We start from the raw sequence: 72,089 nt of genomic DNA, 5'->3' as shown, positions 1-72,089 counted from the left end.
CTCAAAGTAGTAAGAAAAAATAGGCTCTCTTTAACATACTGGCACCAGGTCAGAAATTGCTGTATCTCTGAGACAAATGTATTGTCAAGGTCTGAGTGAAGCTGCCTAATACCATCCAGGAATTATTGCTATTCACATATTGCTGGGGCAGGGTTCCTATATTAACATGATGAAAATATCTGGAGTTTTACTTTTGTGTGTGTGTGTCTCCTAATGAGTTTCAGACATGTAGGCACCAAAGAGCAAACTTGTTGTGTCTTCCGTCTGCCAAGATATTGGAGTTCTTTTCAATAGCCTGCTGTGGCAGGGACTCCAAAATATGGCTGTATGATTGCCTTTAAAAACATTGCCCTTAGAGTTGCTGGTCTCCTGATTAAGTTTTTTAGGATTCTCAATATAACTTCCTAGCCAGTTTTTTGCTGCCCTGTATCAAGATATCGATGCCAACAGCAGAGCTTTGTCTTTAAAATTAAGTAGGTGCAGTTTCTCTGTGACGTGCTAAGATTAATCTCTCAAGGTGCACCAGACAGTGTAGATTGTTAAAATTTCTCTTGTGGCAAAATAACATGAAGGGAACCTAGTCATCAAGCTGCCCGTTGTGTCTTTAGGTCTGAATTTTTCTCCCAGCGGCCTGTCTAGACAAGCGTACGGTGTGCCCTTCTCTGCTTTGAATCGGTGACTGCAAACGTTATGCAGATAGTGTAGTTACAGGGTGAGGTGACCATAGCTTAGTACAGCACACTACAGTACTTTACAAGTGTTCTGCAGTTTGGAACCAATGAAGCATTATGTAAATTTGCAGTCTCTGCATAATAGCACTTTTGCTGGGTCATTCGGAATCTTTCAACGCTCTTTTTCCACCTAATTGCTGCTGTTCACAGGTCTGCCTGGAGACCAGGAGTGCCTGCAAGACCAAGTTACTGCAATTAATTATGTAGAGCCCTATCCTGAAAGCTTTCCTCACACCAGTAGTCCCACTGAAGTCAGTGGGATTGCCTGAGTGAGTACAGGTTTCCAGGGTTGGCCCTTTATATTGTAAAAATCTAAGGGTCATAGCCTTACCTTGCTGTTCCCTGGGTGAAGAGCCTTGAGCTCCATTCTCCAGCTGGACTTTTGCCTACTCAATTCCCGACATCAGAAAATCCAGGGCTTGAGATTTCATAACTTCCAGGCCCAGACTGAAGTAGGTAAATATCAAACAGACCCCTCATTGGTTGGAATGCCTAAAACCTGTTGGATTGTGTCCACACACAACAGCTGTGTCAGCTGTATTGATTGACTGTAGACATGCAGGAGGAGACCTTTAGCTCCTGTTCAGTGGCACTAGCGTTACCTACAATGATTTCTTTGCAATGTGAGCAGAAAGACACAAGTATTGGAACTGCACCAAGTTCAGCTTGTTCTCCGAACTCTATCCTTCAATGCTATGGCTCACATTCAGAAATTACCCCAAAGCCCCTGCTCCTGTCAGCGATGCTGGGTACTGTGTGGTATGTATTTCAGGAGTCCCAAGATGCACTGGTGCAAATGTTGTTGTAAGGTGGACTCAATGTGTTGAGGTACCAAAATGGGTTCTGTCTGAAAGAGTGTTGCTGTGTGATTGCACTAAACTGTTGCAAAGACAAGCTGTGCAGAAAACCACTTCATGTAAAAGTGTCCCTGCAAGTCTTCTCTCTCTTGGAGTTCAGTCCGGAAAGGTGCTGAACACCACCCTGAGAGCACTCAGCACCTACCAGAAGTGCTCAAAATCTTTCAGAATCAGGCCCTTAGCATGGACACACCCTTCGTATACTACCTTTCATGCAGTCATGTATTTTGACAGACAACAGTATTGGTCTAAATATCACAGACTAAAACAATGTTACAAGATTAGTGGCAAACACTGAAATCAAGACATTGAAAGTTTTAAGGTGATATAAGACAACAGACAACCATCTGTAAGAGGCAACTACTGTGGTTATTATGGCAACCAACAGGAGGAAAATATTGGAAACAATTTTGTTTTTGCAAGGCCATGGGGATTAAAAAAGTAAGCAAGCAATAAAGTGGGAAGCTACTGCTGCGTGATAGCAGTGTGGGAGTGAAAAATACTGGTTTAAATATGTATTAACTAGTAGTTAGGTAAAATTAGTGCCCTCAAATATAGGGAGGTCACAGCTGTATGTTCCTTTCATTGATTTTGATAATACACATCTGCACACATAAAAACGCCCAAGGCACAACCTATTTTACAAATAATCAGTTTGCTAAATCATTACAATATTAAGGATGAAGGAAACCCCACAAGATAGGCAACAATCAAAGACGGGTAAGAGAAATCAAACAAGGGCCTAGAGTAACACCATTAAGCTATTGCATGTAAACATCACCAGATGTCCTAAAACTAGTCCTAAAAGCACATTAAAGTGGGTTCAGAATTATTTCCCAAGGTCTCAACACCTAGAAGTACTAAGATCTTACATATATCTTCCCTTAATGTAGGAGAGAAGAAGAATGCTTAGTAGAGGAAAATAAACAATACCTGGAGGGTGGAAAGAGAGGAAATCAATGACAAGCATGGAAAGAAGTAGGATGCGTTAACAGTTGTAGTACGAAAGACGGGAAGTTAGGAATCTTGGGGTGAAATCCTGGCCCTGTTAAAGGCAGTGGCAAAACTCCTATTGACATCAATAGGGTCAGGATTTCACCATGGGGTTCTTTCCCCCGGCTGTATTCACTTGCTAGGTCCAGTCCTGCCAACTCTGTGTGTGTGTGTATATATATACACACTTAATCTTGAGAAAATCACCTAACTTCTGTGTGGCTCACTTCCCCACCCCCGCCCCTTTTTTTTTTAATTACAAATCTTTTCACATACGGGATTTTTTAGGATGAATTAATGGTGGTAAAGTGCTTGGAACTCCTTGAAAGAATTAGGTGTGATAAGACATACTTATCAATGACCAACAAGCAATCCAGATGGTTCATAGTAAAGCATGATTTTCTAAGCACCAGCTGAAAAAACAATGTTGGAGCAAAGTTTGCCCCACATTTAAAGAATACTGTATCACCAGTGTGAAAAGTTGGAGCCCTTACTTCAGAACACATCATATATAACTAAGGACTATACGGTATGATATAAAGTACACCTGCATTAATGGAGGGAAAACAAGCAGAGAACAGAACCCCTTTGAAAACCCATTTGGGATTACTATTACAACCCTGGTTGTTGCCTTAAAATTATATTTCCCAAAGGGCATCGCAGTTGTTGCGTCTGCACGTCTGTACATGGCAACGCCGCGGGAAAGAACGCTGATGTTGTGATTCAGAGTAGCAGCCGTGTTAGTCTGTATTCGCAAAAAGAAAAGGAGGACTTGTGGCACCTTAGAGACTAACAAATTTATTAGAGCATAAGCTTTCGTGAGCTACAGCTCACTTCATCGGATGCATTTGGTGGAAAAAACAGAGGGGAGATGGATATACACACACAGAGAACATGAAACAATGGGTTTATCATACACACTGTAAGGAGAGTGATCACTTAAGATGAGCCAACACCAGCAGCGGGGCTCACGCACAGCCAAGAAAAGAGCTGCACAGAAAGGAAGAGAAACATCTGAATCGTTTTTCAAGATCTGCCCCCACGACTAGAGCAGGGTTGGGATTAACGTGGCCCTTCCTCAGCGGTGCAAGCAGGACCCAGTTCTTGCCCGCAGCGGCGCTCATGGGAGGGACACAGGGGGGGGGGGGGCACGTGACCCCCCCCTTGTGACTCCGCCCCGCCGGGGGCCCCGCGCTCTCCCCGTCCCTTCACCCTGATCCACGTTACCTGCGCTGGGGGGTGGGGGGGCGGACTCTGTCTTCCGCCTGCTGCGCTGGAAACTTCCGCTGTCCAGACCCCAGGCAGGAGGGCTCGGGAGACGCAGCTGCGTGGTCTGGCTGCTGGGCAGCCCCCGCGCCCGGCCGCTCCTCCTGCCCCCGCCCTTCCCGGCCGCTGGGTCTCCCGAGTCCTCCTGCCGGAGGGCAGGGCTGGGGGTGCGGGGCTGGGGACGGTACAGCTGCCCGCGTGCGGCTGCCCCGGGGCCTCGAACTGCCGGGCTCTCCCGGGAAGTGCGGCGGGGAAAGGAGCAGAATACCCGGCGCGGCTGCTGTACCGCTCCCAGCCCGTCTCCCCCGTCTGTACCGCAGCCCCGCCAGCGGCGGTTCCCAGCGGGGGGAAGGAGCCGAGCACAGGCAGCTCCTCCAGCGGCTGTACGGCCCCCAGCCCTGTCCTCCGGCGGGGTTGCTGGGCCGATGGAGGAGACGCAGCCCCGTGGAGGGGTTGGGCGGGCTCCTCCTCTGTCTCTTCGGTAGCCGAACTAGCTATAAATATCTCACTGGTGTGGTCTATGGGGCTGTGCCCTTCCCTATATGGCCCTGGAACTGGATGGAGCTCAGAATTGGGGGAAGGAACAAATGATGGGTCAAATTCTGCTCAATTGGTTTTCCCTTTGACATCAGTGGGACTGCCTGTCTGAGCAAGGTGAGAAGGTTTTAGCCCTATACAGGCACGCCCATATAGTGGATAGTAGCAAGAAAAGCACTTCCTCTTGAGCCAATTTATGTAGAGCGTGAGTGTCTCTTATTCTCAAATCATAGAAGATTAAGGTTGGAAGGGACCTCAGGCGATCATCTAGTCCAATCCCCTGCTCAAAGCAGGACCAAGCCCCGATTTTTGCCCCAGATCCCTAAATAGCCCCCCTCAAGGATTGAGCTCACAGCCCTGGGATTAGCAGGCCAGTGCTCAAATCACTGAGCTATCCGTCCCCCCCTGTAGTTCCACCCGTTAAAGAAAATGAAGCTCAATGCATCAGGGAAGGTTTTTGTGAGATGTTTGACAATTCTTTAAATAGATTCTGGCCATGGAATACATGCTTGTCAGGTTAAAGGTTTCTTAACTGCAAATCCCTCTAAAAAAGGGGAAGATCAGCTAAATATAATTTAAAATTTTGCTTGATCCTGAGTCTTTGCATTTCTGCCTATAGTCAGAATGAAAGCTTATTCAGAGACCTGAATGAATTAGTCCAAGATCTGACATTTTTCCCATTTCAGGAAAACAAAATATAATGGTTCTCAAAGGATCTTTATTTAAAAAAAAAACAAAAAAAAAACAGTGCGCTTACTCACAGGCAGCATGAGTATAGAATTCCAGTATGGTGCCTGGGGAGTTACACATATGTCATGTTTTCCCTGCCCTTTATAGACTGACTCATAGGCACATGCTTTCATATTGCTTCCTGAGCACTACACTACTACTCTATTATATTTAAATTGTCACAGCTGGGGGAGGTGAAGTGCCAACCAGACAGAAATGCAGAGCCCATTCCTTAGCCTATGCTCCAAACTGTACCAGTAGATGGCATTATTTACATATCGACCACAGGGCTGAATTTTCAAAGGTGATTTTTAATTGTGAAAAGAAAAGGAGGACTTGTGGCACCTTAGAGACTAACAAATTTATTTGAGCATAAGCTTTTGTGAGCTACAGCTCACTTCATCGAATGCATCCGATGAAGTCACCTATAGCTCACAAAAGCTTATGCTCAAATAAATTTGTTAGTCTCTAAGGTGCCACACGTCCTCCTTTTTCTTTTTGCAGATACAGACTAACACGGCTGCTACTCTGAAACCTTTTAATTGTGAGTACTTTAATTTTTTGATGCACACTTTGAGGGCCTGATTTTTCGGAGGTTCTGAGTCCCCCATAGTTCCAATGGTCTTCAGTTGGTGTTGAGGGTGCTCAGCCTGGTTAAAGAACAGGACATAGATGACCACTTGTGTCAGTGTTATGTGATAGGGTTTGGGACATAAAGACAGGTCTCTTGCCCATCACTTGTGTGTCACACCTTTATTAAAAGACCCTCAAAATTAGAGGCCACTTTTGAAAATTTGGACCCAAATTGCCTCTTATCAATACATGACTGTCCAAGGAAAATTATGAGTTCCTTTTTTAATGTTATAGCGATTCCTGTTAAATCTGCTGAATAAACATTTTATCCTATTTCTCAAAAAAAAGGAGTACTTGTGGCACCTTAGAGACTAATAAATTTATTAGAGCATAAGCTTTTGTGAGCTACAGCTCACTTCATTGGATGCATCCGATGAAGTGAGCTGTAGCTCACGAAAGCTTATGCTCTAATAAATTTGTTAGTCTCTAAGGTGCCACAAGTACTCCTTTTCTTTTTACAGATACAGACTAACACGGCTGCTACTCTGAATCGTATTTCTCAGTTATTGTAATTAAAAGTTATTGCTTTTACTTAATCCACTTGTAACTCAGCTGTTGCCAGCACCCTAAGCATTGGGCAATGAAAAGGATGCAAATTATCTTTACAAGCTTTAAAAGACTTTTATCTGTCAAATGCAACGTAAGACATCAAGAGACACAGGCAACTGAGTGCCCTTATAAAATGATCATAGCCCAACTAATGAGAGGGTTTAGGATCAACAGTAACGTTGGGTAATTTGGAACCTATACAGAGCAGGCCACATTCACTGCTGTCACAAATGGGCGCAGCTCCATTGAAGTTTTGGGTAGCAATTAACTTGGCCCAGTATTACTATTCTGTATTTAACCTGTAACATAAACGTAAAAGAAAACAGCATTTGTCATGCTGTTAACTTTGTAATTGATTCAAATACATAAACCTGAGGATGGAGCTAGGCAAACTTTCAGAGTCTGAAATTGTAACAACTTCAGTGCTTCCTTGATGAAAGCTTTGGTGTAACAAATTTACCCAAGATGAAATTACATGGGAGTTATATTAAAATCAGTCACTTTCAAAGATATTGCATCAGGGCTGAATTTGCTCCGTATGTTGATATTAATAATTCACAGACAAAGTAACACAATCTTCTTTCAGGCAGGGACTACTAAATATGTCTACAGGAATAATGGGGTTTTAAATGGTTTTAAACTCAAGCTCTATAATAATAATAGGTTTCTTGTACTTTGAATCTGGAAAACAGATTCACCAGTAGATGGTGCAAATCTCCTGATTTGGCTTCAGAGTGTTAAGTGTAAGGAATATATTGAGTAAAGAATAGTTTGATCTTGCATGAAAGTTTGCTTATTTATAACTACTGAATTCATGAGCTGAATGCTGATATTCAAATTATATTTTGTATTGTTTTTTGTCCAATAATCAAAATATTTTAGCCTTCAATGCGCTAAAACTTGGTTCTTTAGTACTTGGCCTGGTCTCACACAGTCCTTACTCAGGCAAAAATCTTAACACAATCAAAGGGTCACTTCTGCCCTCAGTTACATGGTTACAAACCCCATTGACTTGCCTGGGCAAAAATTGTGGGATTGAGCCTGTTGTGTTTTATTTGTTGGTATAGGGGTTTGTTTCATTTTCTACACAGGAAAAGCAGATGCCTAAATCTTACATGCTGGTTGATTAAAATACCAATTGATTAAAGGCTTGATCCAGTACTAGTGTCTTCAAATCCCCCTGATGTCAGCTGAGGGCATTCAACACTTTGCCGGAGCGCTCTGCGACTTGCAAGATCAAGCCCAAAATTCTTAGCACAAACTATGAAGAAACCAAAGAAGAGTAATTGAGACAAAACTGCCGCCTAACTCTCATCTCTCCCTTCCGCCCCCCACCCCCCAAAAAACGAAAAAACTAAGTAGACATGTTTCGCAGGGGGAGCTTAACCGGGTGGTTTGGCAAATGCAATCCTTATCCCCCAGACCACAGCCACAATGCAGAGCAGCTGGGCAGTCACTCTGTGGCTGTTATTGCAACTTCTGGGCTGTACAGTAGCAGCAGTTGCAGCCAACTATGGTCCCTTCATCTGGAGCTTTTGACCAGAAGAGCCATATAATTTTACAGACCTACCAGCCCCATCCCTGCCCTTTCTTGGGACTTGTCGCTGCCCCCTGCTGCAGAGCAATGCAATGCAGTCTGTCTGACATTGTCATTTTGTTTTTTTTATATTACATCTATCACTTAGATTGATTTCTGTCTCTCCTCCATGCTTTCTGCATCGCTTTCCCACTACCTCTTGGCTGCGGAGCAGCACCATAAAGATTCCGTTGCATGTCAGGCTTTTGGGGCCTTTGCAAGGACAGGCTTTGCCCCAAAAGAACATGATCTATATACGTTTGTCACAAACTGAGGCAATTTTACACGGAGATAGACAAAGGTAAGAAAAGAAAAAAAGATAGATGTGCTAATTGGATCTGCTTCAAAGTTCATTGTGTCAGCCTGATGAAGGTTTAATTTGATTCTGTTACTCAGCGAAGAGATTCAAAATCAACCCAGCTGACTTTTAAAAAATCAGAAATAATTGGATGACAGTTGCTAGGAGGACTGGATTCACACTACCTTGAAATGAAGTGAGCTGTAGCTCATGAAAGCTTATGCTCAAATAAATTTGTTAGTCTCTAAGGTGCCATAAGTACTCCTTTTCTTGAAACAATGCTATTCTATTAATTGAAACGAAAAACAGTGACTAATTATCCATGGGAGAAAAGAAAAAAAAATTCCCTTCATAAATAAGGTTGCTAATACCTCTTGAGGTGAAGAGTTTGTGCAACTCAGACCCACATTTGCCCAGTTATAAACTTCCAAAAGAGCAAATGGCATGTTATTGTCTGATAAAGGGGAAAACTAAAGTACTTCTACTTCCTATTAACTTCTGTAAGTCTGTGTCTAATGAAAATATTTCTACATCTAAGGGCAAGGTTTGCTCTCTGTTACACCCCAAGGAACTCAGCTGAAGTCAAGGGAGAATGCAAAGCAGTATTTGATCCATAATATCTGAACTGAAGAGTTGAGAGTCTCCTCAATCAAGTGGTGGAAATAGAGGTGTGCAGGTGGTCCTCTGTACACTCTGCAAGCCACTGTGCAGTGCTTTAGCTGTTCTATTTGGAGCAATACAGCAGGGGAACTTGTAGGCAAAACGAAGGACTGCTCAGTAAATCCATTGCTATGTCTGTCCATTACCCAGATCTCCTACAAAGAGCACAGGGGTCAGCAATGCTTACAGCGGCCTGGAGGCTGCAGTCAGAGCTGTTTTGTTGGTGCTCCATGGCTTTGGGAGGTTTACTCCAATTTTGAGGATTTGTCATTAAAAAAATAGAACTTTTTAAAAATGATGAAATAGGGCAAAACTCAAATTTGGGGGGATAACAAAGTTGCTGAGGTAAAAGGCTCCATGATGCGAGTACCTTGGGAGGTATCTAGATTACACTGGAGCAAACCTGTGTGTTGCTGTACTAATGTGAGCATACACTGACAAATTTCCTCTGGGATCTTGTTTGGCTGCTGCTTTGGGATTTCAGCAAATCAGTGATTATATAAACACTTTAATAGACATGGTCCTAATCAGTATTGCAGTGACTGGATTTCAGGGGTTAGAAAAAAGCCCTCTCCTATTACAAACTGTAGCTTGTACCTTACATCCTTGAAGCAGTTTGTGATCCTTTGGGAATGAAAGGTGATATGAAAGTATAAATTACTAGTATTTAAATTACTGCATTTATAATATACACAATCCTACGTTGGTGAAATGAAGATTTAACTATGGGGTCAGTCCTTCTGTGGTCATAATCTGGATATTATAACTGTTAAGCTATTCATTTGTTCAATGCTGGCCTTATACAGAGAAAAGCACAGTTCATGTCCCACAAGGCTTAGGATGTAAAACACACCCAAGACAGATAAAATTTGTTCTGGATGCTCATCAAAGCATTGTAATTATTTATTATTATTATATATTGTCGGTTGTGTAATCGCATTAAAGACTGCACTGGCAGGCTTGGTGGAAAGCAGTATGTTTCAAGGGAGGGGTTCAAACGAAAAAGCTCGAGGCACTGGGAGAGTAAAGGGAGTGAGAAAAGCAGTAGGCAGAGGGAGTGGACATGTAGACAGGGCAGACTTGTTCAGGGCTGGTAGGATTTCCCCTCACCTTTGCTACATTTCCCATAAAAATGCAGAATCCTTAGTGTGGAGCACGAACATCATTTCCCCCAAGCTGTCTAAAATCACCAGGTTTAGTCTTCCTCTGATTCATGCTGGTGTAAACTGAATTGAGGGTGAACTTGCTGAATCGGATACACTGGATGTTTCCCATGTCACCGTGCTGGTTACCTATGGTAACCAGTGGTGCAAGGAGAATAAGTTTCTTACTGGTATGCTGCACTCATGGGAGGGACGCAAAAGAGGGGCACCAGTTAAAGGGTGGGGGCATGTGGCCTCCCCATGTGACCCCCCCATGTAACTCCTCCCCACCCCGCCACCAGCCCGGGTCTCCACACTCTCCCCATCCCCTCCCTGTGAACCACTTCCATCCCACATTACCTGAGGTGGGGGCCCTGTCCTCCTCCCACTGTGCCAGAAACTTTCACCCCACATTCTGCTCCTCCTGTGTCTTTCCGGTATGGAGTACCAGCTAGAAATATCTTACTGGTTCAGCATACCATACCGCACCACCGTACTTGTACCACTGATGGTAACCATACATGTACTGAACAGTGACTCATAACGCACATATACCTACAAGTATACACACATCCCTCTTGAGTCCAGCCATAGCATCATAGTGCCCTTCCCGTATCACTCTGTTCGCTCTGTTGCAGGTGAAGGACAGGTGTAGGTATCCATGGGATAGTTATCCACACGTTATGTATTCTTGGTCATGTCACTATAAAAATGGATGGAATTACACCTGGCATGAATTTAGCCCTTGCTGTTTCCAAGGGCTAACATGGCAGTAGTCTATGGAGGGCTGTATGGTGTGAGCTTTATTCATAGAATCATAGATGTGTAGGACTGGAAGGCACTTTGAGTCCAGTCTCCTGTACTCAAGGCAGGACTAAGTAATAACTAGACCATTCCTGAAAACTGTTAAGCTTTCCTTTGGGTAGGTTCCAACTGTGATTCTACAAGGAAGGGAAAGGGTTAAAACTGAAACCCACCAAAAATCAAAGTAAAATTTAGAAAGATCTTACAGCTAACTGAAGAGTTTGCCTATCAGATGAACTCCATTCTACCTACACGTTCATACCTGGTGCCTTAGAAGTACTTTCTCCCCTGGCTTCAGCAGTCGGGCTAACCTGGAGAGTCAGAAAGAGTTACAGTGAGGCTAATGTTATCAGTTCAATAGTGTCTGCAAGGTTTTGGTCTGGGTCCATTTCTAAATGTAAATGACATCCTTAGCAAAGGAGCTTTACAAGTGGAGGTTGCATGACCACAGTGTGATCAACTTCTGTCCTTGTATGAATACAGTGACTTAAAGATGCCCATCCTGCTGAGCAGGGAACTCTCAAGAATGTACTTCTACAAGTGCTTCATCTCAGTCTCTTCTCCATTTAAAGCCAGTGATGTTATACAGAATGGGCACACTGCTAGAAAAAACTACCTTTGTGTACCCTGCATGTAGAAAGAGGCTGGACAGGATCCACAGAGGCTTGCTAAGGTAGCAGGAGATGTTTATTTGTACAGCTGGTCCAAAAAAATGGGGAAAAATCTATATACATTTTGAAGTTGTTTCCCTTTTGCAAGGTTTAAAATGGAACAATGTTCACAAAATATTTATTTCAACAATTCTGAAACTTCAGCATTTTCTTTCCCCTCCATTTTCTCTCCTGTTAGAGGTGGTGCACAGCTTTAACTATATCTATGTGGTTAATGCCATCCAATCTTTATGTTGCATTACAACTCTGAGTACATAAGTCCAGACCCCAATTGTCAGTTATGTATCTGATCTATATCTAATATATCTAGTCTATTTTTGTGTAATCTCTCTAAACTATTTTGTCTGTCTAATTATAGTCAAGCCTTAATCTTATTTATTTTATTCTATTTTTTTAATCTTTGTTTTTATAATTCATTCATCACTGTGATAGCACAGGGTGGAACCTAGCCATGTACCTATTAATATCTATAGCAAGGAATCATACATAGTGATTCTTAAAAGTGGAATATTAAGAAATTGACACTATTGAATATTATCCTTTAATTTCTGAATCTGTTATGAATCTTCTACAATCATTACATTATGTATACCAATTGTTATGTGTCTGATGCTTTTAAAAATTTCCTATTAGTGAAAAAATATATTAAGATTATCCAGCTGATGTACTCTGCCTGGTATTTTTTATGCCAAACTTAATCAATTCACTGAGACTCTGTCCTCCCTTCCGTTTGTTTATCTTCTCCACTTGTTGTCTCATCAGATGCTTAGATTGTAGACCCTTTGGAGCAGGGGATTGTCTCTTTATTTCATGCTTGTTCTTTGCTTAGTACACTGGGACCCCAATCCTTCTTAGAGTTGCTGCAGTGCTAATAAATAATAATGACAAATATAAAATTTACTTGGAAATAAATGTCAATATTATCCATCAAATATTATCCATCAAAATTCATTTGTAAACAATCAGATGCTTCCAAGTCTAGTTATCATTTGTGGGGGTGTAAATTTTAAATGTACTATATCTTTGAATTCTGCAAAGAACACTGATAAGGGCACCTGCTGTTCTCATTCTGTAATCAATATCTTTAGGAGTAGGATGCTAAATTTCAACAATACTTGTTCATAACACTGATGATGAGATCTAAAAGCTATATATGTATTTGTGTGGTAAAACCAGTTAAAGAAGACAGTGTAAAGAGGAAAAGAATGGGAGTGGTTCACTTGAAGAAATCTGTAAGGAATCCATTTGGTCCCAGTGCCTTTGTGGGCTCTCCATCAAACTTTCTCATCTACATCTGCAATTGTGAAAGGAATTCTCAATAACACTCTGTCATCGTGATGGAGATACTGAATAGGTTGTTATAGTTTACCTGGACTCTGTAACAAATGTAACATTTATATTCTTCTGCCCTGGAGAGTAAGTCACTTAAGAGTGCACCTCTTCAGTCCGTAAAGTTCTGGATACAGTCTGTCCAAAGGGGCTCAGACATCAATGTCGTGAAATAACATGCCAGCTTCAGTCCTTCCATTTTTTTCCAGGTAGGTCTAACACAGATTAATTCCTACTTCTCTGGCTTCTGGAAATGACTCTGGAGTTGACTGGTGTCTAGCCTATCTAAGCTACTTCATTGGTCACTCAGCTGAATGTCAGTGGTGGCAAGAAGGTGTGGAGGGAGGTCATGGTATGGGTAAGTTCCCACATGCATCATGAATCAGATGAGTGGTCTTATTTCTGCAAGGGAAGCAGCCAAGCACTAGGGTTGGAGCAAACAGCCAGTCAGCACTGGGGAAAGAAAGTTCAGAGTCAGCACTCTGATACTACTAGGGTGACTGATTGCCCAATGCTACAGCACCTGCTGAGGCCACATCTGTGCCTGTTCCTGCCACATTGAGCGTTTCTCTGGTTTTGGGGCTTGCCTTCTACTGTTTTTCTTCTCCAAGCCCATGCAGCTCAGCATGGGGCACTGCACAGGTCCTAAGGCTGCTGGAGTGGTGGGAGTCAACTGTGTTTAATTTCACAGTCATGGGACTATGCTGCAGGACCCTCAGAAGCTGGCAGGAATGCCGGCATAAGTGGTCAGTGGAAGAGCAATGCTCGGGCTGTGAATAACAAATGTAGAGATGTATTATAAGTCATGGTAGATAACCACAGGTGAGACCACACCTAAAGGAGGGCTGAAAAGAGAAGGTATCAATGCCCACAGCACTGCGTCACCCACAAGTTCCAGTCAAGTAGGATGCCTGAAAGTAGAATATAAGCCAAAAGAACAAGAAGGATTTATAGAAGGGAATAAGTAAGGGCCTATAATACATAGTTCAGATAGTGGCCATACAATTGGTGACAGCTAATTAAGAGCTAACAAAGAGCACTGATAGAAATATTGTTATAGGAGATATGTACAGCAAAGATCAAATGACAAGAGTTCCACTCATGGCAAACAAGCACATATGAAAATATGGGGTTGGATGTGTATTGGGATTTATTGTGAGATGTGGGAGGGCAGGTGTACACCTAGGACAGCAACCATCCCTGTGAACAGCACGCAGCAGGCCATTTCAGCAACATAAATATTGAATGATGTTAACTGAGAGAGAAGCCCTGATCGTCCATGTTGATTGAAGCAGTAGATGTGTACCTGGGTGGTAGTAGTACCAGATGCTATTCCATCCCAACAGCATAGCGGACACTTATCCAGGGTTTAGCAAGCTCTCGGTAATAAGCAAGGGATCCTCAGGTACAGTGTAGCTCATTGGGGTATTAACTATATGGTGTGAATGGGCCAATGTTTCATTTAGTGGTGGCCTTACTGCGTATGACTACACGGCATTTTGTAGCCCATGGGAGCGAACCCCTCTTCCTAGGCTTCAGAGTCCGAGCTCCAGCCCAAGACTTCAAAGCACTGTCTACACAGCTATTTTTAGAGCACTAGTCTGAGCCCCGCTAGTCCAACTCTGTCAACCTGGGCTGGGACGCTTGCTCCCATGGGCTCCAAAATGCTGTGTAGATGTACCCACTATGTCTGTGACCAAGCTCTGCAGTGTCTGTACAGTCATGTTGTGGTCTGAGCGCCACAGTGATCACACACACAGGCTGCTCCATGCATTTCAATGCACAGTATTCTTAACAATGTGCTCTTGTTGATGGCATGCACCGACTTTAACCAGTCAATTCTTTAGGCTGCTGTAGTTGATCACTCCCCTTCATGATGATTAGAGGAGGCCTCCTTATCACCACTCAAGATTATCTAATCTATGCTGCACTCATCTGTGTGATATGTGAGTGCCTGTACTGCAGGTGGTTATCAGGGCCTCATCTCATGGTAGCTGTGGCCTCATCCGAGTCTATGAGGTTGACATCATTAGTGACATCCTGCTGCTGAAGATCTTGCTGTGCTGATGGCACTGCATTAAACAATAAAGAACTCCTCTGTGTGCCAGCATGGCATCCAGTTCTGAATTGCCTCCTCATGATGGGCACATGTTTTACAGGCCCAATACTAAGTCCATGGCCTAGCATCTCTACTGGTGCTTTGGGATCCACAATTTCAGGGATGCTAGAAAAACTACTTCTGTAACATGAGTTCCAAGGGCTGATCCTTATTAACCTGTTGCAGGAAGGGAGGGAGGAGGGGACAGAGGGAAAAGCATGGGGAAAGTTGCCAAATCCCTACTCTCAACTGCTGTTGAGCAAGGAAAGAGGCTGACATATCCTTTGGACCTGCTTGCGAGGCCATCTGTCTGCCTGCCTGCCTCCTCCCATCCCAGCTTCCACAAGAGCTGAGCCTGGGTCAGAGCAGCAGAACACAGAGAATCACAGCCACCACCCTAGCGAGTAGCAGGTATTAGTAGTTGCCTGTTTTCCTTATAACCAATGCAAGCAGAGCGGGTGAGATGGTGATCAGAGAGGCAGAAGTATTGATGAGGGGAATGCACAGACAAAACTGTCCTGCATTCAATGGTGAGACTAACCTTAATTGTGCTTGAATGATCAGAGGTGGCTAGCCAATAAAAACTATGATCCTGAGACCATAGAAATGAGGTTCTACATCTGACAACCAGATGAGAGTACGACCATATCTGGGTTGTGCCTGTTTTGCTTCTTGACTTTTGCCTGTTTGAAAGTGACTGCTAGCCCCCATGAAAAGCCAAGGCAGTGACACAATGCCCTGTGCTCCTCCATACTCCTGACTTTCTAGTGGTGTGGAGTTGGTGGGGGTCCTTTCTGAAAGGGCCTTGAAGGGGTCAATCACTCTGAGTAACCATCATGTTCATTTCACGCTCCTCTGAAGATGAGTGACATGTTGCCACCTTCCTTCAGCAGGAACACCAGTGATGCAGATAGGCCATGATGAGCTGCCTATATGCAATGGCCATTTCAACTGCATCTCTAGGCAGCTGGTGAAAATTTCATAGGCATCAGGTAAAAATATTTCTTGGGGTGGGGGCTGAAACAGTCCTGCAGTGGCAGCTCCTGTCCCATAGGGCTGGGCCCAGCTCCCCATTCCAGCCTGTTGCTCTGGCCACTCAAAATTTTGGTGCTTGCCATAGTGTCACTTGATGTGCATGTCTGTGTGGAAGTGGGACCCTCCCTCTCAAGATCATAGAATCATAGAATCATAGAATATCAGGGTTGGAAGGGACCCCAGAAGGTCATCTAGTCCAACCCCCTGCTCAAAGCAGGACCAAGTCCCAGTTAAATCATCCTAGCCAGGGCTTTGTCAAGCCTGACCTTAAAAACCTCTAAGGAAGGAGATTCTACCACCTCCCTAGGTAACGCATTCCAGTGTTTCACCACCCTCTTAGTGAAAAAGTTTTTCCTAATATCCAATCTAAACCTCCCCCATTGCAACTTGAGACCATTACTCCTCGTTCTGTCATCTGCTACCATTGAGAACAGTCTAGAGCCATCCTCTTTGAAACCCCCTTTCAGGTAGTTGAAAGCAGCTATCAAATCCCCCCTCATTCTTCTCTTCTGCAGACTAAACAATCCCAGCTCCCTCAGCCTCTCCTCATAAGTCATGTGCTCTAGACCCCTAATCATTTTTGTTGCCCTTCGCTGTACTCTTTCCAATTTATCCACATCCTTCTTGTAGTGTGGGGCCCAAAACTGGACACAGTACTCCAGATGAGGCCTCACCAGTGTCGAATAGAGGGGAACGATCACGTCCCTCGATCTGCTCGCTATGCCCCTACTTATACATCCCAAAATGCCATTGGCCTTCTTGGCAACAAGGGCACACTGCTGACTCATATCCAGCTTCTCGTCCACTGTCACCCCTAGGTCCTTTTCCGCAGAACTGCTGCCGAGCCATTCGGTCCCTAGTCTGTAGCGGTGCATTGGATTCTTCCATCCTAAGTGCAGGACCCTGCACTTATCCTTATTGAACCTCATTAGATTTCTTTTGGCCCAATCTTCCAATTTGTCTAGGTCCTTCTGTATCCTATCCCTCCCCTCCAGCGTATCTACCACTCCTCCCAGTTTAGTATCATCCGCAAATTTGCTGAGAGTGCAATCCACACCATCCTCCAGATCATTTATGAAGATATTGAACAAAACGGGCCCCAGGACCGACCCCTGGGGCACTCCACTTGACACCGGCTGCCAACTAGACATGGAGCCATTGATCACTACCCGTTGAGCCCGACAATCTAGCCAGCTTTCTACCCACCTTATAGTGCATTCATCCAGCCCATACTTCCTTAACTTGCTGACAAGAATGCTGTGGGAGACCGTGTCAAAAGCTTTGCTAAAGTCAAGAAACAATACATCCACTGCTTTCCCTTCATCCACAGAACCAGTAATCTCATCATAAAAGGCGATTAGATTAGTCAGGCATGACCTTCCCTTGGTGAATCCATGCTGACTGTTCCTGATCACTTTCCTCTCCTCTAAGTGCTTCAGGATTGATTCTTTGAGGACCTGCTCCATGATTTTTCCAGGGACTGAGGTGAGGCTGACCGGCCTGTAGTTCCCAGGATCCTCCTTCTTCCCTTTTTTAAAGATGGGCACTACATTAGCCTTTTTCCAGTCATCCGGGACTTCCCCCGTTCGCCACGAGTTTTCAAAGATAATGGCCAAGGGCTCTGCAATCACAGCCGCCAATTCCCTCAGCACTCTCGGATGCAATTCGTCCGGCCCCATGGACTTGTGCACGTCCAGCTTTTCTAAATAGTCCCTAACCACCTCTATCTCTACAGAGGGCTGGCCATCTCTTCCCCATTTTGTGATGCCCAGCACAGCAGTCTGGGAGCTGACCTTGTTAGTGAAAACAGAGGCAAAAAAAGCATTGAGTACATTAGCTTTTTCCACATCCTCTGTCACTAGCTTGCCTCCCTCATTCAGTAAGGGGCCCACACTTTCCTTGGCTTTCTTCTTGTTGCCAACATACCTGAAGAAACCCTTCTTGTTACTCTTGACATCTCTTGCTAGCTGCAGCTCCAGGTGCGATTTGGCCCTCCTGATATCTTTCCTACATGCCCGAGCAATATTTTTATACTCTTCCCTGGTCATATGTCCAACTTCCACTTCTTGTAAGCTTCTTTTTTATGTTTAAGATCCGCTAGGATTTCACCATTAAGCCAAGCTGGTCGCCTGCCATATTTACTATTCTTTCGACTCATCGGGATGGTTTGTCCCTGTAACCTCAACAGGGATTCCTTGAAATACAGCCAGCTCTCCTGGACTCCCTTCCCTTTCATGTTAGTCCGCCAGGGGATCCTGGCCATCTGTTCCCTGAGGGAGTCAAAGTCTGCTTTCCTGAAGTCCAGGGTCCGTATCCTGCTGCTTACCTTTCTTCCCTGCATCAGGATCCTGAACTCAACCAACTCATGGTCACTGCCTCCCAGATTCCCATCCACTTTTGCTTCCCCCACTAATTCTACCCGGTTTGTGAGCAGCAGGTCAAGAAAAGCGCTCCCCCTAGTTGGCTCCCCTAGCACTTGCACCAGGAAATTGTCCCCTACGCTTTCCAAAAACTTCCTGGATTGTCTATGCACCGCTGTATTGCTCTCCCAGCAGATATCAGGAAAATTAAAGTCACCCATGAGAATCAGGGCATGCGATCTAGTAGCTTCCGTGAGTTGCCGGAAGAAAGCCTCATCCACCTCATCCCCCTGGTCCGGTGGTCTATAGCAGACTCCCACCATGACATCACTCTTGTTGCACACACTTCTAAACTTAATCCAGAGACACTCAGGTTTTTCCACAGTTTCGTACCGGAGCTCTGAGCAGTCATACTGCTCCCTTACATACAGTGCTACTCCCCCACCTTTTCTGCCCTGCCTGTCCTTCCTGAACAGTTTATAACCATCCATGACTGTACTCCAGTCATGTGAGTTATCCCACCAAGTCTCTGTTATTCCAATCACGTCATAATTCCTTGACATCACCAGGACCTCCAGTTCTCCCTGCTTGTTTCCAAGGCTTTGTGCATTTGTATATAAGCACTTGAGATAACCTGTTGATCGCCCCTCATTCCCAGTATGAGGCAGGAGCCCTCCCCTCACAGACATTCCTGCCTGTGCTTCCTCCCGGTATCCCGCTTTCCCACTTACCTCAGGGCTTTGGTCTCCTTCCCCCGGTGAACCTAGTTTAAAGCCCTCCTCACTAGGTTAGCCAGCCTCACTAGGTTAGCCAAGATGTCCCACCCTGCCCCCTTCCTGGCACTGCTGGATGTGGGTCCTCAGGACTTTCCCTCCTTCCCTGAGACTACCTTTCCCCTTACAGTCACCAGGATTCCCCCCTTCCCCCAGGAATCTCCTTCCCTCCCAATCCCCTTAGCAATCTCCCCATCTCCCCAATCACCTCATTGTTTCCCCCTCTTTCTCTGGGACTCTCCTTCCCCCCTGATCACCCCAGGGCTCCCCCTCCTGCTATAGTCACCTCAGGATTCCACACACTCAGGACTCCCCTCCCCCCCGATCACTTCAGGATCCCCCCTTCCATTCCTGGGAAGCACGGATCAGGAGCCAGTACCTCCTGCTGGGACTGAGGAATCTAGCTCCAATCTAGCTCCGTGGGGAATCTACGGCACAGGTGGGAATGTGATCCTTCCACTGCATCGCTCCACCTCTTTCCTGGCCCTGGCACTGCCAGAGATGGAGTTGAGGGGACTAAGGCCCATCTAGCCCTAGCCACTCACTACCTATGACATTGTTGGTGGCTGGTCATCTCATTTTTCTGTAGGACTCACTGTTCTAGCTACGAGACATGGTTATAGTACTGAACTGACGGTTGGCACTGGTAGGTGGGTGTAAGCTAGCTAAGTGGCTTTTGTGCATGCTGATTAGTGCTATAGGTCCTGTTGCCTAAGCAGTTTTGATGTGCTAAAGATGATTGTCAGCTGGTGATGCCAGTGATTGCTAGTGCTGATAGCTGTATGATGCCTCATTTCTGACAGGAATATGTCTCATCACGAGACCAGGCTTGCTTTATGGGTTGTGATGAAAATATCCACACAAGGGAGGTTGGGAGTTGCAATCACCGTCAGGTCATACTGATGGTCTGTTGAAGCATTGTATTGTGGAGCTTGTCAGTAAACAATTGCACAGCACAGTGTTTCAGATGCTGCATGACAAATAGCATATACCAGTTGTGACGAAGTTCTTCCTCTGCCTTGGTGGGTCCTGCACTTTATGGCGGATTTGCTTGCCTCAGAGGTTCACGGCAGCCCTCAGCTTGGCCGCTTCTGCTAGAAGCTCAAACCTGCCATTCACTCAGCTAACCTCATCACTGGCCAATATGGGATAAACAGAGAACAATCCCCACAGTCTCTGTGTCCCACCTAGTAGGTTGGGGACAGGCCAGATCCCTTGCCAAATTAAGCCTTCCCTTCCGGTGTTTCTCACAGACCAGGTCAACTCCTCCTGTGTCCGATAAGGAGTTGGGGGGATGGAGGAACCCAGACCCACCCTCTACACTGGGTTCCAGCCGAGGGCCCGGTAGATAACAGCTGTCTACAGTCCCCTTGACAGGTTTCAGAGTAGCAGCCGTGTTAATCTGTATTCACAAAAAGAAAAGGAGTACTTGTGGCACCTTAGAGACTAACAAATTTATTTGAGCATAAGCTTTCGTGAGCTACAGCTCACTTCATCAGATGCATTCAGTGGAAAATACAGTGGGGAGATTTATATACACAGAGAACATGAAAAATGGATGTTACCATCACTCTCCTTACAGTGTGTATGGTAACATCCATTGTTTCATGTTCTCTGTGTGTATAAATCTCCCTACTGTATTTTCCACTGAATACATCCGATGAAGTGAGCTGTAGCTCACGAAAGCTTATGCTCAAATAAATTTGTTAGTCTCTAAGGTGCCACAAGTCCTCCTTTTCTTTTTACAATGTCCCCTGTATCAGTTGCATGACAGCTACAACTCCCTGGGCTACTTCCCCATGGCCTTCCCCCAGCACCTTCTTTATCCTCACTGCAGCATCTTCCTCCAGAAACCTGATCACACTTATACTCTTCAGTCCTCCAGCAGCACACCTTCTCATTCCCTGCTCCTTGCATGCCCACCTCTAACTGATGGGAGGTCCTTTTTAAACCAGATGTCCTGATTAGCTAGCCTGCAAGCCATAATTGATTCTAGTAAGTTCTTTATTGGCTCCAGGTGTCTTAATTAGCTTGTCTGTCTTAATTAGTTCTAGCAGGTTCCTGATTGCTCTAGGGCAGCCCCTTCTCTGGTCACTCAGGGAACAGAAAACTATTCATCCAGTGGCCAGTATATTTGCCTTCTACCAGATTCCTGTACTCCACTGGTCTGGGTCTGTCACACAGTCTATAGGCGAGGTTTGTCTGTTCATTGCTATCACCATGATACCCATGCTTGCCTCTGTAGAGCCTCTTCTGAGTGTTGGTACAAGTCAGAAAATTAAAGCCGTATTTTCAAAAGAGAGTGTTGGCCCCTCTTTTGTGAGGGCATTTCATGCCTGCAAAACTCCACTCTCAGTCTGCACCCAGAGTGCAAAAGAATGGGCGTGGTCCCAGTGCCTTAAAACTACAATACCCACCTGCTGAAGTGAAGAACCAGATTGACAGAGCCAGAAGAATACCCAGAACAGGTCCAACAAAGAAAGTAACAGAACACCACCAGCTGTCACCTTCAGCCCCCAACTAAAACCTCTCCAATGCATCATCAAGGATCTACAACCTATCCTGAAAGACAATCCCTCACTCTCAGAGATCTTGGGAGACAGGCCAGTCCTTGCTTACAGACAGCCCCCCAACCTGAAGCAAATACTCACCAGCAACCACACACTACACAACAAAAACACTAACCCAGGAACCTATCCTTGCAACAAAGCCCGTTGCCAACTCTGTCCACATATCTATTCAAGGGACACCATCATAGGACCTAATCACATCAGCCACACCATCAGAGGTTGTTCACCTACACATCTACCAATGTGATATATGCCATCATGTGCCAGCAATGCCCTTCTGCCATGTACGTTGGCCAAACCGGACAATCTCTACGCAAAAGAATAAATGGACACAAATCAGATGTCAAGAATTATAACATTCAAAAACCAGTTGGAGAACACTTCAACCTCCCTGGTCACTCAATTCCAGATCTAAAAGTCGCAATTCTCCAACAACAAAACTTCAAAAACAGACTCCAACGAGAAACTGCAGAATTGGAATTAATTTACAAACTGGACTCCATTAAATTAGACTTGCATAAAGACTGGGAGTGGATGGGTCATTATACAAAGTAAAAACTATTTCCCCATGCTAATTTTTTTCCCTGCTGTTACTCACAGCTCCTTGTCAACTGTTTGAAATGGGCCATCCTGATTATTACTACAAAAGTTTTTTTCTCCTGCTGATAATAGCCAACCTTAATTGATTAGTCTCGTTACAGTTGGTATGGCAACACCCATTTTTTCATGTTCTCTGTGTAGATATATCTTCCTACTGTATTTTCCACTGCATGCATCCGATGAAGTGGGTTTTAGCCCACGAAAGCTTATGCCCAAATAAATTTGTTAGTCTTTAAGGTGCCACAAGTACTCCTGGGTTTTTTTGCTGATAGAGACTAACACAGCTACCACTCTGAAACCTGTTAACCACTGCGATCACTGGCCACATAATGCTTGCGAGTCTGTTGTTTACAGTGATCTGGCATATGATATAATTGTTTTGCTTCCCATCTCTGTGACATGACAGTGTACAGATATAATTATTTTTACAGCCTCATAACTGAATGTGATGCTTGTTGGTTAATGGTTGATTTGTGATATATTTTGATGGTTGTCATTGTTCATGCCTCCTTGTGTAGTACTGAAGATTAACGAGGAGTTTAATGGCAACTTCTTCAAACTACTTCATATTCTTCAAAGATAGTGGTGTCTGGAGAAATGAACACAGATTGTGTCCATAAGTGCCCTGTTTGTGTGTCTAAATCAAATATCTGGGTTTACAATTTCCCCATGCTCTTTAAAACTAGTTGACTCACTAGAGGTTTCTAAGCAACATGCAATTACAAATTCCTGCATATAAACAGGAGGCTTAGGAGGTGCTTACTTATTATTATTACCCAATAGTCTGTCTAAAGCAAAAAATATTTGTTGTGAAACTTGAGCATGGGACAAAATATCTGCCAACATTATTTTGGGGAAAGATTTGTTTTAGTAAGATATTATTGTGAGTTGATTTTTCATTAAGATGTAAATAACTATTTACTAACAAGTCACAGACACAGATTTATGCTGTGTGCATGTAAGAAAGAAAGAAAGAAAGACCAGGTATATGGGTCTATACTTAAATAATTACACTATTTAAAGGGAGTTGTACCTCTAAAACATAGTATGACAATTAAGATGTTTTTCTGTCTTTACAGACAATGTATTATATTAGATGATTTTTTAAACGAGAAGAAATGAGTGGAGTGATGGTAGAATTACTATGAATTATTAGTCTGAAGTGATTATGTACAGTATTATTTGAAAGGTAACTTTATGTATCAAGGTTAAATTTTTAAAAAGCACCTATGTGACTTGGTGGCTAAGTCCCATTTTCAGAAGCAATCTTTTCCTCCTCTCTGCCCCCTTTCCCTTCCTTCCTCTTCTTCTGTTCTTTTTTTTTCTGTTCTTATCTTGCTTGCTGTCATTCCCCCAGCACTTTTTGTTTAACCCTTTTTATTTATTTAATTAGCTCTCTCTTTTGGTATGGTTTGACAGTATTCAGTATTCTGAAAGAATAATACAGTTTCATTGAATAAATATAAAAAAGGGTGACACAGACAGCATTGCTGAAATATACTGTGTATGTTATACTTATAATGCAAGTTCTTGATTATTGGACAATGCGTATTTTGGTGATCTAATTATTATAACAATATTTCCCTCCTTTATATTTGTGATTTTTTATTTTTACCCCCCCCCCCTTTTTCTGTTCTCTCTTTACTATTAGAAAAAGGAAAAGAAATCAATAACATATAAATGAAAAAAATAGTGCCATTGGCACTTAAGAGCAGAGCTGGTCAAAACTCAGAATTTCCAAACTGTGAGAATTTTTGACTTTTTTTGTTCCAATTCATAGTGAACACAAATAGTTTCAAAATTTCCCACAAAACAAAATTCCTGAAAAATTTCAGTTTCAGAAAATGTTTGTTTTGGTATTCTGGAATTTTATTTTGGAATTTCAAAATTCTGTTTCAAATTTTATTTTATGGGTTTTTATTTTGATGATATTTTTATTCTTTTTGTATTATTTCATGATATGTCGGCTAGTAGTAGTGCATAGTACTCTGTACTTTAATATGTACTATTATTAACATGTCGTAATATGACATAATATAATCGTTGACATTTTATTTTAAAAATAATTAAGCAGCAGCTACTTACTGATTGAGACATCTTGTCTAGATCACAGTGTCTTCTGTTTGTATTGTAACAAAGCAGTTTAATACTGTCAAAGTGTCAGGTAGAGTGGAGATTTGAACCTAGGTCTCTCACATGCAGAATGAGGGCTCTCAGCACTTTGTTAGGAGGTGGGGGGAACACCACTACCAGTGCCACTGGCATAGGATTGCCAATTTTGATTGGAGGCATTCCTGGAGGTTTCATCACATGACATAATATTAATCTTTAATTCCTTGAGATTCCAGCACAATCCTGGAGGGCTGGCAACCCTACGCTGGCACCAACTCTTCCTTGCTTTTTCTCAAGCAGCATCTGACCTGGAATAGGCCCCCTAACTCCAGAAGAGGGTTCATTACTGTGAGTGGAGATGACATCTCCATGTGACCCAGAATTAGGTGCCTTTCTCACTTTGAGGGACAAGGCCTAAATCACACCCTCTCAGCGTTTCCTATTGGCTAGCTTGGGCAACTTCCCACACAGCATGCTGGCTTCTGTGAATCCCATTCTTAGGCACCTATACTTGGGCACCTAACTTGGGGCTGTGTATTCTAATAGGGGCCAGCATGCCCCAAAAGTTAGGTGCTGCAATATTATTGTTGTAATGCCGAAGTCCCTCCTGTGAATCTAGCTGCTAGTGGGATCTTCAAAAGTGCCTAAACAGATTAGATGCCTAACCTGCTTATTTTCTTTTGAAAATCTTACTCGGCGCCTATCTGCATCTTGAGGTTCCTAGATACCCTTAAACACCTGCCCTCCTCAGTGTCTAACTCACTTTTGAAAACTAATTCTCTTCTGGAACTTAGGCTTCTAAGTCACTTAGGTCTGATCCACATTTACAACCTAGCTATGGTGTTGAGGGGTGTGAAAAATCCACAACCCTGAGAACCTTAGCTATGCCAATGTAACCCTGATATAAACGCAGCTTGATTGATGGAACTATGCTTCTATGAATCTACCTACCATCACTCAGGGAGGGGAGTTCCTACTGTGATGGGAAAGCCCCTTCTATTGCTGTAGACTGCATCTACACTATGGGGTATGCTGACATAGCTACAAAGCCATAGCTATGCTGCTGTAGTCCCTGTAGTATAGACTTGGCCTTAGACACTTTTGAAAATGTTACCCCGAGTTGTATTCGCAAAGTTTGCTCCCTTGAGCTGAGGCATGGGAAAGTTAAGTTTAAGGGACTGCTGACAATGCTGCTTCTGTTCCCCAAATGGGTGTTTTGGTAGACACAGTTTTTCTTTTAGGAAAGTGCAAAAACTGGAATGGTATATTTAGACGATCTATAAAGGAAACCCCACTTAGGCTTCCAAATTCAGAGTCTAAATGCTTTAAAACTGGCAGGAGACAGGAGCGGAATATGGAATTTTACCCACTTAATGAATTTAGAAATGTGCATTAATCATGATTTCAGGTGGAAGATGGAACCACACTATCCTATTATGTGTGAAGGAGGAGCCAACAAAAGCTGAACTGTTCTCAGATCAAAAGCAAGAGATACTGTCTGCCATTTGTATGTTTCATATTGTTTGTGTTGGGGTATGGCAGTCTCCCTGGAACCCACAAAAAATAGAAATGGGTAACTCAGGGAAACCATCCCAATGGGCAAAATTGTAAAGTAAGACTGGGATTTTGAAAGGAGCCTAAGGGAGTTTGGCACCTAACTCCCATTGAAAATCCAAGACAAAGTAATTAAAGATGGAAGTTTCTCTGTTGACTTCTAAGGGTTTCAGATTATGTCCCTGCTCAACAATAACCAGAATAGAATACTGCAATCTCATAGGAATTTGCAGGCAATGCCTACCAAGTTTGCAACAAACAATAACCATGGACATACGAGACTGAATTCACATGAATGTGATCATGGGGCTTTGCACTTGTATGAGCTGTTGGTGAATTTACAGTTTGCTATGTGGACTGACAGGAAGCTGTGCATACCCCAATAGGGGTGTGATTTGAAGAAAGCCCTTTGAAGTCAACAAGAAAGGTTCCCATTGTTTATTGGACTTTAGATGAGACCCTAGGATGCCGTCCAGAACAGCATCCACCAGCAAACCCCTCAAGAATGTGGATGATTTGTATTCCACACCCCTCACTCCCGAAAACTGCCAAAACTCCACCTGTTTTAGCAGCTGCTGCTGCAAAGGATCCTTTCATCTTACAGCTGTTGAGCAACTATTGCATTTTTATTCTCTTTCCTGCCACAGCCCTCTGTTAGGAAACTTTGTATAAAATATGTAAAATGGCTGGCTGGTGCATTGGAGGAAGAGATATAAGAGATAGGTGCATGGGACAGGTTTTCGTCTTGTTAAGACCTAGAGAAACAAAGCTGTGGATGTTTTTGTTTTCTTTCTCTGAGAGCCATGCTTCTCTCATTATGGCACTTGGAAATATTTGGTGCCAAATTCAGGTCTGAGCTACCCCCATGCACTGGAATCAATGGTGTGGAGTGTGTGTGTGTGGGTGTAACTGAGAGCAAAATTTACACCAGATTTTATCTCAGTCTGAAACCTCATAAGTGCCAGAGAGGGAAATGTGCTCACCCAGTGAGCTGCTCATACATATGCTCAGCAGATGAATGGTCAACAGAGAAATCATGAGCTGGTACCTGCAGGGTCTATATGTGGACATGCTGTGGGTGGAGACTAGGTGTGTCCATAGCAATGGTGCTGAGCCTTCCTTCGTGCTACTGAAATGAGGAGTACAGAGGTCATTTTCTTGAGGAACCAACACTTCTGCATGCCAGTGGTGTGCAGTCTTGCCTCCATGGAATGCCCTAAACTGAGCAGCCTTCTCATGGTTAATGCCATTCCTATTGTACCTCCTTCTGTCTCTGTGCTGGAGTAAGTGCACACTGTGCTATGTCTGAAGTATTTTGGAAGGTTGCTGCCAAAAGCCTTTTGTGAAACAAATTGATCTGAATCATTTGGGGCAGAGAATGTGGTCTGGTACACCGAGCACAGGATTGAGAGCCAGGATCCATTTAACCTCCCTGTGCCTCATTTTTTCCATCTGCAAAATGGGGATAATGATGCTTCCAATAACTTTCTATAGTTTCTTGCAATATAAGAATATTGTAATTTGAGAGTGGAAGCTATCCTGTCAAGTTGCACACAACAAGAAGTATTTAAAATATGTATATTTTGGAAATGGGTTCCTGTAGGAAAGGAGGGTGAGTGCTAAGGGAGGAAATAGATCAGAAAGAAACAAAGGAAAGCTTCAGTGGTCATCTAGCGTATCAAGGTATTTAGTATTAAATGCCCCATTGTGGAGATTCATGTTGTGCCAGAGAGTTGCCAGTGATTTGCTGGTGGAGGCTGCTGTTAAAATTCCACAACCAAACTGGAGGGAAGACGGGAGTCATTTTCTGCCTCTGATTCAGCTCGCCCCAACCTATCTCTAACTACTGCTATAGCATCTCTGACAAATTTGGCATCCTTGAGGCTCATGGAATTACTTCTGAAGAACAAAATGTTGCATTATAATGCACCAGAGTGCATCAACTAGCATGTGCACACACCTTCCAAATTACAGAAGCCAAATGCTCTACTTTACTATCAAGAGACTCAGTATATTTTTCCAAGAGAAAGTATACACAGCTCCAGCCACGTGCAGTTTGGTATAAGTTTGCTTGTCAAATCTTGTTGCCTCCCTGTTTAATTACAGTTGTGGGACAACAAATTAAGAGATTCCTCAATTTCCAGATTAAGAGACTCCTCTGAAATCACAAACATAGCTAATGTATTGAATTTAACACAGGCTAAGGTGGAGCCTTTTTGGTTCCATCTATACAGGAAATTTTATCAAAATTCCCCACTATTGCTAACACTGGTTCAGTGCCACAGAGTATATCAAAGTTGGGAGTCAGCCCTAGTGTAGACAGTTCTCTTGTTGACAATCCTGTGTTATGGAACCCTTCTCAAAGCAGATATAATCGATACATCACTGGGGGAAGTTGGTGGTCCATCTACACTAGGGCTACTATTGAACCTATGTTAGCTACAGTGGGAACTTTCAGAATTTTCCCAAGTATAGACAAGGGCTCAGTGGGAGCACCTTCTTATGCTATTAGCAGCACATCTCTGGCACATGCCAGCATAGTTTTGGAATATCAGGTCTGAAAAATTGAATGAAATGGTCAAATTCTCTGTGAATCAGTGTTCCTAGCTATCATCTCTCTAGATTTTAGTATCATGATGGCATGTGAGTGTGTTTCTTATTTCCTTATTCCCTGTCCCTGGTAGTTGGATTCTGGGGATTATCCCATCTGAAACTCAGATACAGACTTCCAGAGCTGTTAGTGTCAGGAAATTCTCATTCCCAGCATATCAGTATAAATAGCATTGATTTTCTTTTATCCTCTGTGTGCATGTGTGTGCACAATGTGCTGCATGTAGCAGCTTTCCTCCTGAGAACACTTTGAGGTGTGGTCAAAGTGTGTTTAAATATAGCTTACTCACTGCCATCACGTTGTCATTATCATGGCGTCTGTATTTAATTTGGTTTACATTCCTCCATCAGAAATCCATCTCTGCACAATGAAAACTACAGCCCAATTCTAAAAGCCAGTTCTGAGTGAGATTGGTGACATTTACATGAAATAAGAAGCACTGAAAATAAAATCATAAATGCTGTTCCAGGTGAATACTGTGCCCTTGTGGAGTTTAGATTCATCACATTTGAGTCAGCTTTGTCTCCAAGAAAGCCTTCTATTTCTCAGTCCTTGGTTCAAGAAGCCATTTATATTTCTCTTTAAGGGGTTAATTGTCCAAGGCACTGAGTACCTGCTGTGAGGTGCTAATCACCCTCAACTTTCATTGATCCAGTCACGATGAATTCAGTGGGTGTTGAAAGTGCCTGGCATTTCACAGGTTAGGCCTTAACCTAGTGTTTATATAGTCCTTAGAAAATATTCTCTGATTATTATTATTAATTATTTGTACCACCGATGTACCTAGTGGCCCCAGCTGGGATCAGAGCCCCATTGTACTACACTTTGATCATATACATAGTCAGAAATGGTCTTTGCCCTGAAGAGATTACATAGATAAAACTGACACACGCTGGGAGTAAGGATGTATTATTATTCCAGTTTTGCAGATGCAGACCTGAAGCACAGAGAAGTTAAGTTACATTAGAGAATCTATAGCAGAACTTGGAATGGAAGCCTGTCTCCTGGGTGCCAGTCCAGTGCCTTAACCATATGTTCATCCTTTCTCTTTAATTGCACATCAGTTATAAGTTGTAAAAAATAGCAAGTTATGCAGGGACCCTGTAACAGGGTCTTTAAACCAATATCATTTTTGTATAGAAACACGCAGAGGAGGTATCTGGTTTCATACTCTTATGTCTGGTTTTACACTAGTTTCTGTGGGAAAGCATAAGAACAGACAGGCACATGTTCAAACATAGCAGGATAGATTCTCTGAGCCAACTCAGCTACACTTGCACAGAATCAGAAGTGTCTGCTCCCCCAATCCCAAGCTGCCAGACAACAGCCTTGTCCTCAGTATAAACATAAGAACGGCCATACTGGGTCAGACCAAAGGTCCATCCAGCCCAGTATCCTGTCTTCCGACAGTGGCCAATGCCAGGAGCCTCAGAGGGAATGAATAAAACAGATAATTATCAAGTGATCTATATCCCTTGTCACCAGAGGTGAAAGTAAGCCAGTCCAGTCCAGTCCGCATACCGGTAAAAGCCGATACACAGTCTACCGTACCGGCAGGGCCGCTGATGGTGGGTGGGGGCCTAAACGCGCAGCTTCCCCAGGGCCCCACAATTTAAAAGGGCCTGGGGCTTCTGCCAGCGGCTGGAGCCCCTGGCACTTTAAATTGCCGCCAGAGTCCCAGGGTTCCTGGCCACTGGCGCCGCTACCGCTACCATGGGGCTCTGGTGATGATTTAAAAGGCCTGGGACTCTGGTTGCTGCCACGGTAGTGGCGGCGGTGGCGGCCAGGAACCCCGGGCCTCCGGCAGCAATTTAAAGTACCCCAGGCTCCCGGCCACCGCCAGCATAATCCTGGGGCTTCGGCGGTGATTTAAAGGCCCAGGACTCCCAGCTGCAGGAGCCCTGGGCCCTTAAAATCGCCGACAGAGCCCTGGGGTAGCAGCGATGGCTGGGAGCCCTGGTGCGCTGGTGGCGATTTAAAGGGCTTGGGGCTCTGGACCTTTAAATCACTGCTGGAGCCCCAGGGTAGCACTAGCAGTGGTGGCAGCCAGGAGCCCCAGGCGGCGTGGGCCAGGCAGCGCTGAAGGGCTGGCTGGGGGAGTCTGGCCCCAGCCCCACCCCTTCCAGCGCTGCCCTCCCACCTTGCTCAGGACCCCAGCCGCCCTGTATTACTTTCACCCCTGCTTGTTGCCCATTCCCAGCTTCTGGGAAACAGGCTAGGGACACCATCCCTGCCCATCCTGGCTAATAGCCATTGATTGACCTGTCCTCCATGCATTTATCTAGTTCTTTTTTGTACCCTATTATAGACTTGGCCGTCACAACATCCTCTGGCAAGCAGTTCCACAGGTTGACTGTGTGTTGTGTGAAAAAATACTTCCTTTTGTTTGTTTTAAACCTGCTGCCTATTAATTTCATTTGGTGACCCCTAGTTCTTGTGTTATGAGAAGGAGTAAATAACACTTCCTTATTTACTTTCTCCACACCAGTCATGATTTTATAGACCTCAATCATATCCCCTGTTAGTAGTCTCTTTTCCAAGCTGAAAAGTCTCAGTCTTATTAATCTCTCCTCATATGGCAGGTGTTCCATACCCCTCATCATTTTTGTTGCCCTTTTCCGAATCTTTTCCAGTTCCAACCTTTTCCAATTCTGAACCTTTTCTAAAGGCTTCTCTGGTTGGCACCCAGATTCCCATGGTCTTATAATTGGGGACCAGCTCAATACAGTGGCATCCCGGCCATGTCCCCTTTCATCTGGCTACCTGGTATGGAGCCCTTACATCAACCCAGTGCTACCACACGGAGGGGGGATCCTCAAGTGGCTCTTTCTGCTGGGTTTATGGCTGCTTTGTACCAATACTTAGTTCTCCTTGCAGGATTAGGAGAATATGCAGTCGCCTACCTTGACGATGTGGCCATATTTTCGGAATCCTGGGCAGAACACCTGGAACATCTACAAAAAGTCTTGGAGCGCATAAGGGAGGCAGGACTAACTGTTAAGGCTAAGAAGTGTCAAATAGGCCTAATCAGAGTGACTTACCTTGGGCACCAGGTGGGTCAAGGAACTATCAACTCCCTACAGGCCAAAGTGGATGCTATCCAAAACTGGTCTGTCCCAAAGTCAAAGAAACAGGTTCAATCCTTCTTAGGCTTGGCAGGTTATTACAGGCGATTTGTACCGCAATACAGCCAAATCGCCACCCCACTGACAGACCTAACCAAAAAGAAACAGCCAAATGCTGTTCAGTGGACCGAAGAGTGTCAGAAGGCCTTTAACCGCTTAAAGCGACACTTGTGTCTGACCCTGTACTAAGGGCCCCAGACTTTGAAAAACCGTTCCTAGTAACCACAGATGCATCCGAGCGTGGTGTGGGAGCAGTTTTAATGCAGGAAGGACCGGATCAAGAATTCCACCCTTTAGTGTTTCTCAGCAAGAAGCTGTCTGAGAGGGAAAGCAACTGGTCAGTTACTGAAAAAGAATGTTCCGCCATTGTCTACGCTCTGGAAAAGCTATGCCCATATGTTTGGGGACGGCGTTTCCACCTGCAAACCAACCATGCTGCGCTACAGTGGCTTCATACCGCCCTGGGAAATAACAAAAAACTTATTTAGTGGAGTTTAGCTCTCCAAGATTTTGATTTCCACATCCAACACATCTCAGGAGCTTCTAACAAAGTGGCTGATGCACTCTCCCATGAAAGTTTCCCAGAATCAACTGGTTAAAATTGTCTTTGAGATGTGGAAAATATTGTTAGTCTTTATATACTTGGTAGTATATTTAGAGGTGCATGTGTCTTATTAACTCTGTTTTCTCCTAGAGCTCCAGGAAGAAATCACAGCCAGCGTTTCACCCTATCTGTGATTTGGGGGGCGTGTTATAAATATAAAGGGAAGGGTAAACACCTTTAAAATCCCTCCTGGCCAGAGGAAAAACCCTTTCACGTGTAAAGGGTTAAGAAACTAGGATAACCTCGCTGGCACCTGACCAAAATGACCAGTAAGGAGACAAGATACTTTCAAAGCTGGGGGGGGGGGGGAAGGCTCTCTCTGTCTGTGTGATGCTTTTGCAGGGAATAGAAAAGGAATGGAGTCTTAGAACTTAGTAAGTAATCTAGCTAGATATGCGTTAGATTCTGTTTTGTTTAAATGGCTGATAAAATAGCTGTGCTAAATGGAATGTATATTCCTGTTTTTTTTGTCTTTTTGTAACTTAAGGTTTTGCCTAGAGGGATTCTCTATGTTTGAATCTGATTACCATGTAAGGTATTTACCATCCTGATTTTACAGAGGTGATGCTTTTACTTTTTTTCTTCAATTAAAATTCTTCTTTTAAGAACCTGATTGTTTTTTCATTGTTCTTAAGATCCAAAGGTTTGGGTCTGTGTTCACCTATGCAAATTGGTGAGGATTTTTATCAAGCCTTCCCCAGGAAAGTGGGTGTAGGGTTTGGGGAGGATTTTGGGGGGAAAGACATTTCCAAGCGGGCTCTTTCCCTGTTATATATTTGTTAGATGCTTGGTGGTGGCAGCAATAAAGTCCAAGGGCAAAAGGTAAAATAGTTTGTACCTTGGGGAAGTTTTAACCTAAGCTGGTAAAAATAAGCTTAGGGAGTTTTCATGCAGGTCCCCACATCTGTATCCTAGAGTTCAGAGTGGGGAAGGAACCTTGACACATGTTATTTTTAATGGCTCCTTTTGTTTAAACAGAGATGGGAGATTTCAACAATTGAGGTGACTAATGTAAATATTCGACCTTTTTAAGGGAAACCAGTTCAAAACATCAAGGAGAGTTAAACCAGTTGTCCTCAAAGCCGGTCTGCCGCTTGTTCAGGGAAAGCCCCTGGCAGGCCAGGCCGGTTTGTTTACCTGCCGCATCCTCAGGTTTGGCCAATTGCGGCTCCCAGTGGCCGCAGTTTGCTGCTCCAGGCCAATGGGGGCTGCGGGAAGGGCGGCCAGCATGTCCTTTGGCCCGCGCCACTAGTGGGAGCCGCAATCGGCCGAACCTGCAGATGCGGCAGGTAAACAAACCGGTCAGGTGCGCCGGGGCTTTCCCTGCACAATCGGCAGACCGACTTTGAGAACCACTGAGTTAATCAATCTTGAGTAATATAAACAGCCACATGTGGGACAAGCATATTCTGCAAAATTAGGTGTCCGGTAAAACTAGTTTCACCACTACTTGCTCTGCCTCATCTCTGAAATTGAGTTCTGAGTCATAGCCCTTAGCTGATGTAATTAGCATTTACTAGCAAGTGCCCTGCTGTATGTTCAGCAGCATAAACAACAGAGCAAGGAGCAGTGCAGACCTGGAGAACACAAGAAGACTTTGTTGATTGCACTGTAAGTAATGTTTTTTCCCTTGGAGAATTGTAATTCATGTTCCTTGTGCTACATGCAAGTTGGTTCATGGATAATCAGTTGTGGAATTATTCCATCCACACGCAGGTTGCTTTTGTTCAATCTCAACCTTTAAAAAAAAAATCTGCGCTACAGAACCTTTTTGTATGGAATAACTCTCTTCAGATAAACTGTATCTCCAAATGTTTTAAGTAGTTAAATAATCCAAGAGAGTCATGGTACCAAATGTCACGTGTGGCATAAAGAGATTGTGTAGTGAATACACTAAAGTGTTATGCCGTAAGCCCAAGGCAGAGGGAGAGAGAAAAGGGAGGCTGATAGGAAAAGGGATGATTTAACGAGATGATTTAATGAGACTTCGAGAGAGAGAGAGAGAGCTGATGAGGCAGAGGGTTACACAAAGGCTTTTGGAGAATGCAGAGCTGAGTAGAGAAGGTTCTTGCACCAGCAGTAGAGGAAGTGCCTGGAGGCAGAGTCTGGAAAACATACTGAGAGAGAGAAACTGGAGCAAGCCTGAGATGCTGTAAGATCAATTAGGACAAATTTAAATGTGTTGCTGACATGACAGGGGAGTCATGGTGGGTTTGCTATAGTTGTACCTCCTAGCATTCTGAGCTGGCTGGGTTTTGGAGAACTGGGGCTTTCGATGGAATATGGTGGAGGAAAATGCCATGGGCAAGATGAGAATTGATGGAGGTAATCAAATTAAGTCAAAGAGAGGTGCCCTGTTCATTCAGGGTATTTTATTTTAAAAACATATCCCCTGGATCAAGTGACTACTGGGCACATTCTGGGTTTACATATATGCAGACCATACACTTATTTGGTCTGTTGATCAAAACCTGGACACCAAATATTAGCACAGTTTGTGCCCAGTGATGTCATTTCAGTATTTAAAGATGCTATTACCACAGGTACATTGACATTGACCGTTCCCACACCACTTTGGAAAACCCTCTCCTGTTGTTTTGGTTGTTATTGTCTTTTCCATTGGTTCTGTTTATTCAGAATTCCACTATTTGTAATTTCTCAAGATTTTTCCAGTTCAGTCTCATCACCCCCACTATCAGCATCACACTTTCCTCCCTTTTTTATGATCTCTAGGATCTCCTCAGTTCTCCATGATTTTTCCAAAATAATTGTCATTGGTTTGGTACATTCATTAACAATTCCCCTAACACTTTGGAATGCACATCACCTGGACTTGTTGATATGTATATATACACATCTTCTGTGTATTCCCTTACCTATTTGTGATTTACCAATTGCTACAGTATATAGGGTTTTAATAGGTATTAACTGCCCAGAGCAATTTTTTTCTCCTATTACAGATTTTTAAAAAAACTTGTTCACCCGTTATGGAACCATCATAATTTTTCACCCATTCCTCATCCATTAATGGAGCTATTTTCTGGCTTGTGTATGTATTTCTCCTACACATACTTGAGATTGAACACAGTTGTTCTTTGTTCCCCTTTTGCTAACATTAATACGGCTTTCTTTCTGCCTTATCTTTGCCTGCAAAACTTAACTGAATGTTCTTTGACTCCCTCCCCCTTTCTCTTGCACACCAAATTTCCTTTAAGCCTCAGTCCCTCACTGAAAAATTCAAACAAATGGGGAATGAATGAAATTCATTCATTTCAAATGAATTCTAGTCTACTGAATCTTAATTATGGTGTCTTTTAAGATACTTCAGTCTTCTTCCACATTCATGGATTTTAACATTCCTTCTTTCACAATTCATTCAATAACATCCCAAAATTTGTTTCCTTGAAATATAATATTGCTAGTACTCGTACTTCACTGTATTGAATTCAAGTAGCCTGTGGTCACTGCTTCCATGCCTCCTCCATAGTATGTTCAGGTTCTTAAACAATTCCTTCCTGTTGGTGAGCATATGTTGAAAATTATTAAGATTTGTAGACCAAATATGTTTTCTTTCTTACAGAATCTTAGAAAAATGAAGTCAATCTTTTACCTGTGTTTTTTGTTTGCCGGGATTCATGCTGATAAACTTTGCCAACAGAATTCTAGCTACAACAATCCTGAAAATTACCACTGTGAAAACAGAAACCAAGTAGATCCAGCAAATGAAAATATGCTGGGTCATAAAGTAGGGAGAAGCATTTGTCAGTTTGCATTTTCTTTTTATAAGGAGGCTTCTCAGAGAAACAACAGGAATATGATCTTCTCTCCCATGAGCATCTCCACTGCCTTTGCAATGCTGACCCTGGGTGCTAAATCAGAGACACTGCAACAGATTCTTAGAGTGCTGGACTTTAAACCAAATGAGATTCAGCAAAGGGAGATACATGAAGGTTTCCGTCAGCTCATGCAAACACTAAACCGCCAGAATGCTAACTTCCAGCTGGATGTGGGGAATGTCCTGTTTGTGAAAGAGCAGCTGAAACTGCAACAGCAATTTTTAAATAATCTAAAAAACTTTTACAGTGGAGAAGCTTTCCCAGAAAACTTCAAGAATGTCAGATCAGTTCAGCAGAAGATCAATAATTACATAGAGAACAAAACACATGGGAAAATTGTCAACATACTCAATAATCTGGATCCAGTTACTGAAATTCTTCTTGTTAGTTATATTTATCTTAAAGGTAAGACAAAATCATAGGACATCCCACCTCAGGTCATTTGGCTATCCTTGTGCCAACTCTAGGCTTCACCACTTCCTTTGCAGTACTATTTTTGGAGGTTTCAGAGTAGCAGGCATGTTAGTCTGTATTCGCAAAAATAAAAGGAGTACTTGTGGCACCTTAGAGACTAACAAATTTATTAGAACATAAGCTTTCATGAGCTACAGCTCACTTCATTGGATGCATTTTCCACCAAATGCATCCGATGAAGTGAGCTGTAGCTCACGAAAGCTTATGCTCTAATAAATTTGTTAGTCTCTAAGGTGCCACAAGTACTCCTTTTATTTTTGGAGGAGGAATCACAACCTGCTTCACAATTGGCCTTTTTATTCACAGTGTTAATTATGAATAAAACTGGTCAACATTTTCATTGAAAATAATTTTCTGATTGGAAATTACTGTTTTTTGGACAAAATTTTGGTGATTTTTTCCCCATTTTCTGATCAAAGCCAGAGCTGATAAAAAAATTAGTAAAAAATTTAAAATGTTTTTCTGATGAAAGGGTACATAAAATATACATTCACACAGGCCCAGATTCAAGAGAGCATCCCTATTCAACAAAATTCTTAACCATATACATAGGGTGCACTGAAGTCAGTAGGACTCATTGCTTAAGTGCTTTCCTGAATTGGCACCCTAGACAAATGCTATGAAAATTTCTGCTAAGCAGGTTTAGAGTGCAGTTTGCAAAATGCTGTAAGATACCTAAACAACTTATTGAGTGGAAAATTACTTATTCTGTCCCAGCAACAGCAAACAGTACAGAGGCAGGTATATAACAGAACTTCTGCTTCTCCTCAAAGCCCATCACTTTGTAACTAAGGTTTCAGAGTAGCAGCCGTGTTAGTCTGTATTCGCAAAAAGAAAAGGAGTACTTGTGGCACCTTAGAGACTAACAAATTTATTTAAGTGAGCTGTAGCTCACGAAAGCTTATGCTCAAATAAATTTGTTAGTCTCTAAGGTGCCACAAGTACTCCTTTTCTTTTTGTAACTAAGGTAACTGATTACACCTTTTATCACATTCTGAAACCTGATCAGGGCCCCCAGTTGTGCCAGTGTTTGCACATGTGAGTCTCTTTACTCACACAAGTTGTCTTGACTTCTAAATTTTGAAATTAATTTTTTAAAAATGAAAAATGTTAATGAAGTTTTTGGAAACTGGTCAAAGTTTTTCAAATGTTGACCCACTCCTTTTCCAAAAAAACATTTTCCCTTTGTTTTTCGATTACATCAATGCATGTGTGTAAATCTTTGAAGGATTAGCTGTAGAGTGGCAAAACTAGTTTGAATCTAGTTCAGTTGATTCACTTGAAAGGCTGCCATAAAAAAATGGAATAAAGTTGTTCTATCTTGCCACAGAAGGCAGGACAAGAGGCAATGAGTTCAAAGTATCGTTTAGCAGATTTAGGTTAAATCTCAGGAAAAACTTCCTAACTGTAAGAACAGCAGGACAATGGAACAGACTGCCTGAGGAGGGTGTGGAAGCTTCTTCACTGGAGGTTTTCAAAAGGAGGCTGGATAGCCATCTGTCTTGGATGGTTTAGACACAACAAATCCTGCATCTTGGCAGGGGGTTAGATTAGATGACCCCTATGGGCCCTTTTAACCCTATGATTCTATGTTTCTTTGTCCTTCCACACCCATATCCCTCTTCCCCACTCCATCAAGGAAGGTTAGTTTTTATCTTTCTAGTTTGAAGATCTTGAGTCATCTCCCAAATAGCATTTTCAAGACAGGCTTTTAGTTAACAGGTATCAGGCTTTCCTGCCAGACTTAACAATCGGCACAAAAAATATGTGGATTCTGCCCACCCTGAAATTCAACCAGCTATGAAAGTAAAAGTTATATATATGTGAAGGGTTTAGTCATAAGTTTAGTACAATATCATACATTATAATAATAAGAGGAAAATATTCACTAAAAATAATATAGGAACTAAAACCTTCTACATCGCACATATGAAGGTACAACTGTCATACGTGTTTTAAAATGGATATTTATTTAAAATTAGAGATGCCCCTAGCCACAATGTTCAATTCCATATTTGAAATGAATTCCCAGCACCCCCAATATTTTGCGTGTGTAGATCCTGTCTTCCACTTTAAATCCCTCTCTCTTTAAAATGTTTGCTAGGAGTGGATAATTATGCCCTGAGACAAACTGCATTTTTTTTTTTGCTTTTAAAGAAATTGCGAAGAATTACACTTAAAATCCAAACTATTGCTGCTATTGCTTCCACATGGAAAATAAGAATGGGCTAAAATGTTGAATGGTTCGGAGGCTGTTTGGTTTGGAGAAGAATCTGAAATTTCAGAAGCTTTTATAACGTCTGACCTAACATTTAATGGCTGTCCCATCCTCTGTACCATGTGATTATCCCCCCACCCCCAGCAGTCCTGATGACTCTTCTCCCTTTTCCATAGTGCATTGTAACTTACATTGAGTTGTTGTCTGAGGATGGAGGCTTGGTAGTATTCTATCTCGCATTGTACTGAGGATTTCACTGGATGATTTGCTACTCTTCTTGTTTGCCTTGGGGCTTAGATAGTGAGCATGTTCTTCCCCCACCCTCGCCCTTCCCCCCCAAAAAAACCCTGTCATTTTACTTGCCCCCATAGTGCAGTGAGGAATTATTGTCCAACCCACTGGAAAAGGCAAGCTCTGGGTTTCCTTTTGTCCCTGGAGCATTGTAAAGAATTGCAGAGGCAAGACCTCTTGAAAAGAGCCCTGCTAAAAGGAAGGGAAGCACAGGCATATCTGGGTTTGGATGGAGAAGGAGGGAAGAATTAATGAGTGTCCCCAGTATGCAATCTGTCTGCCAAATTCTGACATCCTTACTCAGTTTTTAACCAAAGCTGTGTATGAAACCAGTAGGAATTTTGTCCGAGTAAGCAGCAAGTAATAACTGCCTGAGCATATCAGGATTTGGGGCTGTGACTTATGAAAAAACGTTGTGACTCATTATGGAATTTCCCTAAAACATAGCAAGGCAATACTTCTGCTGTGTTAAAGAAGAGCCCAGGGGCTCTGAGCTGACAGTACAAAAATTAGAGACTTCTTTTAACAGACAGACTTACTCTAAAATTACATACATCATGTTTATGGCTACACTGTTTATGGAGAAACTTACAGTCACAATGTAGCAATTTTCTCCCGTTTAAAAGAATAATGCTTTCCACTTTATATCTTGAAAGCCCCATCAAGCATTAATTAATAATAATGACACCCTTAAGTACTATATAACTATTATTATGCCAGTTTTATAGCTGAGGAAACAAAAGATTGAGATTAAATGATTTGTACCTGCCCTCAGAGTGACTCAGGGTTGGAGCAGGGATTAGAATTCCAGAGGACTTTGTTCTCAGTCCCGGGTTTAGTCAACTAGACCAATTTTACCCAGCAGGGTAATCTTGCTGCCCAGGTACTTTGATTAAGAAGCAAAGTGTAACTTAGAGATAGAGCGGGTCAGAAAATAGGGATTGATTTCTGCAGAAGTTTCAATAATTTTTTCAACTTTTCATTGAAATATCAAATACCAAAATATTTTGGTGTTCAGGGATTCAGCTTTTCCACAAAAGTTTCTCCAGAAAGCACATATTTTAAAAAGGTTCTAGTCAAAACCCTGATTTTTCATAAAAAATAATTTGATGGAAAATTGTCAACAACTCCGACTTACAGTATCTCTGTTCTTCACGACATTTTGTATGATGGCAGACTGCATCCAAAAGCTTGTAAATTCAGATTATTTGTCTCTGAAATAGGAAGAGCTGCTAAAGCTAGTAGTCAAGGGGGCATTTCTGGATGAACTCTGAGGAATTTGAAATCCAGATCTGAATTTTGGGGTTTAGGATTAGAGTTGTTCAGGAATTTTCCATCTGTTTTATTTTAAATGGAAAATGCACTTGCTACAAAATCAAAAATTTCTGTGGAAAAATTTTGATTATTGCCTAAATTTTTTGATTTTTCGTCCAGAAAAATCTAAATTAAATATTTCATTTTGTGTTGGGTTAACCTGAATCAAACCTGTCAAACCAAATCAAAACATTTCATTTCAGATCAATTGCACATTAACCTATGGTTTCAGAGTAGCAGCCGTGTTAATCTGTATCCACAAAAAGAAAAGGAGTACTTGTGGCACCTTAGAGACTAACAAATTTATTAGAGCATAAGCTTTCGTGAGCTACAGCTCACTTCATCGGATGCATGCAGTAGAAAATACATGCATCTGATAAAGTGAGCTGTAGCTCACGAAAGCTTATGCTCAAATAAATTTGTTAGTCTCTAAGGTGGCACAAGTACTCCTTTTCTTTTTATATTAACCTATGTTTGCCTGAGTTGCCACAGTGCCTCATGGGAGTTGTAGTCCTGCCAGGGAGCCTAGCCCATAGAAGAAAATAGGAGCACAAGGCACCTGAACTACAGCTCCCATAAGACATTGCATCAGTTTAAGGGACACAGATTGATTGTAGAACAAACATGAAAAGAAATATTTTGAGGTTCAACATACCAAAATAAACATTTAATACTGAATACAGTAATACTGAAACATTTAATTTTGATCAGAAATATCAAAATGAAACATTTCAACAATTCTGAATCTAAATGTTTCAAAACTTTCCATTCCACTGTTTTTGATATTTTGGCATTGTCTTGATTTGGCAAGAAAACATGTCAGAATTTCCTGCAGAACAGAGATGCCAAGTTTTAACCAGCTCCACTTGGGACTAGCTCTAGTTTGACGAGTTTAGTCACTTCAGTAATTCAGTGAAACAAGATTTATTTTGAGCTAATGTCTTTGAGGTATTTGTAAGGCTCCCATCACCATATATCTAGGCATTAACACACATTATTTTAGTATCATTAAGGGCAGTGTCTGAGGTGGGACTAGAACTCAAGGTATCTTGCCTCTAAATTCTTACAAGAAAGGGGTGTATTTTTGGCACTTATATATATGTGTGTGTATATATATATGTGTGTGTGTGTATATATGCATTATACAAAGAAAAGAAAGCTACAGATATTAAGCATTATCTAGTGGGAACATATAGCATTACAGTGGAAGCATATCAATGCATTCTAATGCTCTGTTTTCCATCATTCAGTACTTTCTGAAAGATACATCAGTCAGGAAAGTCTAAGCAAAACTGATTAATAGATCAACTGTTTTTTAGTACACAGGGTTGGGAGGACAGAGAACAATTTATTTCCGTATTATAAGAAACATCATTGCAATGTTTTGTTGTTTTTCTAGTTGTTAGTTAACAGCTCTATGGCTGCAGTGAATGAGGGTGAATAGTTGGATTTTGGCTTGTAAGTTCTTCTCACTGAGAAGAAGACACTTCTCTGAAACCACTTTGAGTGCTTCAGAAAAGATGGGTTTTGTTTTGATCAAGGTATTAGCTTTTGCAAATCTCATGTTTTCTGCTTGCCCAGTACATTTTGCAAGAGGGTTTTCACCAAGCAGCATGAAAGCTGGAGTAAAGATCTCCCTCCACCCATTGGCTGGGTAGCAGACCAACATTTAAAACATCCCCCAAAACCTAATTTGGATGGGAAAAGCCATATGTAGATTGTGCCCTGCTCCCATCTCTAAGAAACACCCTCACCTCAATCTGGTTTAGGTGTGGGACTAGGTAGAGGAGTTTTCAGCCCAACTGATCCCTTTCTTCTACTTGGCTGAAGTCCGTCCCCTTGAACAAGAGCTTTTTTATGGACTTCAGCCAAGTGGAAGAAAGGGATCAGCTGGGCTGAAAACTCCTCTACCTAATCCCACACCTAAGACAGACTAAGGTGAAGGGAGGTTGTAAGGATGTTTCTTAGAGATGGGAGCTGGGCACAGTCTACTTATGGCTTTTCCCATCCAAATTAGGTTTTGGGGGGTGTTTAAAATGTTACCCAGCCAATGTGGTGGCAGGAGATGTTTACTCCAGCTTTCATGCTGCTTGGTATCACTTGAAAATTGCTGCTAGACATGCAGGATCAACTCATATCTCACGTTAGGACACTGGGGAATGTATTAAGTCTCCTTCTTGAGAATAGTCTGGCAATTCCTTCTGGCATGAGGACAGGCATTGGGGTATATGATGGCTATCTAAGGTGAAAGTACTATCCTTTTACTACAGAATAGCTTCTGGGTTTGTTTAAACCACTCCCAACCCAACCCACCCATGTGCATATTACAGTTGAGTTATTCTAATGTATGCATTTAGGGACAGATCCTCAGTTGGTATGAATTGGTGTAGCTCTGAAGGCAAATGCAGCTACTGCAGTTAATGCCAACTAAGGATGGTTTCTTGTTCCCAGAACATCCAGTAACTCTCTCTTTCTTTGAATCATAAGCCACGTGGAATAAAACTTTCAATCCAAAGTACACTAAAGATGATGACTTCTTTGTGGATGGAAACACAGTTGTTAAAATCCCGATGATGTTCCGGTTGGGCATATACAAACACGTCTATGATGACCAGCTGTCTAGCACCGTGGTGCAAATGGATTATAAAGAAGAAAGCACTAAAGCATATTTTATTCTGCCTGATGAAGGACAAATGAGGAAGTTGGAGAATGGCTTGTCATGTGAAAGTCTGTCTAAATGGAGAAAATTACTTTCAGAAAGGTAAAATTTTTCAGCTCTCTACTCTGGTGGCAGGCAGTCCCTTTAGATCAAGGGCGCTGGACAAATTCTTGGAGAAGGATGACTGTATTTTTAACTATGATCCCTGGGCTATGGTATAGAATTAGGACTAATGTGCTACCCTCAGTGATGTTAATGCACAAAGATCAAAGCTAGAATATGGCCTTTATGTAGTTAAATTTTTTAGTTATTTTCAAGGGCTTGTCTACACATATAGCAGCTGCACCACTGCAATGTAGTGTAGCTTTCCCCATCAGTGTAGGTACTCCACCTCCCTGAGAGGTGGTAGCTATGTTGATGGGAGAAGCCCTCCTGTCGGCATAGCACTGTCTACACCAGGAGTTAGATCGGTATAACTGTGTCGCTCAGGGGAGTGGATTTTCCACACCCCTGAGTGATGTAGTTATACTGACATAAGTCTGTAGTGTAGACCAAGCTCAAGATATGTTATTTGTTCAATATCCTATTGTCACATTCTGTATCACTCAGTGTGGAAAATCTGCTTCCCTTTAGGACCACTGCCATTTCTGCATTTTGTTTCTTGCTTCCCTATATGCCTTTCTGTGTAGTCTGTTCTCCCTTTATCTCATTTTTTCCCTTTCTGCATTTCCCTCCCTGTGGCAGCTTTCATTTCCAGCCCCCCTGGATTCTCTCTCCTATGCTTTCCCCCATCCCACCTGCTAAGATGATTATCAATGAAAAAGTTAATGCTAATATTTTAAGTCTCATCATTTGTCTTCAGAATTATCACCCCAGTGAGTCTAAAGGAGTGTGTGTGGAGGGCAGGGGCGGAAGAGTTCATGCATCTCAAAGCCATTGTTTCAGGCTGCCAGCAGACCCAAGAAGATGGCATTTCATTTATTACATTCATGTCACATTATCTTTGCAACCATGAGAGCTAGAATTTTAACTCACTTTTAAAGGGGCAAATTTAGGTTCACTGAAATTTAGGTCCATTGCTGAAAACATACTTGGCTTCTTGCATGTCTACAGTGGGACAGCTAATGTGCATAAAATTAAGCATGTGCCTGTTGGTGGACTCAGGGCCTTTCATTCTGGAGAGTAAGAATGTGCCACATAAATGCACCAAGCAGGCTGAATGCTTGACAACACTGCCTTAGATTACCAAACCCCAGCTTTAAGACAAAAAACTGAATTAAATTAAATACACAGTTTACAGTTCTTTACATTGACTAGCTGGCAGAGCTTTTTGAAATGTGGCAATACTTTTTCACAAAAACTTTCATTGAAAAATGTGAACTTGTTTTTCACTGAAACTTCAAAAATGTAAAAATTTAATCTAGCTCTACCAGCAGGAGGATCCCGTGACCAGTGGTGCTGGAACAATTTTTATAGTCGGGATGCTGAGGGGAGAAACCATATATTTGGGTTGTTATTTTACTACTTCAAGCCAGGGGGTGTGGTAGCACCCCCCGCACCACTAGTTTCAGCCCCAATGCTCACGATTGTTCCTAAAATCAGTACTGGGCAATGAAACAGCTTAACCAAAATAACAGTGGTGTTATCCCTGTCAAATAAATATGAATTGTGCAAAGAGGAGTTGCCTTAGTATCAGCAGACAAGGAACTAAGTAAAATGTCTTACTTCTTTCAAAACTGGAATAATCTACCTATAAAGCAGCAGTGGGGTTCTGTGGTTTGTAGTATAGAAAGACCTCATTATTAGAGACCCCAATGAGCTGGTGTTGTATGGACACGCTCACTCACTGAAATTCACTGGTGTTTGGCAATCATGCAAACCAATGACCAGTAAACACCTCCTCTCTCCCCACATAGTCTTCAGAGCAGTTGGTTGGTCCATTTTGCATCTTTGGGAGGGTGTAGTAAATCCATTCACTCCCTAAATCAAACCCACTTAAGGGCCTTCAGGGGAGCAGGCTACCTACCTGTTTTTCTGTTCAGCAGTAATACAGTTGGAACTCCTTGGGTCCTGTTCTCTTTTTCTCACCTTCACGTCAATCTGCAGCCTGATGCCCCACACCCCACTTCAGTAGTGAAGAGAGTTTCCAAGGGGAGGTAATTTGACTTTCACAAACCCAGCTGAGTTATGCCTGGTTTCAGTGAAAAACTTTTGCACAGTCCAGTTCAATGTATCTGGTCTGAATAAATATATGGAGATAACGTAGAGCTGCATGCAGCTGGGAGCAGTGTACTTTAGGCCATTTCAGTAGGTTACATTCAGGGAAGAAGGGGTGGCCCTATGGTTAAATCTCAGGACTAGAGATTCAGGAGCTCAGGATTCTATTCCTAGGTCAGTCACCAAGTTCCTGTGTGATCTTGTTCAAGTCACTTGACCTCTTTGTGCCTCAGTTTCCCCACCCACAAAATGAATTGATACCACTCACAGGTATATTGTGAGAAGTGTTCATTACTGTTGAGATTAGAGTGACCAGACATCCTGATATTAGGGGCTTTGTCTTATATTGGCCACTATTACCTCCCTGCCCCCATCCCAATTTTTCACACTTGCTATCTGGTCACCCTAGTTGAGATTGTTGGATGGAAGGTGTAGAAGCATGGAGTGTTACCTTTATGTTTAGCAACGGCCCTGTTTAACATGTGGTTAATTTGTTGTGTGTCCCAGCGTCTACTCCTCTCTTCCTGAGGCTGTGTGTGGGTGCTGCATTCTTCTTTCCCCTCACATTAGCAGTAGATGGGGAATGGCTTATTCTTTATAATGGGAGGATAGAAATGGCCCAATGACAGTTGCGTCATTAATAGGGCAGCAGTCAGCACCTTCTACGAAAAAAACAGGCAAAGGGAAGAGATCAGCAACCAGGAAAGAGTCTATTGCACCTCCACTAGCATTATTAGCCAGTAAGAATCCTAGCATCTAGTCTAAGACATGTTCTCACATGCTATCAAATGGCTAGTGTGTCTCACTGTAGATGCTAGAACAAACTACAGAAAAACTAGAGACAGTGGGACAATGAAAAAAAATGCACCAGAAGTGCTGAGCATTGACTAGTTTTACAGAAAACACTGAATAATTCATTTTCCTTTAAACTCACTAAATCTTACATAGAGCCAACAATATGATTCATGAACTAGACAGATATGCTTTGTTGTTAGCTTTTATCCTAAATAAATTAGGCACCCCACACTCTTCTGCTCTCTTTGGAATTTGTTTTGTTTGTTTCCCCCCCAAAGATTTAATTAATTGTTAAGTTAAGGCCAACATTTTCAAAAGGGACTCATTAATTTGGGTGCCTCGCTTTTTGGGTGTCCACCTTGAGACACCTTAAAAGGGATTGATTTTCAGAGGTGAATGCTCAACACTTTCTGAAAATCAGGCACAAAATCACTAGTCGCTTTTGAAAATTTTGGCTAAAGAGCCTTAAGGAGGAAAATTTCCCTAAAATTGGGAATACAGTACAACCTTAGGTATCTTAAGGGACACTGGCAACCTATCGGTAATAGAAGCTTGGAAGATGGTCCAGCAGGCTCTGAAGTTTGATTCTGTTTTTAAAGCCTGCTGGTCAGTTCTCCTGATTATGGACATTGAGATGACTTGTCCTGAGGGTTGACCCATAGTCCTTTGAAGTCAGTGAGAATCTTCCTATTGACTTCAGTGGGTGTCACTGAATCAGGTTCTTGGTGGGGCAGATAAGGAATCTCCTGGAGGATGGGGAGGGAAAACAAGCAGAGTGAAGGGATAATCCAGATGCTCTGCATTTGTTGAATTCAGGAGCACAGCCTCAGTCTCGTTGTAATTAGCAATATTACTTAGAGCTTTCCTGACACTGTCTCTCTCTCTGCATTAGGTCCTTATAGGTCCCATTACCTTAGTATCTGAGCACCTCACAGACCTCAATGTATTTATCCTCACAACACCGCTGTGAAGTAGAGCGGTACTATTATACCTGATTAATAGATGGGGAGCTAAGGCACAAGATTCAAGTGACGGAATAGAATCCAGGTCTACTATGTTCCAGGATAGCACCTTAACTATGAGCCATCCTTCCTCCCAGTCCAGGCTTCCAATATCACTTATCAGAAACCTCCTGTTCCCCACCAGAAGAAATTTGTCATGGGTCTTCAGTCAAATCTTCTCTATGGGCTAGTGGAAACAATGCAAACAAATTTCTCAATAATCACCACAGCATGTTATGTTATCAGGAATGAGCCTGCCCTGCACTGTGACATCTGATTGAAATGTTTTACCATTTTCTTGCATTTCTCTTTGGACAGCTCAATCAATTTATATCTTCCAAGATTCTCTGTTGATGGCAAATTTGATTTAAAACAAATTCTTTATAGAATGGGCATCAGAAATTTATTTGCTAATGAAGCTGACCTGTCTGGAATTACCGGGTTGCCCCGGCACAGGATCTCAGAGGTAAGTTAGGTTTCGTTCTGTTTAAATGATCCATGGTAACTGATATTTAAAAACAATGAAACAATAAAACAATAAAAACATTCTTAACAAATGTCTCCTAGGGGAAACCCACATAAAAGGGCTTTGCTCTGTATGAAAACCAGGGACTGAGGGATGGAATATTCAGCCCAAACTACCTGGGTTGCTTGTGCAGTTGTATCCCAGCAAGTTGCAGCGTGTACAACATTTTGGCCCAGCAGAGTTATACAGCGCAAGGGGCCACTTTACTGACCACACACTTGAGCAAATCTCTCTCCCCTCCCCCACTTCCTAGAGAAGACCCTGCAGCCATCTTCCCGTTGGTATGAAAGGGGGTGCAAAGTGCTGGTTTTCAGAGCTTCCATTGCTACTGCTATCTGTGCTCAGCTGCCTTTGCCCCTCCTGTTATTAAAAACAGTGGGTTAAATTCTGTAAGGTGCTATGAACAGCTGGGCAAAAAACAGGTTCTTTGGTTTACTGGCAATTCTGAAAAATCAGGGGAAAAACATCGTTTCAGGTCAAACTGACAGCAACATCTTTGACAAAGCAAGAAGTCAGAAATAATTGTTCTGGTTTGACTGAAACATTTCCCTCAACCAGATCTGAAACCTTTTGTTTCCCTTTACAGCTTTTTAATTTAAAAAAAATTAAAGGGAATTTTGAAACAAAAAAGCCATTTTGAATTGAAAAAATCGAAACATTTTGATTTTTGATTTTTTATAAAATCTTTTTAAACACACACAATTTGGCAAAATTGACATGCCTTTGCAAATTATTTCAGTGTCACCAAATCTGCATTTTTCACTGAAAAAAGTTTTGGTTCAAACATTTCTCCCAGTTTGAGAAGCACCCTTAGCTTCTGTTGGCTTCAGTGCCCGCTCCTTGCAAACCATTACCTGCAGGGTACATTCCATTAGTTAACACTGAACTTCTGTTAAAAAACAATACAGAAACCCTCAACCCCCCTAAAAATGAATGGATGTAATCTGATGAATCCAGGTCTGTAAATGTCTCTCAGTGCAGTAAGGACAAGTTTGTGCCCTTTTCTGCCCCAAACCCATTTTATCTATCCAACTTTGGATGCTCTTAACATACAAGACATATGCAAGGAAAGCAATCTGGACCCCTCAGAGCTATTTTCTGTCCACTCTTGATTGTTCTCACCTATGAACTACTACTCCACTATATAAATTTGCCAAAGACAACTGGGTGTAATTCTGCTCTCACATTAGTTTTACACTAGTGTAACCCCACTGACTTCAGTGAAGTTTACATTGGTGTAAGCGAGAGGAGAATCGGGGCCAGTGCTTGCGATAATAGTATGAAATAGTGACTATGAGAATGTCTTCTTTTAAGGATGAGGTGATTTTGATTCGTGTAGATCACAGATTTTTCTTGCTGAGTTTGCAGTTGCCCTTTTGGTTTGTGGTGTTCACTCACACCTGTTGCTCTGTTGCTCATTCTTTAGCAGTTATTTCTCTCAGCACTTTTGGTTTAAAAACAATCAAGCTTATATTCAGAAACCTGCTTACGGTCCACACCTGGAACGGTAAAATGTTTGTTGATTTCCTTGTAGGCTATCCATCAGGCCATCGTGAATGTGGATGAGAATGGCACTGAAGCTTCAGCAGCCTCTACTATGGATATAGTGCCAATGGCTGTGCCTGCTACCATTAGATTCAACAAGCCCTTCATGATAATAATATCTATCAATAATAACATACTCTTTATGGGCAAAATCACGAACCCTATGAATCAATAGTTACTAAAGTGCTGTACGCGTTAACTATGAATAATTTACCACCACTATTAAATAAAGAAACGTATTGACCTAATCAGCGTAGAGATGGCTTTAGAGGCCACCTTTTCCCTTGTAATGTTGTATATTTTGCTTCACAACTGAGACCTTTAATCGATTTTAGATCACCATCACTACAGATTATTTTTAAATCCAAACTCAAACCAAAGAAAAGAAAAGGAATTTGAGTTCAGGCAGAATCATCAGCAGAGGTGAAAAGAAAAAATCCTTTGTAATGTTGAAAACAGCAAAACATTTTCTGGAAAGTGAGGATCAGAAAAGATGTTGAGATTACTAACCTATGCCTGCTGCACCCCTCCTGTCCACATCCTCACCATGTAAATTACATTTGTTTTGCATGCTCACTGACTGCCAAATCAGACCAAGTTACACTCCTTTACCACTTACATCCGTTTTCTCACCAACCTGAGGCTCAGTCTAGCAGATACCTATTAACAAATGTAGTGCTTACTACCCTGAGTGGCCCCATTGCTGTCAATGAGTCTGATAAATCATTGCCCTGTGGACCCTTTGTGCCAGGTGGGTGAAAAGGGATCACAGAGAAAGTGTAAGGTCTCCCTGGTGAAGAGCATTGACACCTCTGTATTGACCATTCTAGGGCAGGACAGAGGCATAGCAGAATTGGGCCAGAGGAAGGAAATGGAACATCAGGAATGGGAGGAGGCATGACCGGAGTAAAACTGTGCCCCAGCAATTCTGCATCCTTGAAGTGGCCCCTGGGTGACACTGGTTCAGTTTAGGTCAGCCTTGTGCCAGGGCCTTAGTCAAGTTCTGGAAGCTCCCAAATAAGGGGAATGGCTTTTGTTTCCCCAATGTCCATGTGTCAGTATTTTTGACAATATAGGATGAATCTAACCCAGTGGAACCACTCATGATAGTAACCATCACTCCAATAGTAAATGTTTGCTGGATCCATCACTTGCAGCCTATCTGTAACTTACACCGCGTTTTACATAACTACATGTTTTGGCTGTAGTGTCTTGAAGTGGGCCCTGTCTGTTCCCAGATTGTATCTTCACAGAATATCTGCACTCAGCTCAACACCTGCTTTATATTTTAAAATAGTCACATATAGTTGTATAGGATTTCTCTTTAGTGTTAGGATACAACGGGTTCCAAGATCACTTATATTACAGATGCTTATTTATATATTTTTCTTACCTAAATTTTACCTTCATACCATTTTACTCTTGTTTCAGAAGATCTATCAATATTTTTTCTCCTATATTCATGCTGATGGTATATTTTCTGACCTCTAGTGGCAGAAGAGGTAAATTACTGAGTGATTCTGTTAATGGGTATTCTATGTTATGATTTCCAGTCTTTATGTTTGACCTTGAAATATACAAACAAGTTATTATGTTAGAGAAATGAAAATTAATAAACATGTAATTTAAAAGTCTTTAATTGTACTACGTGATTTCTATAGAACAGGAATTAAGCAATTAGGACATATGTTGCAAATAGTCTAGCTAATCACAGCATCAACCAGCATTGTATCTATTTGCTAATTAAGATCTCCATAGGGATGTCTCTAGTGGACTTCACAGAGGCCTCTGCTCTTGCCATGTATGCATATATTGTTACCCTTTTTGGCCCAAGTGGCTAGCCATTATTTAGAGTCTTGCAGGTTGCATTAGGAGAAGTTATTGATGATAGGTATTTCTTTGATGCAATCCTTGTTATTTATAAAGAATGTACATAAAGTTCTGTTTCTTCAAACATAGTAGGAAGCAAACAACAGGAGGCAGTTTCTTTGCTCACAGTTCTAAGCCTCTGTTCAGCTAGCACTCTGCCCAAAAAGTTCTCTCTTGGCTTTCTCTCAGGACCATGTTGCCAATGCTTTTCTTAATGTCTCGTTGTTTTTCCTGCTGCCTTATCTGTCAGCTTTCTACTTCCTTCCCACCACACAAAGACAGGTACAACCCCTGCATTTGCAATTAGTCCCTAGTTCGGTTATGGTGGGAAAGCTGGCAGAGTGCCCTAAAGGTGGTCAGATTCTGAGTCTGTCTGATCTCCTTTGGAAGCTGTTCCACTGCTGAACTTCCTTTTTTGTATCTGAACCCTCTCCGGAATTCTTGGGAAATTAGATAAGAGCAAAGATGAGTTTTATTCCCTGGCTCCTTCACAGAGCTCACATTCTTATTTCTCTTCCTTTTCCCCTCCTCTTTCCTTTCTCCACCCTCACTTCCCCTGGTGCATTCTGGGAATTTTAGTCCTGGACCCAGGGCTACAGGAACCACCTAGGAGCAAACTTAATTTTTTTTGCAATCTGGTGTCGCTATCTACACCTAGCTAGATACAACACCCTTGACTGAAAATGCTCCTCTTGCATGCTTCTTTGTGGGTTTTGTAAAACTGTGTTGTAACAGAGAGATTGCCACAGTCCTGGCAGGTCATGGATGGAGTTGCTGATGTAGCTGTATCCTGACCCTTTGGTGGTTCTGAAGATGAATAACAAGGCATTGAACTGACCAAGGAAGCAGAGCTGCCATCAGCACTGCCAGATACAATGAGTTACAGTAATCCAGACGGGGGCTGGATCTGAATCATTGTGGCCAGGTCCTTATCTGAGAGAAAACAGAAAAGGTTTCTAGGAAAATGGAGGCGGGAGATGTTTTTCACCACTGATGCTACCTAATCATCTAGGCTTAGTGAGGATAAAAAAGGAACCAGAGATGACTTCACACAAAATTTGATGAACATGAGCGGACATGTTCAAAGTAAGGGAAGGAAATGTCCCAGCTTGCTCTTTGCGTGTTCCCCCCTCTCATCAGCACCTCTCCAGTCTTGCCAGACCAGCACTTAGGCTAGTTCTTCATCCGGATGCTGATATCCTTGAGGTTTGTGAATTATATCCTCTGAGGATTATAGTGGTCAAAATAATGGAAATTCTGTTCCCAGAGAAAATCTAAGATTTTGAAATTTCATTTAATTCCAAATCAGGATGAAAAGTCAAAATCTCAGAATTTTTCATTTTGTTTTATTTGTATCTAAACATTTAGGCAAACCACTGAAATATATTGTTTTGACATATATTAAACAAAAATCTAAACAATGAAGTTGAAATGGAATATTATGAAAATTTCCTCTTGAAAATGTTAACATTTAGATTTTGTCAAATCAACCTTTTCCAACAGAAAATTGCTCCATTGGAAAATGTGACCAGCTCTTCTGAGGAGGAAGCTAGCACCAGATGGGAGCTGCAGGGTCCCCAGCTGCCACGGGTGGCAGGTAGACTCCCCGCAGCTCCTGGCCACCGCAGGCAGCGGGGAGGACCACAGAGCTCCCGGCTGCCGTGGGCAGCAGGGGGGACCCCCGGAGATCCCGGCCACTGAGGGCATCAGGGGAGATCCCCACCACTCCCGGCTGCCCTGGGTGGCAGGGGGACCCCTGCAGCTCCCTGCAGCCCCAGGTGGCGGGGGGACCTTGCAACTCCTGGCCGCTGCGGGCGGCAGGGGGCATCCCCACAGCTCTGAGCCACCAGCGGAAGGGGACCCTGGAGCTCTGAGCTCCCAGCTGTGGTGGGGGCCCCTGGAGCTCCCAGCCCCCCTGCAGCTGCCCAGGCTCCCCATTTTGTCATGGATCTTTTTAGTAAAACTCAGGGACAGGTCACAGGCTTCCGTGAATTCTTCATTATTGCCCATGACCTGTCTGTGACTTTTACTAAAAATCTTAGCCTTACTTATTAGTCAGTTAGCCAACAAATATGTATTTAACCATTGTAATATTTCTTTGTAAATCCCTCCAACCCCTACTTAATTTTCTTATCTGAACTTTCTCCAATTTATGAATATATTTCTAGTAGCAAACTATATGCAACATTCCAGGAACAGTAACATCAAAGCCATGCAGACAAGGTTCATTACCTTCCTATTTCATGATGTGATAATGCCTGCAAATATGAAGCCAAAAATTCCACCAGCCATTGCATATCCATGTCTAATTTGTTGTCTACCAGCCCCCTTACATTTGTCTCCATTAATTTCCAGAATTCTTTTTAATTGAATATCTGATTTGTCTCTTAATTTTCCAGGTGTATTAACCTGCATTTCCTCCCATTCCAAGCTGAATTTCATTTTGTTCTCTTCTGTTTATATTTCTAATCTTAATTCCTGTGACAGGGTGAATTTACCCCACATTGGACAGGGAAGGGTTAATTCCTCAGTGTGGCTGGAGGATGCCATGTCCCTACTGGGCATGCTCAAAGTGTAGCACTAGTATAAGAATGAGCAGTTCAGCTCAGTCAGGGCTGACCACCAGAGAGGAAGGATGCTCCTTGCCTGCCCCAGCCTGGGAGCAGCTGGAACCACTGATCATGGAAGCCAGAACTGTAGAAACCCAGATGGACGCCCAAGTGCCTGTGGACTTCTGAGACAGACTAGAGTCATTGGGGGACCGCACATGCCGAAAAGCCCAGAGACCCCAAAGACACTTCAGCTACAGTTCCAAGAGACATGGTAGAAAGTGGCCTGGGATATCTGGGGGGACCAGCTATAGTCCAGTGGGAAGTTGGCGTGAATCAGTGTGGAATACCCTGCCACTGTTAGGGCCCTGGGCTGGGACCAGGTGGAGCAAGGTGGATCCAGGTCCCCTTATTCTGGTCTCAAGCCCCACCCCAGGTGGTGGCCAATAGATTCTCGCCAGTTTGCCTTACCACCCTGCAGCTCACGGTAAACTCTATTGACTCTGGCCATTAGGCCTTTCCTCCCTGTGTCTCAGGGCAACTTCATTGACTCTGGCTGCTAGGCCTCACTGCCCTGCGAATCAGGGTAAACTCCATTGACTCTGGGCACTAGGCCTTGCTGCCCTGGAAACTAGGGAAGCCATATTGAGTCTGGCCCCTAGGCCTTACTGCCCTGCAAATCAGGGTAACTATCTTGACTTTAATCCTTAGGCCTCGCTGCTGTGAGGTAAAGGGCAGATTGAGGGATGGGATGAATTCATCCCGCACTGGATGGGAACTCTCACCCCATCGTAGTCCCCTTTTTTATTACTTTTCTTTCCTTAGTAGCATTTGAAATTTCTTTCAATTTACTATCATCTATGAATGTCATGCCCGTGCTCTTTCCCTGCTTTTCTACATCGTTACTGAAGATATTAAATGTCTGAGATTGTTACAGCCAGAATGTTTCTAATGTACTTGTGCTCAGAACCAATAAAGAAAACAGCAAACACAGTTTTAGAGAGAAAGGATTTGATATATGCTAGCAAAATATAGAAACACTAGCAGCAACAATGGAGGCCATCCATGCTCTAGATTGGTGCTTCCCTTCTGGTTATATTCTGGCCTCCTAGCGAGTACTAGTCTCAAACAGGCTTCTTAAGATCTTTCCTGTAGATTACGTTCTTGGGCTATCTTTCCTCAAACCTTTCTAGATTTCCCCATCCAAAATGAAAGGCCTCTCTTCTTCCAGACACACCTGAGGTAGGAGCCCACAGCAGCAACTTGTGGGGGCCAGCCTACTGCCTTTGTCCCCAGAAGAAAACAGATGCAGAGAACCAACATGGGAAAGGGTGGAGGTGAAAGAACAGGCCAGCCCCATATATATTTTGAAATTGCAAACAAGATCTTTTGGTGATAAATATCAATACTTTATGGGTAGATCCTCCACAGGGGTAAATCAGCATAATTCTATTGGCTGCAATGGCGTTACGCAATAGTAGTAGTTACGTGCCATACCACATTTTAAATCTAAATTTTGTTTTATTCTTATTCATAAATAACTGCTTTTCTGGAGAACTACCAGGCAAAACATGTCTGCCACAGAAGTCTTTCAGTGTGTACATTCTATGGCCCTGCTAAAGAATCCACACAGGCAATATTTATAAACTAGAAATATACTCCAGCTAAAGTTACTTGGTTTGCAATGAGATTCCATCAATTACTATTTTAACTTCTGCATGAATTTCATGTGTTAGTTAAGGAATCAGTGCTTATGGTATAAAACAACTTAGTGAAAATAGCTAAATCCTTTCATAGAACAAGAAGCTGGGAATGGGAACTGTGGGACTCAGACATAGGCCCCAGTCCTATTCCAGTTTTGCCATTGTAAATTTGGATTCAAAGTAGCAGCCGTATTAGTCTGTATCCGCAAAAAGAAAAGGAGGACGTGTGGCACCTTAGAGACTAACAAATTTATTTGAGCATAAGCTTTCGTGAGCTACAGCTCACTTCATCGGATGCATTCAGTGGAAAATGAAGTGAGCTGTAGCTCACGAAAGCTTATTCTCAAATAAATTTGTTAGTCTCTAAGGTGCCACAAGTCCTCCTTTTCTTTTTGTAAATCTGGAGTAATTCTCTGAAGACAGTGGAGTTACACTGATGTAAATCTAGAGTAATTTAGTGCAGAATTGGATCCCCTGTAATTTTCAGTAGTCCGATATCTGTAGAGTATGCCAGTGATCTGTACTGCCTTCTGTCAAAGATGGGTCAGTGGGAAATAGTTATTTTGAAAAGGACCCTAGTTCTTACACTGTATAAAGTAGTGTGATGCTCAGCAGCATTGTGTTAACCTATTTTGCAGGTCTCAGAAGAGCAGATGATTTCATATATGCTGCAATACTTGGGTGTTGAGTTTGAATTTATAGTGAATAGGAGTGTCCACGCAAATTAGTAGACCAAGTATGTTTAAGAGATTAATTCAGTTATCATCATTAGCAGGAGCGTTGGAATGTTCACAAGGGTAGGAGGCTAGCTCAGACTGGTTTTCGTGAACCCCACCTACCTAAGATCTACTAAAGGCATAAACTTAAAAGCATTCCATCATCCGAAAACACTCTCACTGGTTGATTAATGAACCTGAGGGCAGGACACCTAGAATCTTTAGTGACCTGATTAACTCTTTCACTGGCGTCATACCCACTAAGACACATCCTCCCTGCCATGGATCTGCTCTGTGGAGGAGTAGGGGAAGATGCAGTGATGTATTGCAGGGGTGGATAGGTACATCAATTCACAGACAGTAAGAACCAGTCCAGACTTTGCCTGTGCTCTGGGCTTAGCTTTTGATAACGAATCTTGCCCTCCCTCCCCCCTGAGCCTCCAGTAGATCCCATATACCATTTCTATCCACAGTTGATTAGAAAGTTGTGGTTGGGGACACAGTGCAGTGAGGGAGGTGGAAGCCATCTGGGTCAGTGATGTTAAGGGAGGCAAAGAGAAGAAATGTTCCTCAGTGCACCAGTAAGAGCAAACACTGGAGAGAGTTCCAAACTAGGACTGGCTCAAACTTTGGGGTGATATGATTCCATATACAAAAGGTCACAGTTCAGACTGATCTCTAATGACACCTAACCAATGTAAAATGAGCAATGGGATAGCTTATCATATGGAAAAATAAATCATTATAATTTCACCTGGAATTTTCAAAAGTGCTCAGCATTGGCTTAACTCTGCTCTTAAAAACATCAAAGTGGGTTTTACTGTTGACTTCCGTGGAAGCAGACAGGTCAATGCCTAAGTGCTTGTGCAAATAAATGCAAATGTTTTTATTCCAAATAGGAGGCCAAAATCAATTTTATCTGTGTTATTTTCATGCCAGACTCCTGGGCATGCAGACCTCGTGGAGGTCTAAGTGCATGTTGTCACAGAGTGCAGCAGAGAAGCTGCCACATGCCAGGGGTTAGCAAACAAGCTGGCCACAGCAACTGTCTGTGGAACAGGGCCCTCCTGACTCTCTTTTTGCTTTGGCTCTATTCCCTATTGTGTGTGGACACCTAGCCACAGGTATCCAAATAATCCAGTTTTGGCATTGTTTGCTTTGCATCCGCTCTGATCAGTTTTATTTTCTCAGTTGAGTACTTTAAAAGTGGGCATTCGGCTCCATGCTTTTCAGAACATATAAATAATGGGAAAAGGAGTAGCTCAAATGGATGGTAAGAACTTTTCACTGAAGGTTTTGAAATCCTGTATGTTGATTACATTTAAGGGATCAATAAACAAAACCTGGAAAGGGATTTAAAGTTGTGGGTAATGATTAGCACTGGCCTTTGGGACGCAACACCGTAGTTTCCAGCTTTACCACTGTGGGAACTCCGTGAAATTGGGACCTGTAGTTACCTTAAAGAGAATTATGATATAAACAAATTCAATTCATTTGTTTAATGATGGGATTTATTTTCCCCGTTTCATGCTGTCAGAAATAATAAGTAGAACATGACAGTTAATTGTTTTAAAAATATTTTCCTCTGTTATTTATGATGAACAATACTATGTACTAAATGATAATAACTGTTTACTAACTAATTACATTACTAATTTCTGCAGATTTAATGGCACTTTCATTTTCCAGGATAACTCCTAAGGAAGATAAAACCTACCCTCTGGCTGTGTTTGTTACTTGCTGGGCTACATACAATCGGCCATCGTCATCCCCAGCCTGGTCCCCCCAAAGGCCATGATGATCATGAAGATACCAGTCATGCTGAGGCAATATCCAGGTTGAAAGAGATAATGTGCATGGGGACATGGTCTTCTCAAAATAGCTCCAGGTAATACTGACTTTGCCTTTAGATTCTACAAGCAGATTTCTGCAAATGCGTCAGACAAAAATATTTTCTTCTTTCTTATGATCTCTCTGCTGCTTTTGCAATGCCGATGATAAATCAGCCACTCTTGTCTACACTACCGCTTCAGTAGATGTAATTTAATTCACGCAAGGGTGTGAAAAAGCTACCCCCATGTGACGTGAGTTACATCGAGTTAAAGCGGTGTCTACACCGCACTATGTCAGTGGGAGACGCTCTCCTGTCGAGATCGCTCCCTCTCATTGAGGTGGAGTAATTACATAGACGGTGAGCTCACCAGACGCACTACATCGGTGCAGCTGCAGCACGATAGCGAACACAAGTCCTGAGGTAGATTCTGGAAGGACTCACTGCTAAGCTGACAGAGATTCAAGAAGGAGATGCTGAAGGTTTTCATCTTCCACATGTGCTAAACGACCCTGACAGTGAGATCCAGCTGATAATGGGAAATGCCCTTTTTGTAGTGCAGCAACTGCAGCCACTACAGAGTTTATTAGATGATGACAAAAGCTTTTAGGTATAATAATATCTAGCTGTCATAGAGCACTTTTCATCAATAGCTCTCAAAGCACATGACAAATTCACTACCATTTGCCCCATTTTACTGAGGGGGAAAGCGAGCCACAGAAAGGTGAAATGACTGGCTCAAGATCTCTCAGCAGACTTCTGACCAAGCCAAGAATAGAACCTAAGCCTCTTTTTTTCTAATGACATCAAGAATCCCCACAAGCTGAGCAATAGATCAGTAATCGCCCAGAGAAAAAAAGCTATGGAAAAATAGTGACTTAATCAAGGCTCTTAAGACACTCACTGTCATGGTGCTTGTTAACTATACATCCACGTAATCCACGCACACATTTATAGCAATTACATGTTTTGAATTCCTGACTGAGACCTATGGGAAGGACGCTGTCATTTGTATTGTAATGAAAGAATCTAATTGGAGAGAAAGATGGTCCTATAATTAAGGCGCTGGGCTGGGACACAGGAGATCTGGGTTTGGTTCCCAGCTGGGCCAGTCTCCCTGTATAGATTGGGCAAGTCACTTAATCTCTCCATGTGTCTCAGATCCACAGCTGTACAATGAGGACAAAGAAAAGGAGTACTTGTGGCACCTTAGAGACTAACAAATTTATTTGAGCATAAGCTTTCGTGAGCTACAGCTCACTTCATTGGATGCATTCAGTCTCTAAGGTGCCACAAGTACTCCTTTTCTTTTTGCAAATACAGACTAACACGGCTGCTACTCTGAAACAATGAGGATAATAATCCTTCCTTTAGCTGTCTTGCCTTTTTAGGCTGTAAATTCCTCAGCGTAAGAACTTTCTCTTATGATTTGTATGTATAGCATCTTGCTTAATGGGGCCCCAATCTTGCCTGAGACCTCTAAGGGTTTGTCTACACAACAACTAGACACCCAGGGCTGGCCCAGGTCAGCCAATTTAGGCTCATGGGGCTCAGGCTGCAAGGCTGTTTCATTGCTGTGTAGGCTTCCAGGCACAGGCTAGAGCTTGGGCTCCAGGACCCTGGGAGTAGGAGGGTCTCAGAGTTTGGGCTGGAGCCCAAGCCCGGAAGTCTACACAGCAATGAAACAGCCCCACTCCAAGCCCTGGAGCCCGACTTGGCTGGCCCGGGCGAGCAGCAGGTGTCTAGCTGCTATGTAAGTGCTAACATAATACAAACAATAAAACGTTTGGCCTGTAAGATCACCTGATTTGAGACTGATCTCGTCTGGAAAGTCTTTCTTTAAGGATAGCAAATGTTTATTTTGACTCTTCCTCTATACAGCAAAAAAGAGATGAAAAATCAAAAGTGTGTATCTATTTCACCAACACTAAACTATACGACCAGACTGTCGCATTGCCCTGCTAGTGTTCCATGTTGCAATCAACTTGGAATGGGAAGCATGGGGTGGGCCAGTTGTATCACAGAGCTCCATTGTGACCTTGGGAATGTCCCCAAAGTTTGCCCTGTGCTTCTGTATTCTTATCTGTAAAAGAGAGAAAACAATATTTACCTTGTTCATTGAAACAAGATAAAGCACAGAGGGGCCGTGCAAAGGATTTTTAAAAATGGGCTCCGTTTTCCTTCTTTAGTAAGTATAATGAAGGTATGAGGGTTTTTTTTGTTTAACAATTTGCCTTTTAAAGTGTTCTTTTTCTAGTATGCCTTTTACATTAGAAATTCAGGCTTTTCCTGTTGTACAAGGCTACGGACGACTGAAGAACCAGTAATTTTATGAGATCTGAAATACCAAAGAAGTGAGACTGACTGATCAAGGGCTGGTAGGTGAGGTGCTGATGGGTGGACCTCACTGAACAGACATTGCATCATTGCAAAGGATGCTGCAGTGTGCATGCTACTCCCATGGCCCCTGGAGATTGGGGACCATTTCTTCCTCAGAGATGCACAATGTCTCTCCAAGACCTCCTCTACACCAGTGCAATTCAATACTACCCCACCACGGATCTGTGCCTACTAGCTCCTGATGGTAGGAAGCATGAAGAAAATGTTTGCTTTATTAACGACTATACATTTGTAATTACCATCATGTGAGCCATAGCAGTTTTCGGCAGATTTGGCATTTCCAATTTAATAGCAGTATAAATATTTAATAAAGGGCATTTGCTTCACTCCAAATAATAGTTTTAGAACAACCAGATGATATTTGTTCATTTGACGTTTCATTGTATCTCACAAAGATTTAGACAGAAACCCAATGCATCGGCGATGCTGCTGCCAATAGGCTGGCTAGTATATTGCAGATAAAAAATCCCCATGTGAAAATTAGCTTCGAGTTCATTTAAACTTCCAACTATGGGCTTGTTACCTTTTAATTAGCTCGATTTATACTAATAACTCCCTTTCCCACAAGCACTCAATGGCCTTTTCTTCCTTTTTATCATAAGCCCACCGGGAAAAAACATTTCGTCCAAATTTGACCAAAGAAGAGGGTTTGTTGTTTGGCTGGTTAATGGGAATACATCTGTTAAAGTGAAATAGGGTGGTATGAAGATCACTATGATGAGAAATTGCCTTGCTGGTGGATAAAAATACATTTAAAGGGAAATGCTGCTTCATTATTCTCCCTGCTTGAAGAAGGAAGCAGGTGGAGGGTGCTCTGTTGAAGGAAACTACTCAAATGGGAAAAGTCACTCAGAAGGAGGAATCTTTTGTCTGGGGTTGATAGATTCTTATCTATAGATTGGGGGAGAATGCTCGATCAAGACAAACATTTAAAATATGTTCTTCCAGTTTATAACATATTGTCCACATACTGCATGCTGGGTGCTTATCCCACTGGTTGAAACACAGAAAATACTACAAAAGGCTTTCTCATGACTATAAACCCCCACCCCTCCCAAACCTTTGCTCCCTCCCGTGTACTTTGAGAAGAATGGAAATGTAACATGCATGCATCACATCTTTAATGAAGGAGATGATATGTTGAGCCCACACCTATATCAGATCATTGTACTTTGTCTGGCCACCCTAACACCAAACAGATATCAATAAAGGTGGATGAAATTTTTTGGATGAATAGTTTATTTGGTGAAAAATGCAGAACTATTTGTGAATTTTACACACCTTCACCTCATAGGTTTGGGGATTTTTTTTCCAGACTGGATTCACAAGGGGACTTTGGTCTAAGGGAGTGGGGTATAGGTGGTCTGGCCTAATGGTTACTGCTGAGCTGGTGTCCACAAGTCAAGGACAGCCATGAGGCTGTAGACAGTGAGCAAGGATTTGAGTAATCACCAGGAGCAATAAGCTTGAGTCTGGGGTCGGAAACTGGAGATCAGAGGCACAGCCAGGCTGGAATCAGGGGGCCAGAGTCAGGCTGGAGTCAGAAGACAGAAAGCAAGGTGCAGTCTGAAGTCACAGCAAGTCAGAAGTGAATACGGCTACCCAGACAGCTTCCTTGGGCACCCTTCAGGGTTAAATAGTGCACATGGGCCAATCAGAGGGTCACAGGGTACTGTCCCTCTGGAGCCTTTGGGTGGTACTTCCTGTGGCACTTAATCTCCACATTGCTCCATGGATGTTGCTTTGCATGGCCTACTAGTGGTGTTGTGGGAACATCAACTGTCTCCAGGCTCTTAAGACCCAGGTTCTAGTGCCTTACATGTGGTGTCATTCATGATTCACAAAGCAGCCAGAAGAGAAATTGTCCCTCCCCTTATAACTTTTACCCCAGTGATTAGGGCACTCACCCAGGTTCAGTCCCCTTCAGGCAACCAGTATTTACTCTGTGCCCTCACTGGTCATTTTTATTTGACCTGTTTAATGTGTAATAGTGGAAATTCATCCGAGTACTGCTTAGCGATATAAATAGTGGTGTAAGGAGCACTCCAGATCAGATGAATACATCAGGATCCCTTTGACTATGTAAGTACAGTTATGTATTCATTTTTCCTTAGAGACTTTGAATTGATGTTATTTATGGTTTTTGCCATTTTGATGCTAGGATTATATCATTCACATATTTGTGACTTTGTTCCCTATAGCTGTTATAATTGATTCATTACTCTGAAATAGGACTGAAGCAAACATCCAAAGGAACAACAAACCCTGTTGTTCTAGTGGAGGTATACTCAGACCAATATTAGGACTTGTCTTCACTATGGGGGTAAGTCGACCTAAGTTATGCTACTCCAGCTCTGTGAGTAACATAACTGGAGTTGATGTAGCCTAGGTCAACTTACCCCGGGTCTTCACAGCGCTGAGTCAATGGGAGACGCTCTCGATTTAGCGGGTCTTCACCAGACCCGCTAAATCAATCCCTGCTGCATCGTTTGCAACAGCATGGGGAGCCCAACCCTTAGAATAAAATATCCTTTGAAGCCACGAAGAGCCTTTAAAGTACCCAATCAACTAGCAAGCTGTTGAGGAACCTCTTTGTGCTAGGTCACCCTTTCTGTGTCGTTCACAATGGCATAGTCTACCAAGACGCATTCATTTGGGGGAGATGGGAGAAAACAACATTTAAAATGCAGTACATTTATATGTTTTCCTGGTGACTAATCTCAAAATAGCCTAGAACAGATAATTGAATGTCTAGTTGCAGACCCTACTATTAGAATTTGGGACTAGATCGAAGATAAGAAAAATGCCATTGTTTCAAAATTTAGTTTCCCTTTTTATTCCCATAGACAACCCAATCTCAGGGAAACAAAGTCTAGCACTGTTTTAATTTCTGGACTCAGATCTTGGGCTTAAAGATGACATCCCAGCTTTTCCAAGGCTATTCTATAAATGTTGCTAGGTTGTATAACACACCTTTTTGATCTCTTCAGTTGAGACATTTCACTAAATCTGTTTTTTTTTTAAAAAGGCCTAATTAAAATGGTCTGGCCAAAATTTTTCCAGTGTCAAAATTGTGACAAAAATACAAATTAAAATGTCTATGAGAAAAGTATATGGAAATTGATGATATCTTTGCAGTACAACAGAAGTAGAAAGCAGGGTCCTCAGCCTTGCCTGGCATAAATTTGCTATAGGCAGCATATATTCTGTATTTAAGAAGCTTTCTAAAACACTGGATTAAACTCTGTTCAGATATGGGAATTAGACTGTGGGAGAATGTTGACTCAGGCAGACAAAAAAATAAATGCTTCTGGAACTATTGGAGCCAGTGTGCTACCTTTCAGATAATTAGAAAAATGCAGGTTAAAATGCTGGCCATGACTTATCCCCTCCCCCCCAGGTTAAATACAATAAGTGAGAGCTGTCCTGTGCTGTTGGGGTTGTAGTTTATATTAGAGTATGTAACTGCATCACTGACTGAATTGATTAAAGATTACGATTTGGGGGATGGCAGGGAATATAAAACAAATATTTAAAAAAACTGAGGTCAATGTCCCTTTATACTCGGAAGTTATTTGGTGCATCCCCAAACATACAGGGGCGTGATTACATAAGGAATCTGACTTTCTGCTGGGCTGAAAATGGGGCTTCATTTAAAATAAATAAATAGGGTTGGGGTAAGTCACCACTCAGGGCCATGCTCTGACTTTTAGCTTTAGAACATTTAAAATTTAACCTTTCATGGCAGTTACCTTCCCCTCCAGAAAGCAGCTCGCAACTTGGGAACACAACCAAATTTTATGTAGGGTACACACACAAACAAATGACAAGACCAACAAACTGTTAAAGTAATAGAGAATTGGGTTGGTGGTTAAAACCTTTAGAACTGTGGCTCCCAGCAGAAACTCCACCTGGGCCTCCTTTGCAAGTCCAGGCCACCCCCAACCTCAGTCAGATGGGTGCAGGGACTCCTCTCAGCTGGGGACTTGCTCCAGCCTGCAAGTGTCCCACTAGTTGCTGCTGCTGTCATTGCACTGCTCAGCTCAATCCTCGCTCCTAAGTCCTATCAAATCCCCAGTGGACTCAAAAAAACCCCTCCTTTCTCTAAGGTAAGACTCAAAAGATATGGGTGTTTCTCTTGCCCATCTGGGCATGGCTACCCAATCTGGACCCACTGCCAGATAAGAGTGGCCCAGTGGATAACCCCACCTCCCCACGTTCTCACACTTACTTCTTTTTTCATATACCTGCAATTACCCTGCACATTTATCACAGGTTGTATGTGTGGCACCAGGGAAACCCCAGGTTGTGCAGCTTTTGGTACTTCATGGAACTCCTGACATACATGCAAATTATACCTGCTAGCAGGTAGGGAGCCACTCAGTTTTCCTGTAGCGCAGGGTTCTCAAACTGGGGGTCATGACCCCTAAGGATGTCATGAGGTTATTACTTGGTGGTCGCAAGCTGTCAGCCTCCACCCCAAACCCCACTTCACCTCCAGCATTTATAATAGCGTTAAATATTTTAAAAGTGTTTTTAATTTATAAAGGGGGGGGGTTGCACTCAGAGGCTTGCTATTTGAAAGGTGTCACCAGTACAAAAGTTTGAGAACCACTGCTACAGGGGGAGTCAGAGTGGTATATGCAAATTAGTCAGGCAGCAGGCGCCCTGATTCTCCCACTTCACCACTAGAGGGAGCTAAAGAGCGGCAGCTCCAACTCTTGCTACACCTCTTAAACTTTCTAATTGTGTCCAGGTTTCAGAGTAGCAGCCGTGTTAGTCTGTATTGGCAAAAAGAAAAGGAGGACTTGTGGCACCTTAGAGACTAACAAATTTATTTGAGCATAAGCTTTCGTGAGCGACAGCTCACTTCGAAAGCTTATGCTCAAATAAATTTGTTGGTCTCTAAGGTGCCACAAGTACTCCTTTTCTAATTGTGTCCAGTGAATAGTGAAACATAGTTATGGTGGAAAAAATTACATCACTGTTACTACTGACAACTACACTCACTAGTGCCAGAATTTTGCTGGAGAAGAACACATCACATATCCTAAACAGCCGAGGCATATTGCAATCTTTATTATAACTGACATATTAGTAAACTAAACCAAATTATTCCTTAGTGCGATTTATAATCATGTATAGTCACATTAGATATGCCATCTTTTGGTTTTTTGCATTATTTTTATATACATTTTATTAATAATTGTTATGACAACTAATGCAAACAATGAACCATTAATTGCTACCAAAGTTACTATTAATTTTGCCCCTCTAATTGTTTGATTCTATTTTGTGACAGAATAATTTGAAAGGAAAATGAATTCCGCCCTTTCTGTGTGTTTGTTACTTGCTGCTCTTTATGCTCTTACCCATTGCCATCACTTTCCTCATCACCCCACCTGTGAGGATGACCATAAAGTTACAAATCACACGGAAAAACATGCACTCCTGAACCAAGCCTGTGTCAAACAAGGTGCTAGCTATGCAGACTTTACATTCAGATTCTATAAGCAGGCTGTATTAGTGGAAGCAGACAAGAATGTGTTCTTCTCTCCTGTGAGCATTGCCACTGCCTTTGCAATGCTGGCAATGGGTGCTAAATCGGCCACTCGGACTCAGATTTTTGAAGGAATGGGCTTTAGCCTGACAGAGATTCAGGAGGAGGAGATACATGAAAGTTTCCATCATCACATCCACATGATGAATTGTCCTAACAATAAGATCAAGACAAGTATGGGAAATGCCCTTTTTATAGCGGCTGAGTTTAAAGCACTAGAGAAGTTTTTACAAGACGTCAAAACCTTTTATGAAACAGAATATTTTCCTACTAATTTCCATAATTCAAAAGAGGCCGAGAAAAAGATCAATGGTTATGTAGAGAAGAAAACCTATGGGAAAATTCCAGAACTAGTCAGCTCTCTTGATCCAAACACTGTAATGGTTCTTGTTAACTACATTTATTTCAAAGGTAAGGCATGGAGCCCAGATGGGTATTTATTTACATTATAATCTTTGAATGGCTGATTTTGATCTAAAGCCAAGAAAACATTGTTGCTGCTTTTACTATAAATTAAGAGAAACTGTCATAATATAGTAGAGCACAGAGCTAGAACTGGACTAAATTGCGCAGGGCCTTGAAGGTAAGGACAAAAAACATGTATTTGATGTACCATAAAAGAGGGATCCAATAGTTTAAAATTCCTTTAAGATCCTTAGTTGGAAGGGACTCTGGAAGGGTAGAAAAGAAATAACAAAAACCAATGGGCAGAAATCAAAGCAAGAAAAATTCAAATTAGAAATAATTTTTAACAGTGAGAGTGATTAATCAGTGGCACAAATTACGAAGGGAAGTGGTGGATTCTCCACCTCTTATGTCTTCTAATCAAGAACGGATGCAATGCAGGGGTAACCAGATGATATTCCAAAGCCTGTGTTGTGCAGGAGGTCAGGCTAGATGATCAAATGGTCCCTTCTGGCCTTAAACTCTATCCGAGCAGTCATGTTCATTTATTGTGTTTTAAGTACCTACTGAATATAAAATGCCTACAAGAAATCATTTTAATAGCTGTTTTATTTATAGAGCTGCTGAGGCACCTGCTAGGTAAATTCTTCCTAATAAAGAATTAAAACAAGAAGTGACTTGATTCTGATTTCCAGTCCACTGCTAAACCTTGGTGTAAACATTGTTCTGCAAGGGGCTGGAATATTTACAGTCACCTGTCATTATTTTATTTGTTATTCTCATTGCAGTTTCTACTGCATGTATGAAACAATATGTACATTTCCCACTCTCCTAGCAGTATGGGAAGCCCCAGGGCTGCTGCCTCTTTGCATCACTAGTGGAACACAAGCCAGCTGAGTGGAGCAGGCTATAGCTTTGCTCTGCTTATCACCAGTCAGCAATGGGAGGGGCATTGCTGGTTGTGGATCGGGGAGCCCATTTTTCCATTCTTAGGAATGGTGCAGCATACACTCTTGGCTCTTGGTCCCTGGAGCTGCAAGTGGGATTGTGCCTTCACCCAGTGTGGTTCTGTGCCCTGTTGGCTCCTAGAGGTAAGAAGAGCGAAGACAATATTTGGTTTGACATCTCTAGGTAGCAACAGTTTGATTTGGAATAGTTTGGGGGCCCCCAGCATTACATCAGAATAAATATTTAAGGGACCTATTCTTCTCTCCGCAATAATACTTTAAAGAAAACCAACAACATTTGTTCATTTCACTTGGTGGTTCTTCATCTTGACTAATAACCCATTTACCCCAAACTCCAGCACATCAGTGATGCTGCTGCCACTTGCCTGCAAAACAGACATCACTTCATCAAAATAAACGTGGAGTTACCCCTATCTATGAGCTTCTTCCCTTTGAATTAGTCTGATTTCTGCCAACAAATTCCTCTCTCCCTCCACTATTAAATTGCATTCTCTTTGTTTTTGATAAGCCTCCTGGGAAAATCCTTTCAATCCTTTCCACACCCGCGAGGAGAATTTTTGGGTGGATGAGAAAACCTCCGTTAAAGTCAGTATGATGCACCGGGATACCGACTATGAAAGCCACTATGATGACCAGCTGTCGTGCTGGCTGGTGCAGATACCATACAATGGAAATGCCAAAGCATTATTTATTCTGCCTGATGCAGGGAAGATGAAGCAGTTGGAGGCTGCTCTCTTGAAAGAAACTGTGTGTAAATGGGAGAAATTACTTCAGAAAAGGTAACCCTTTGCCCACCGTTGTGCGGCTAGATGGTTGATGGTAATTTAGGCGAGAATTCCAGAGCAAGGCAAAATATTAACGCAGGTATCACAGCTCAGTATTCTCCATGTTGAGTAAGTAGAGTTCTCAAATGGTCCCCCAGCTGCCTTAGAGGAGAGCGTCTCAGAAGGTACAATTCCAACTCTTCTGACAGCCCAGGCTGCAGCATCTCAACTGTTGGTCCCTTAAGACTCTAGCCAGGCCACTGATCTGAACAGGTCTGGCAGGTCCGAGGACTACAGCAAGTGCTGATCTTGTTGCCAGTTGAGTGTGTGAAAGTTCCTACTTCTTTCATGTTGCTAATGAGATTTATTAACTGCCATGTGCCACTGACTCCAACCTCCTTACCCTAATCTCTGTCCCTACTCCCCCCTCTCCTTGTCCCTCCAACTACGCCTATTCCCACAGAAGTCTGTTGGAAGGTACATATCAGGGCTCTGAAATGAAGTTATGGACTCAGGAGAAATTCATTTGTTCAATGGTCCAACCCCATCTGTTCAGGAGCATCCAGGCATGTAGAAAAGGCTCATCTAGACCCTTTTTAGGTGCTCAATCCTCACTCAGACACACAAATCACACAAGGAATACAAACACCACGAGCAGACGCCTCAGGAATCAGAAAAGCACCATGTGGAGTCATTAAATTGCGGATACTCCATAGTGTCATCTGAGTGCAATGTTTCACCATCATGTTGTGTTCTTTGTTGACAGGAGTATTAATCTGTACATTCCAAAGTTTTCTATTTTGGGGTCCTACGATGTGAAACTCCTGTTTAAGAAAATGGGTATTACTGATGTGTTCTCTAGCCACGCTGATCTATCTGGAATCGCTGGGACGTCCAACCTATATGTTTCAAAAGTAAGTTAGTGAACAAATGGTTTTGTTAACAGGATTCGTCTGTACCCGTGATTATAAAGTTTACATCTGAGACTATTTACGGGCTCGATTCTGTTCCCCCTGAAGCCACTAGCAGAACTCGCACTGACCTCAGTGGCTGCTGGCACTCAATCAGTTTTCTCTAGATTAGGGCACAAACAGGCTCATTACAGAGAGCACAAGGCTTCACCTGTAGTTTCTGAAGGTTGTTATAAAAGCAAATTGTCCTAGGGAGCAGCAGGTACATTAAGAATGGGCACAAGTACAAAAAATGGCTTTAACTATTCCTTGCCCCCAGACTAGACTGTCTCAATAGCAGCAATGACAATCACTTCCAACTCCAGAGCTAGGTTGTGATACCCTTATTCACCTTTTTTCCCCTCAAGTATTGCCTCAGATTCCAATGAGACGATGGGTGAAATCCTGGCCCCACTGAAGTCAATGAGAGTGTTGCCCTTGACTTCAATGGAGCCAGGATTTAAATGTGGGTAATAGGCTACAACTCAAAAGGAGTAAGGTCATCAGAATCTGACCCTAGCTTAGCATTGGGATAATATTATCTAAGTCACATTCGGGACAATAAGGAGAACGTTCTGAGTGGGTTCCACAGCATCTCTGTAAAAAACCCAGTTAGGGTTTGGAGTAACTAAGGTCCTGCAGTAACTATGCACAGTACGATACAAAAGCTGCACTGAAGAGAAGAATTGTGGGGCTCGGTGCCATGGATTCTTGTCATTGTTCACCTTGACATTTCTGCTGGAACACAGCTTTGTACTGTCTCAATGTACTGACTGTTTGTGATGCTAAGGAGGAATTGGCGATAGTAATCATTGATAGAAAAAAACCCCTCTCTTTTGCGGAGAAGGGCAGCTGACTTGATCCATGCAGACCTATCTTTCTTTCCCTCAGTGAACTGCAATTGAGAAATAACTGCAACAGCCTCTTAATATTGTTGAGTCTGATCCTGGAGTCCGGACACAGGGAAAACTCCTCTTGAAGTCCAGGGAAGATTTGCCACTCAGTGGAGTTGGGTTCATTGGGCTGTATCAGTCCTGTTTGTATTCTTCCCATTTCCTAACACAACAAGTTCAATATCAGCTGCTGATCACTGTCCTGTACTCACGCTGTAACATTTGCCTCATTTCCTTGCAGGCTGTTCACAAGGCTGTGTTGAACGTTCATGAGAATGGCACCGAGGCAGCAGCAGCCACCGCGATAGCAATTAACAAACTTCTTCATCCTTCAACTACCATTAAATTCAACAGGCCCTTTGTGGTGATGATTGTTGATAAAGCCACCCTCAGCACAATTTTCATGGGGAAAATTGTCAACCCTACTATAAAATAATTGAGGAGTCGCTGGACGCATCAGTGCTTATGGTGGGCCGCAGCTGGCACTCCTACAGACCACCAGGTGTCAGTGACTATCCCTGAACTTTAATTGACCTACATTCACAAGCAAATCAAATATATATATGGGAATGTTTAGCTTATAAGCAATTGAGATTTCTTCTCAAACAAAATAGCTAACGATGTATACAGCACGTGTAATAACAAATCACTGATAATCTGCATAGGAAGGCCTATCATCTCTTTGCCCCAGTTTGGTAATTCAGATCATACTTATAGATTATCTGAGTCCCTAGGAAAACTGTCTTTATAAAAGGCTTCTACTAGATCTTCATGTAAGATGTAAAGTTTCCCAGCTCACAGCAGTGTCCTGAATGCCCTTAGTTCTGTGTTATTCACTGGCAACTTTATCATCCAGGAATCCTAGTAATGATCACTGCTTTGCCAGTCTGTCTCTGGACAGTCCCAGTGTTGAGGTCCAAGAAATTAGCAATCCTTTCCCATATTGCTGCCCACGGCCTGGCTGTTAGTCAGCACGCTACCAAGCCAGTCCTGTCACAGTTCTCTCTCATCAAACAGGTTCTCTCAGACTTCAACAGTTATTTCTCCTTCAGTCAACTTGCCTTCACCACATGTTCCAGCTTTTATCTGGAATGTCCCAAAAAGCCAGCGGCTGCTCCAAAACATTTAGAATTGCTCTTCCGTAACACATACTAGGTGCCATGTCACTTCCATAGTGATTGGCAAACAACTTTTAAAGGCGCAGTAATGAAACAGGCACAGAAATTTACATTGTCAATTACTCATTTTTGCAGTTACTGAATAAAATAAATATTGGACCTAAACTTTTCACTTGTGCTGACTTGTAGAGAGTCTCCACTTTCTTGCCGTTATGTTTTGTACATCTTTTTAAGCCATGTGACAGGGCCAGGCCAGATGGCTACAGGAGAGTGATCCTATTGGGATCCGGAAAGTGGGCGGGCTTTCCTTCCATTGCTAAATGATCCCAGCCTAAGAGGGGGATCCACAGGACTGGACAACTGCTCTATTGCCGCATCCCTCTGTTGGCTGGCGCCCCGGGTGTATTCACGGCAGAAGAGCCGGGTGAGCACCTTTCCCAGGTCCCACCACTGCCGCGCCGAGGGAAAGACGCTGCTGCCCTCACCAGGCCAGCCAGAACTCCCAGAAGGACGTCACGAAGCCCACATCCTCCAACAAGCTGTTGTTGAAATGCCAATAGACCAGCCCCAGGCCTCTCCATGCAGAGGGAGGCCGTCATGGTGGCTAAATGATAGTCAGAGAATGGGGCCGGCCGGGTGCTGGAGGAGTAGGCTCGTGAAAGGTGGAAGCGTGATAAATAAATGCAGTCCAACCGGGAGTGGCACAACCGATGGGCCTCCACCCGGACAATAGTGAACGTTGAAATGTCATCCAGGTGGTGGTCACGCCAGACGTCCACCAGGGAGCGATTGTTGACTATCTCCCGGAGGACATCCGCGGCGGCCAGGCTCTGCTCGGTCCCACTCCTTGAGGGTGGTGTTAAAGTCCCCTCCCAGGACCAGGCACTCGCGAGGATCCAAAGTGCTGAGGAAGGCGGACACCTGCTGATAGAATTGCAGCTACTCCGGGCCCAATGTTGGGGCATAGACGTTAACGAGGTTGACCATGAGCCCCTCCATACGGACCCAGAGGTGCAGCAGGCAGCCCGGCATAGCCTCGGCGACCCCCAGCACCTTGGGCCGTAGGTCGGGGGAGAACAGGGTCGCCACTCCAGCCATACGAACTGTGAGATGGCTAAAGTAGACCCTGTCCCCCGAATCCAGCCGCCAGCAGTCTTCGGCAGCCAGATCCATATGGGTCTCCTGCAGGAAAACCGCAGAGTACCACCCCCCCGAAGGAAGGAGAGCACCTGGGACCTGCGGCAACCCATCCTACAGCCCCAGGTATTCA

The 72,089-nt window shown here is 42.8% G+C and overlaps 2 protein-coding genes across 2 annotated transcripts; both read left to right on the top strand.

Annotated features, from left to right (window-relative positions):
* The first annotated feature begins 33,582 nt into the window (after window positions 1-33,582).
* Window positions 33,583-50,727, top strand: LOC119857336 (alpha-1-antitrypsin-like). Its single transcript, XM_043516579.1, has 5 exons — window positions 33,583-33,828; window positions 35,798-36,458; window positions 42,838-43,111; window positions 47,341-47,488; window positions 49,083-50,727. The coding sequence occupies exons 2-5, from the start codon at window positions 35,810-35,812 to the stop codon at window positions 49,266-49,268; spliced, it is 1,257 nt and encodes a 418-aa protein (XP_043372514.1). The 5' UTR covers window positions 33,583-33,828; window positions 35,798-35,809; the 3' UTR covers window positions 49,269-50,727.
* A 14,752-nt stretch (window positions 50,728-65,479) lies between these two features.
* Window positions 65,480-70,918, top strand: LOC119857513 (alpha-1-antitrypsin-like). The gene is made up of 4 exons (XM_038406574.2): window positions 65,480-66,132; window positions 67,603-67,873; window positions 68,625-68,772; window positions 69,943-70,918. The coding sequence occupies exons 1-4, from the start codon at window positions 65,481-65,483 to the stop codon at window positions 70,135-70,137; spliced, it is 1,266 nt and encodes a 421-aa protein (XP_038262502.1). The 5' UTR covers window position 65,480; the 3' UTR covers window positions 70,138-70,918.
* Window positions 70,919-72,089: the final 1,171 nt, after the last annotated feature.

This window comes from Dermochelys coriacea, chromosome 6 (assembly GCF_009764565.3).
Source record: "Dermochelys coriacea isolate rDerCor1 chromosome 6, rDerCor1.pri.v4, whole genome shotgun sequence".
In the NCBI taxonomy this organism is placed as follows: domain Eukaryota; kingdom Metazoa; phylum Chordata; order Testudines; family Dermochelyidae; genus Dermochelys; species Dermochelys coriacea.
This window is presented reverse-complemented; position numbering and strand designations above follow the sequence as displayed.

Excerpts from the sequence above, each read along its gene's own strand:
- LOC119857336 (XM_043516579.1), top strand. The coding sequence starts at position 35,810 with ATGAAGTCAATCTTTTACCTGTGTTTTTTGTTTGCCGGGATTCATGCT. Across the intron at positions 43,112-47,340 it reads AGAAAATTACTTTCAGAAAG|CTCAATCAATTTATATCTTC; the intron begins GTAAAATTTTTC and ends CTCTTTGGACAG. Across the intron at positions 47,489-49,082 it reads CCCGGCACAGGATCTCAGAG|GCTATCCATCAGGCCATCGT; the intron begins GTAAGTTAGGTT and ends ATTTCCTTGTAG.
- LOC119857513 (XM_038406574.2), top strand. The coding sequence starts at position 65,481 with ATGAATTCCGCCCTTTCTGTGTGTTTGTTACTTGCTGCTCTTTATGCT. Across the intron at positions 66,133-67,602 it reads TAACTACATTTATTTCAAAG|CCTCCTGGGAAAATCCTTTC; the intron begins GTAAGGCATGGA and ends GTTTTTGATAAG. Across the intron at positions 67,874-68,624 it reads GAGAAATTACTTCAGAAAAG|GAGTATTAATCTGTACATTC; the intron begins GTAACCCTTTGC and ends CTTTGTTGACAG.